General features: G+C 39.9%; 1 protein-coding gene across 2 annotated transcripts; it reads left to right on the top strand.

Annotated features, from left to right (window-relative positions):
* The first annotated feature begins 997 nt into the window (after positions 1-997).
* On the top strand, positions 998-56,018 carry LOC105925712 (Rac/Cdc42 guanine nucleotide exchange factor (GEF) 6). Of its 2 annotated transcripts, XM_036126969.1 has the most exons (22): positions 998-1,340; positions 6,202-6,285; positions 13,369-13,453; positions 18,220-18,338; positions 21,533-21,734; positions 22,229-22,281; positions 24,876-24,970; positions 27,527-27,622; positions 28,263-28,385; positions 33,016-33,154; positions 33,645-33,704; positions 34,666-34,812; positions 38,564-38,650; positions 39,772-39,853; positions 40,456-40,571; positions 40,750-40,929; positions 45,560-45,580; positions 47,698-47,794; positions 49,559-49,645; positions 49,749-49,845; positions 50,092-50,146; positions 53,794-56,018. In XM_036126969.1, exons 1-22 carry the CDS (start codon positions 1,176-1,178, stop codon positions 53,914-53,916), a joined length of 2,313 nt encoding a protein of 770 aa, XP_035982862.1. In that variant the 5' UTR covers positions 998-1,175; the 3' UTR covers positions 53,917-56,018. The 2 variants fall into 2 exon arrangements, with proteins under 2 accessions (XP_035982862.1, XP_035982863.1); XM_036126970.1 differs by lacking the exon at positions 45,560-45,580 and having other exon boundaries at positions 999-1,340.
* The last annotated feature ends 1,948 nt before the right edge of the window (positions 56,019-57,966 follow it).

The raw sequence follows: 57,966 nt of genomic DNA, 5'->3' as shown, positions 1-57,966 counted from the left end.
TAATCATTGGATCGATGTATTGTTACACCCTGCAAGGAGCTGCTCTTGCAACTATTCTCCCAAAACCAATAGCTAAACAACCTGTCAGTCTTGTTGCAGACTGGCAGGGGTTTTTTTTAGCCCCCGTCATACAAAAAAAATATGCCTGTGCATGTGAGATATCAGTTATTTTCTGTAGTGACTACTTGTCCATGAAAACCAAAAAAAAAAAAAAAACTCAAGACTTAAAGGTGTATAAAAACTAAAAGTGGATGTGCCCAAAATGATATTGCAATAAAGATATATTAGTCATATATTATGCAGCTTAAATTCAGGTAAAAAAAAAAAAAAAAAAAAAAAAAAAAAACTCAATTGGAGAAAGGTTCTGGGTGAAAAATCCAAACACACCAAATTAAAGCTTACACTGAGGATATGAGCCAATAATTGTAATGCTAAATACTATTTTTTTTTCTTTCCCTTTGATGTCACAGAAGCGGAACATGTTAACCAGTGCAGGCTGTCCAGTACTATACTTTTCAATGGTTTAGTGAGATACAAACATTGAGTAGTGTTTAACAAACAGCTAATAACTGAAACCTTCACTTTGTTTCAATGTGCATCGGCAAGGCCAGGCAAATTTATTTGTATAGCCTATTTCAGTACAAAGACAAAGCAAAGTGCTTTATATATATGTGTGTGTCCCACCCAAACAAAATCAATTAACCAATTAAACAAATTACTAACAAATAACTGTATTCTAAACAACTAAATTTAAACAAAAATATGTTAATGCAACAAATAAGCCAAATAAATCAAAATGAACTAAATAGTCTAAATTCTAAAACGTAACAAAAGATAGAGAAATAGCTCCTGCGCTTCCCTCATATTTGGTGCATTCGTGCCTGACGGGACCATCTGCTCTCCTCTGGCCGCATGTGCTGCCTTTGCAGGGGGAAATACAGCAGCACCCTGTGTGGCGTTGAGGTGCCTGTTTGCCAGTAGGGGTGATCATCAGTTCTGCGTGTAGTAAACTGCGTCGTCCAACCCCCCCTCCTCGCCGCCTCTTTTTTTTTTTTTTTCTAACTTCTAGCAGAAGTGCGGATGTGAGTTGCATATTGATACGGAACAGGCCGCCACTTTTTTTTCTTTCTGTTTTTTGGCAATGCGGGCTTAGGCGATGATCATTTCGTGGAGCTATGAATCCCGAGGAGCAGACGGTAACGTGGCTCATATCGTTAGGAGTGCTCAACTCGCCCAAGAAGAACATAGCGGACCCGGAGGAGTTTCTGAAAACCTCCCTCAAGGATGGGGTGGTCCTGTGCAGGCTCACGGAGCGACTCATACCTGGCTTCGCACCCAAGGTGAGCGGCTGGTTCATTAAAGCGAGCGGGTGTCAAGCGATCGGCTGGTCTGGGTGAAAAGAAGGGAGGGGTTTGATGGAAGCGATACCGACAGGAACTTGTGTCTGCAGCCCCGGCCTTGCCTTTTCTAGCTGAGCTGTAAGTTTTGACAGCAGAAGGTGGTGTTGTTGTTTCCCCCCCACACCCCTTATTACGCGGACAAAACGAGGGCCGCATCGAATTAAAGACGCTTTTCTCTGCAAGTTCTACAGACAACAGCTTTCTATAACTGATTTCCTGTGTGTGTGTGAGAGAGAGGGGGGTGGAAAAAATGTTCCGCATTCTTGATATGACTGAGTAGGTCAGTGTGAGCGGCTACCACAACAAGACCAAATCATGAGTGCACCAGATTAGTTCACGCGTAAAAATGGCTCCGCCGGGAGGTTCCTCCAGTGCGCAAATGTGGTGACTTTTTAACGCCATAAAAGTGGATTTGTGTGTTTTTCTTTATATGTGAAGAAAACAAAGTTGATCGCGATAACAGTGGCAAGTTCAGGTCGTCACTTCCTCTTGAGCGGCTTCTCTTCCCGGTGTTGTGTCGAGATCCGTTCCCCCACCACTTCTGCCTCGCTGTCAAGCTGTTGCGCGTCTTTACGGAGTATTATGGCGCGGGGGGCAGAGACTCATGGCGCATTCAAGTACACCATGAGCACTGGGTTATCTATATTAAAGTAACTGAAATTAAATCTCTTCAAATACATTTTTTTAGGATTAAATATGGTCACCTTTTAAAATACTGAATAACTTCCCTAACCATGTTCTAGAGGTTTTACTGTTTGATATTGGTTTTCTTAAAATATTTGAATACAATTTGACTGTTGGTCATATTTTAAATGCTATGAAAAATAAAAGGCAAGAAAATTAACTATGATCTTGATTAAAACAAGTGAGATACCTGTTTTATTGTGAAAATATTGTACTGTAGAGGCTTTATTTTCTAATAATAATAATAATAATAATAATAATAATAACGCATTTTATTTGAAAAGTGCCTCTCATAACACTGTATAAAATTAAAACCAAACAAATGGCACCAACAAAGCATCAATAATCTAAAACAAATACAAAATAAAACATTTATAGAGAGTAGGCAGCTTTAAAAATGTATGTTCTGAGGCGAGCAGCATCCCGCAGGTTGAGTTCAGAGTGGATTGCAAAAACCTCTGATGTTCATTATATGCAGTAAGGCTCTAGAATGCTACACTGTATTGCAAAAAGTATTTGCTCACCCATCCAAAGCATGGGAATCATGTGTATAGGCACATGTGTATAATATCAATCACCTAGGCATGCAAATGGTTTTTCCAAACATATCTGAAAGAATGGGTCGCTCCCAGGAGCTCAGCGAATACCAGCGTGGAACTGTGATAGGATGCCACCCGTTCAACAAGTCCAGTCGTGAAATTTCCTCTCTCCTAATTTCACATTCAACAAAGTGGAAGCGATTGTAAATGACAGCAACTGAACCACGACGTCGTAGACCCCGTAAACTAAAAGGAGCAGGGGCAGCGGCTGTTGAGGTGAATATGGAGAAGAGGCTGCCAACTTTCTGCAGAGTCAGTCACTACAGACCTCCAAACTCCACGTGGCCTTGAGATTAGCACCGAAACAGTGCATCGAGAGCTGAATGGGTTTTCATGGCCGAGCAGCTGCATCCAAGGCACACATCAACACCAAGTCAAATCCCTTGAAAGTGCAAACCTACTTGGCAATAAACTTGATTCTGATTCTGATCACCAAGTGCCATCCAAAGCGTTGGATGCAATGGTGTAAATCACACTGCCCCTGGACACTAGGGCAGCGGAGGCGCGTTCTCTGGAGTGATGAATCACACTTCTCTGTCTGGCAATCTGATTGGTGAGACTTGGTTTGGTGGTCACCAGGAGAACACTACTTGCAAGGCTCTCGCTAGCGCATTTCAGGGGAATGGACCGTTACGCTGAAAGTTAGCAATGTTAGTCAGTAGAACACGGATGTTTGAGAGCAACGTAGAAAAGTAAGTAAAGCTCGTGAACGTGCATCAGCGCAGCTATAAACCTCCCAAACAATAGAAGCTAACGCTAGCTGTTATTAGCTGGATGAACAGTCCCCTTCCAGCTGCACTACGCTACGCTCTGCTGAGGAATACATCCAGACAAGCAGCAAAACAACACCCATGGTTTTGCAAACCCGTGCGCGTACCCCTGCTGCCAGCTGTCCAACGTTACGCTGGGAAAAAAAATCCTGGCAAGGACCCTGACTGGTCTGGCTGTATTGTGCCAAATGTAAAGTTTGGTGGAGGTGGGTTCCGGTGTGGGGTCGTTTTTCAGGAGCTGGGATTAGATCCAGTGAAAGAAACCCTGAATGCTTAAGCAGACCAAGAGATTTTTGGACGATTTCATGCCCCCAACTTTGTGGGAACAGTTTGGAGCTGGACTCTTCCTCATCCAACATGGCTGTGCACTAGAGCACAAAACAAGGTCTGTAAAAACATGGATGACCTTGACTGGGCTGCACAGCGTCCTCACCTTAACCTGATACAACACCTTTGGTATGAATTAGAGTGGAGACTAGAGAGCCAGTTCTTTCAGTCCAACATTAGTGTCTGACCTCACAAATGCGCTTCTGGAAGAATGGTCAAAAATTCCCAGAACCACACTCCAGAGCCTTGTGGACTGCCTGCCCACAAGAGTTGAAGCTGTTCTGGCTGCAAAGGGTGGAACAACATCATATTAAACTCTATGCATTAAGAATGGGATGTCACTTAAGTTCATATGCGAGTCAAGACAGTGGAGCAAATATTTTTTAGCAATTTTTGTATGTGCACCATGGCTGAATCCCATTTCTTTGGATTGTCAGTACTCTCATGGGAATAAAAGACTAAATGCAGCATGAGCTTCCAGATTGTGTGACAACTTTGACACCATATTGTGGCACTTTTGTTGAAATACATGCAAAAACTTGTGCAAACTAGTGGATTTTAAGGTCCGGTGTCCTGGAATTTCACTCAGGTGAGGTGAAGCAGAGACACAAAAGTTGCAGGACAGTCGACCTAGAAGGCTACGTTCACACTGCGCAGAAATGCGACCAAAATCCGATCTTTGTACCCATATGCGACCTATAGCCGTCTTTTTCATGGCAGTGTGAACGCCCCAATTCCAATCTTTTTTTTACCCCCCAAAAAATCTGATTTGTGCCACTGCAATATGTGGTACTAATTTGGATACGTATCAGATATTTTTCAAAGCGTGCACAGTTTGAAAGGTAATGTCACAATTTATCCGTCTTTCACGTCACTTTACTGGCTCCAACTACACATCCACACACAGTAGCAGCTGTTAGCGCTCAATAGAAGACCATTGTTAATAGCTGTGCTGCTTTTTTCTTATCTTATTTAGTCTTGCTATGATGTGGTCTTAATATTGTCTGCTCCCATTGCTCAGCAGCTTTCTAATAACGACAAGGTGGTGTGTTTTCTTTTTAGCAAAACTTTATTGAACACTTATAGAAACCCATTACATTCATCAAAGTAAACAGTACGCTGCTGTGTGACGTCCCCTTGTGTTGTCGCCGCATGCGGGTCGCTTTGCGGTCTTGAACCATTCAGACAGAAGTCTGCCGGTGGCCGCATGTAATGGTAGTATGAACACTCCTTAAAAAAAAATCTGATTTCAGCAAAAAATCTGAATTGAGCATCAAGACTTGCTGTGTGAACGTAGCCCAAGATCCCTGCAAGGCATTAGCAGCATGTGCCTATTGTTTCATAATACCTGAATACATGAAAAAATATAGGCCTAACATTCAAAATTAAATACTACAAAGATTTATTTGAACAACAGCTTCTTTTTTTATAGAAAGCAAGCAAAAAAAGAGGTTGAAACCAGACATTTGAATATTTGAATGAAAAAACAGAACCTTTTTATTGAGAATAAAATGATAAAAAAGGTCTGATAGTCTTATCAAAATTATCTATGTTTGCTAAATGCCAGAATAATGAGTTCATTATAAAGGCACCGATAAGCTAGTGTACTTGACCATATGCCATAGTTAACTTATTTAACTTACTCAAAATCAAAAATTCCCAAGTCATTATACATGAAAGTCATTAAGTTGTTATTTATGTTTATAAAAATGTGTTAGTTGTTTGTTTAATTTAAATCATATTAGCCTTAAAATGCCTTTGGAGTTTTGGTGGAACTTTCAGAAACCCTGAAGGGGTTTAAAGTTTTTAATGAGATCAAGGTGATAAAATAAATTTTTAAGTATAGAAACTGTAGTGTACGACTGTACCTAAATGCACCATGTGGGCCGTAAAACGGCGTTTAAAAGCGAAACAGGTGGGGGAGCGCATCTTGACACGGGGAACTCGGTTTGACGCAACACCGGTAAGACCTCCCCTTTTGACGAGCAGAAAACAAAAAAATAACCGGAAGTTACTGCTTCTCTTTTTCACAAACTATTTTTGTTTTAGTTTCATATAATTGCTCCCGCAGTCACACCACCAGCTTAATAATCAAGCTCTGGGTTTGACTTGTAAATGAGGAGCCATGCCCCTTCTCCTCTGTGCCTGTGGGGAAATGCGTGCTTTTATTTTGATAGCCACGAAAGTGAGCGGATGTTTTGCCTAAATGCGGCTACTTTGGCGTTTCTCGGGTTGTGAAGGCACGGGGAAGATCGGCTATGTTTGAAACGGTGAAGGGCGCTACGTTTGCATCTCCTTTCCGGCCTTAAAGTGACCCCAAAGCTGGATCTCTGTCAATCTTGAGGAGTTGATGTGTGTCAGACGCCAGCTTGGCTCACCAAGCCGAGGTATGGGTTTATATGTTTGTTTCTTTTGCCCCAGTACTCCCAGGATCCGAGAACTGAAGCTGACTGCATCTCCAACATCAGGGAGTTTTTAAGAGGATGCTCGTCTTTGAAAGTGGAGGTAAGCTGTCTCTTTTGTCCACAGGGAAAGCTTTGATCACTGTGGTTTGTGTTGTGATCATGTTCAGGGAACAGCCTGTCAGAAACCACCATGGACCAAGGAAGGTGTTTTCTTTAAATCTCTTATTACCTGATTTTTGTACCTTCGTGTTGCAATAATTCATTGTTCACTTCTTTATGCATCTTTTTCTCTTACATTCGTGTACAAATAAATGTTATTTTAAAAAAGTCCCCCATAGACCTCCATGCAGGCTTTTGTATGAGTCAGTGGGAAATAGCCATGGTCTACTGTGGGATTCACACAGTATGATAGCCTTGAGGACCTTTCATCGCATTGAAATACGTACGTGTAGAAAATGATCTAAATGTCTTACTTATTAAACGGCCAAATAATTTACTCTTGCTGCTGCTAAAGTATTTTAACCTATTGATTATATGATAATGTTATGCATACAATTGTTTCTGATTTTATATATAAACTTCAGCAGAAAATACAGAATACTCAACCAATAAATTTAGTAATTTCAAGTAGGGCTGGGTATCATCTAGTATTAGCCGATTCGATACGATTCTCAATATAGCTCAGCTTGTTTTGATTTGACTCCAATATCGATATTTATTACTTTCAAATTAATGCTCAAAGTTATTCAATCACCAAAACCAGCCAAATATTATATTTATGTTCAATTGAACACTGATATATTAACAGGAAAACAAAGAGAGCATTTGGTTCAATACATTTATCGTATCACAGAAACTAAAAATGTCCCCAAAAATAGCCATGGGTCTGTATGTAATCATAAATATTTGATAACCTTGTATACAAATACAAAGGTTATTAAGTCTTAGCGTTATTTGTCGTTGCAACATACATGCCAATGAAGTTCGTCGTCTGCATTTAACCCATCCCTCAGGGAGCAGGTGGCTGGCTCTGTGCAGCGCTCAGGGAGCATTTTGGGGCTAGGGGTTTTGCTCAGAGACCCAGAGTGGCAGTCTGTGGGATTCAAACTTAGAACTTTGCAGCCTCTCCAGCGCACAGGCAGCCTGCTCTCTAAACCTGGCTGCCGCGTGTGGAGCGGATCCCTCTGTTGTCATTCTGGTCTTTATAGAATAAAATTGGTGGTATAATAAACTGATATTGATTATTTAGTTGCGCCGTCTGCTCGCTTGAAGTACATAGGGGAAAAAACGTGTTTGTCTGTTTTTTTTCCATCGTACTTCAAGCATTGCAGGAGTTTTCACTTCACCAGATCTGTGACCCTCATCTTGCGCCTTGGTGGCTGGTGAAGTTGTCAGAAGATTTTGGACCTCTGCTGCGTAAGCCAGCCATTCAGTGTGCTGCTTGACAGGCAACTAGAGACTTTATAACAGTTTTAAGTAAACAAGACCTGGTGGTACTATCCATGTCTTCGGAACCAGAAGTGTTTTCAAAATGAATTTTTCTTGTTTCTTCTTTTTTGTAAGCAAGTGAAAAGTGTAGTTGTCCTCTTTTTAGTCAACAGTTTCAGTGTAGCGGTGCTCAGCAGCAGGTGGGGGAGGGGAGTGTTGCAGCCTGGGAAAACTGTGACTCACTCTGGTGTCCCATTAAAATAATACGTTTTATTCGTTTTAAACCGTAATAACACTCACTCATACCTAAACATGAATGTACTACGTTTAAAATTAGCCGATTAAGTAGTTCTGTATGTTCAGCTGCAGTCGGCGTCCTAACTGGCTTGCCATTCTTAGCTGACCAATTGTATTATAAAAAAAAACTGCATGGGCGGTACTACTTTACCGTACTTTAGTTGCCGTGATCATGATTTTTCCAAGTTTTTATTTTTTTATGTTTTAAAGACTGGAAATGTGTCCAAATAGCTGAAACTGTGGACACCTTCCTTCAGCCAGCTGACGGGCAGAGCACAGCAGCAAATGTAGTGGTGCACTGCAAAAACTAAACTAAAAATAAGTAAAGTTTTCTTGAAATTAGTGTATTTGTCCTTGATTTGAGCAGGTAAATAAGATGGTTTGCCAATGGAATGAGATTTTTTGCACTTAAAATAGGAACAACTCATCTTTATCATCTTATTTCATGTGGAGTATATCTAATTATATTAGTTTAGGGGTCAAAATACTCACTCCATTGGCAGGTAATCTTATTTTGACTTATATTTAGCTCCGTTTTTGCAGTGTAGACCGAACAGTAAAAAGGGAGATCATGGAAAATGTTGCCGTTTTTGAATCCACGACTTTTAAAAACTCTATTAGACTTTGATACGGTAGCTAAACGCACGCCTTGTTGTGAGTTTTTAGGAGGGACTTCCTTTGCGCCAGCCAGTTCTTCAACTCGCCAGGACAGCGGACATTAATGCCTCTCCCAGTCTTTTATAAAAATAATCTGTCGTGGTTTTTTTAAACCCGTCACCCGCTGTCTTTAAAGCAGCGACTTGAGTCAGCGGGCCCGGCTCACTTTAGTGGTTCAGTAGTTCTGCCCAGCTGGCTTGTTACGTCTGGGAGGTCCTCTTTGCTTTTCATCCACCGACTCTGGTTTAGCCCATAATTAGACGTTCTGCAGCCAGCCAGTAGGTCATCGGCAGAAGGTTTGTGAGAGGCACCGACAAAACGCATCGGGCCTGTGGATGTCTGTGTGGCTACGACAAACCCTGCCCCTCCCTCGGTGATTATGGTCGGAGGATTTTTTTCCTGCTGCCGTTGGCGCTGATAAATAAATAGTGTGCGGCTGTCCTGTGACTGCATGAAGAAAGCAGGCCTGCTGCTCTCACTTCTGCTTGCAGATGACAAAGAGGAAGCACCAATTACTGTTCATGGCCTGTGATTTTTTTTTTTTTTTTGGGGGGGGGGGTTGTAAACTGTACATGTGTTTGCACTTTGTTTTATATATTGCAACTGTCACTTGGAGTAACCTCGATTCATAACATGACACCACCAACGTCAAGATCTAACAGCTGGCATACTTCAATATGTGTTAAAAACATAGATGACTGACTTATCGACTGCAGTGACTCCAACATTATTTATAAATGTGTGTGTGTATGTATATATATATATATATATATATATATATATATATATATATATATATATATATATATATATATAATATAATTAACATTCATAAGGAAAGCACAGTCTGAATTTTCGTTTATTTTATTTAGATTTTTCAAAGCAATCATATATTAGAGTTTGTTTTGGACACACAGCCTCCGTTTGATTTCTTACCTGAACGCGTCGCACGACAAAAAAAAATAAAAAAAAATAAAAGCACAACTCATGACCCATGTTGAAGTAGTGGGACTCTATATTTAAGATGTTTTATTTAAAATGTGAAACTTTATCCACTGGAGGAAAGGCGATAGCCGTCTGAGCTGGGCTAAGCTTGCAGTGTGAATGCAGGAAAGTGGAAATAGAATTGCAAATGAGTGTTGCTCAGCGTGTTTTATTGAGACGCGTCCAACATGTCTGATTCCGTCTTTGCCTCATGCAAATCACGTTACGTATGCCGCGTTCTGCGTGGGTCTCGCTTTCTATTGTTTGTGTTAACAGACAAGAGTCTGGTTAGGGTGAATCACGAACGCAACAGAAGTCCCTGCTGTTCTTCCTCATGAAAATCGCTCATTTAGACCTGTTCTTTAGCTGCGTTTCTGCCGCAGGAACCCTTTCCAGGAACCTGGGGTCGTTTTTCCGGGGCCGTAATCTAACACCCTCGGTTTCCGCTGCATCCGACGGGGTAACAACAGGTTATTCACGTTGACTCTAGAGAAGCAGCCCTGGTCGGGAGGTAGTTATTTTGATATTACTCCAAAGCTTTGGGGAGGAGTTTTGTTATGGTGCTAACTAAGCATTTTGGAGTTGAATATTTTCCTAGCAATTTGTTTCGGTCAATCCATTTCAAACTCCTCAGTAGTTCGTGTTTTTTTTTTTTTTTCATGCGCCAATTTCTGTCCTCAAAAGGGGGATTTTAATTTTTAATTTTATAAAGTTTGCCGTCAGAATAACGGCAAGAACTGCACCTGTAGTTGGAATTTTGACTAAGAAAAGTCGGAGGTGGCTCAGTATACCCTGAGCTTATTTTGAAATATGGCCGATGCACATTGAAAAAAAGTGAAGGTTTCAGTAATTAGCTGTTTGTCAAACACTACTCAATGTTTGTATCTCACTAAACCATTGAAAAGTATAGTACTGGTCAGCCTGCGCTGGTTAACATGTTCCGCTTCTGTGTGAAGACATGAAAGGGAGAGAAAAAACACCTTTTGTTGCCAGTAGTATTTAGCATTACAATTATAAGCTCATTCTCTCAGTGTAAGCTTATTTTGGTGTTTGGATTTTTCACCCAGAACCTTTCTCCAGTTGAGTTTTTTTTTTTTAACCAGAATTTAAGCTGACTAATATATCTTCAGGCAACATTCAGATCATTTAGGACTGTTTCAAATTGTTGGCTAGCATGTGTTATGAACTTGTGTTTTACACGCTAATGTAATATTTATCCAGCCTCAGGGCAGCAGAAGCTCACGCTGGACACAAATGACCTTGCCCAAAGGTCACACAGCGTGACGGAAGCCCAGGTGGGACAGAAAGTAAAGGAGAAAACAGGCACGCATTGAAGCTGATGGCGTCTTCGCAATATTTACCAATACTATTGGCATTGCGAGATTTTATAATACGGTGTATACCAGAATTTACATAAATAAACAATAAAAGCTGCAATCAACATTGTAATATCAATGTGTGCAACATCGCAATTACAAACGAGTGCTTAAATCCGTTATATGGTAGGATATTCTATACATGGCAGTAATATTTTGGGCTTGTTGGAAAGACTTCAGCTGCCCTCGATGCCCACAGTCGACGGATATTTTTAGTGACTGAGATGCCAATCCTCACAAAGGGTGGTGGTGGAAACTGTGATGGACAAAAGAGGAGTCAGGAAAATGTGGGTTAATCACAATCTCTGTCGCCATTGCAGCATTTGGCAATTGTATTTGCAATTGCATGTTTTCCAAAACTTGTGAAACCATAAAACCAATTCAGTCTGGTTGTGCAACGTAAGGCACGAAACGCACTTCCAGGCGCCCCTTTTATCCCAGCTGGACCACAAGATTTCCTTCAGACATGGTTGTCTCTGCAGTCACATAGGTGGTGATGATGAGGTAGGTAGCACACAGAGGAAAATAAATAGATTATAAGGAGAGTGGTCCTTGAAAGGGAAGTTGTCCGACTTGGGTTACCTGTAAATCTCATTGCACCGTCTCCCTTAAAAAGCAAGTGTTGCGGTTGTTTATTTCTTTTGCTCCTGATCGGATGCTCGGTTGTCTTTGTCTGCCGTTGTTTGGCGCCAACGTTTAAATGTGGATGCTGTTATCATTCTAACTTTCTCAGAATAAACTGCAGATGCTACGGGGCGGGTACAGGTGAGGAAACTTGTCTCATAAAGGCTTCGCAGTTGAGTAGAGAGCAGGTCGGGCTCGGAGGTTTGGATTAGACCTTAGAGCTGGATGACAACGACAAAAAAAAAAAAGGATCTCCTTTAAACACTGTTATTATGACAGTACTCTTTCAAAATAAAAGCCTAGTTGAAACTTGAACAAATTTACATAGATATTAGCAAAATTAATAACTGATTAGATATCTTCCAAAATTCTTCATGATCAAACGAGCAGATTTCTTAAGAATTTCACAACTTTATGGATGAATAATGAAATCTACTAGCAATATATCGATGTATTTATCGCTTTATCAAAACTATTAAATTACACAATTGTGTTTGAGCACAGTTGGAAAACACTGCAGATCAAATTCAAACTATTTACTGTTTGCAATTTATCCTCCATCTTGTAAAAAGGCTTTGATGATGGTGACCACGCCTACTGCCTGTTAGGCCACGTTTATATTCATCTTACTACATTTTTAAGCTTACCTTATTGTTTTGTTTGTGACATTTACCGTCCCTCGATAAATTATTGAAATTGTTTTATTGCTCAGCACAGATTCGGCGACATGGTTAAAGGAAATTGAAATAAAATGTTGGTAATATTCAACTAGTAGACGGTGTTTACCACCCTCCCACCTCCAAACTCCACCTGCAGTCCAGGGTAGATCTGGTAGTGCCACCTCCATCCCTCTTATGGTTGTTTTTTTGGGTGTAGAACTCCTGTTTCAAGGGTCATGGTTCAATGTTAGTTTATAAATTATCTTCGGTAGATTTGTTTTGCAGTGGTTCAAACCTTCACACATGCATACAAACGTCTTTAAGCACCTAGAACCACACAAATGCATGTAACGGTGCACAGGGAGCTCCAAGGTTCACAAATAAAATCAAAGCAGGACACAGATCCAAGAGAGCAAGACTTTGACAACGAGATAAACCTACAAGAAATACAATAGTTTAAAACCAGTGGGTGAAGCCCAAAATGATCCTGACTTAAAGCCATTCATTGAGAGTGGCAGTGTAATATCAGCTTGTTCAGTTCAGCAGCAGCAGTCGGAACGAAGCTGTTTATGAAACGTCTCGTCCTAAATTTACGGCCTAAGAATCTTCTCCTAGAGGGGAAAGAAGCTGCAACTCCCGGCGAAGGAGATGAGAGCCATCATTTTAAAACGGAAGTGCCTGTCTGCTGTGCAGGGATGGGACTGATTGTTGGGGCTTTCCAGTCAGTTTCACAGCCTGCTGAAGGGAACACAGAATAAAATGACTCAATAAAAGCATGATTTAAAAAAAAAAAAAGGTATTTATGGTTCAGTTGATATTAAAATGAGTTTCTGCAAGTAGAAGAGGGGCTGGTGTGGTTTCTTGCACACTGCCTCACAGTTAGCTTGACGATTAAAACATCCCATGGTGTTTAGAAGAATGCACACTTTCCAAGGCCTGACCTTTAAAAATGGAATGCACCTTTTTAATTTGTTGGGGCGTCAGGTTGTAACTCCGGTCGGAAGAAATCTGGGCGATAAAGGTTCAGGGTGACATCACAGATGCACGCTTTATGCTTTGGTTTAACTCATCCCAGTTTGAATGAGCAGATGGTTTTAGGTTTTTGATTCTTTTTTTTTTTTTGTCTCATTGCATTTTCTCTGTTGCTTTTCCATCCAGGGGTTTGAACCAGAGTGGTTATACACTGGAGAGAATTTTGGCAAGGTCCTGAATACGCTGCTGGGGTTCAACTTCGCCACGCAAGGTAAATGTTTTCCTGTTTCTTTTTTTTCCCTGTGTGATTCAGACTGTTTGCTACGACACGAGCCGTCCGAGTAAAAGTCCCACACCCTTAGATTGCTGGCTTTAATGGCAGCGCAGAGGGAAATTTAAAATGCTAAATGTAGCAACATTGATTTAGTTCAGAAGTGAAATTAGTTTTTGACTTTGTGTGCTTATAGCTGGCCTATTATACTTCCTTTAAAACGTTTAAGACAGGCCTCTGCGCTATACATGACATGTTCATACGTTTTTTTTGCATGAAAGTATTCTCACATAATGACATTTCACTTCCCCAGTTTTGCGCGTTTTAAGCTCTTTTCAGAATGAGCTGTTTTTATTTCATGCAAATCAGCTGGAGCCGACGTAGCGACGTGTACACTCGCACTTTATACACATGAAAATGGCTGCCAGCAGATGCACGACGATACGGCCCTGCAGACGCCGAAGTGTAGCCCCCAGTACAAAAACGCAAAAGACAGAGGACTTTTTCCGGGAACAACTTTTGCTGTGGACAGGTTGTCCAAAACTGAGGATTTCTCTGGAAATCAGGGACGTCAGCTTCAGGCTATCAGTAGCCTTAGTGTTAGGTTGTGCTAAATGACTAATGATGTTCACGTCAAACAGCAATGCAAAAAACAAAAACATCTCCGTCATCTGCAGATTTCTAATGAACAGTAGGGACAGAATTTCCCTTCAGAAGTCTTCAGGTAAATCCTGCCGCATGCCGTCGCTAGTTTTCAAAATAGTTCCTCGTGGTGCGAGTTGCACAAACCACAGCTGTCTTTGGCAACATGGCTAAGTCATTGTCATCAAAAATAAAATGAAGCCACGCATCTCTGACTGGGAGACTGTGCACAAACGCGTCGTTTATTGCAGCCAACAACACAACATTTGTCTTTTGCTGCAGCCATTGTGCGGCGCGTCCTCCGGTTAAACCAGACGACCTGACGAGCTCATCTTCTAAAAATGAAGTGGCCTGGGCTCGGCTAATTTTCCAGACACCAACTAAACATTTCAGTATTGCCAAAAGAACGGCTTGATGGGTTCTTTTTTTATTATTATTGCTTGGACTGATTCTAGAGGCAGTAGAGGCTCAAATGCAAGTACAAAAAATTTGCAAAAAGTGAATTTAACATATTAGGTCACCACTAAAGTCTTCTTTAGCTCATCCCAAAAACCTAACAATGACATTTTTAGTACTTCATCATCGGGGGGTAATTTATATGTGAAAATAACTGATTTTCTGAGAACCAACCACTCACATTTTATCCCTATTGAACCTCAATCTGGGGGAAGCTCAAAGTTAAGCCGCTGCTTCTCCACATAGAAGGCAGCCAGTGGAGGTTGGTTGTGCCAGTTTGGTTTTCTGGGCACATCCCACCGGGAAGAAACCCACAGGAAAGACCCAGAACTGGAAGGACCGTATATCCCCTCTGGCATGGGAACACGTCGGGGTCCCCAGAATGAGCTGGACTGGAGGATGTCGCAGGGGAGAGGGATGTCTGGGTTTCCCTCCTGGAGCCGTTGCACCTAAAAAGAAATACAGAGAAAAACCCTCGCTAGATTTAGTTGTTTTTGAGAGTTTACGGCACTAAATATTATACTCTTCTGTTGTTGTCTTTAAAGAGTAACGTTGAGTATAACAAGCTGGATTTTACTGGCTATTACTGTAGATTTAAAACTTGTTACCCTAATGGGTGCCATGGGTTACGCTATTGTGCTTTGACAGGAAGTCAGCTGAATTTGTAGTAACTATTCAAGCCTTTTCTTTTTTTTTTTAAACAAGCTGACAGTAAGTGTGCAGCAACAAGTGTGTGGCGCTCTGTGTGACGCTGGCTCCACACACATGGAAAAAAACGGTCATTCTGGCACTTTTTCCAGCATCTCATTTGAAGAGCTGTAGAAACTGATTTATGGTATATTTATTCTATTAAAAAAATAAAAAAATATATATTTATTTATTTATTTATTTATTTTTGTACTTAAATTTTAGAAACTTCATTACATGAAATCGGCCAATGTTCAACCTTCATTCAAGAAGTTTTAGTTTGAATTCTGAATTATTACAATGAAGCCAGACATAATTAAATGACTTAATCTGACGGCGATTGCTTTGACTTCATGTTTCTTTGTGTTACAGATGGGCAGCTTGCATGACAGTGTGTGCTTGTTTCACGCTGTGGGCCAAATTTAATCCTGCCTTAATGCACCACAGACAGTACCCCGTTTGTGTCTATGTGTGGAATACTGTATGAAAAGTGGCGCAAAGCCTTAATTGCTGTTGGGACATGAAACCCGAGACGCATTTCGGACTGACTGCTTCCTCAAAGAGTCCTTGTTTCGGGTCTTTAAAGAGATGACACCCAACGTCTGTGCCCGATAAAAGTAATGCGTGAAAGTGAATCATGGACAGCGGAGGAACAAAACCTTTGCAGTGCAGCTGATTATTCTGTTTTTAGATTGTTTGTTTGTTTGTTTTTAAAATACCATCATTATTGCAAAGCAGATGCTTTCATCTAAAGTAGGTTGCAGGTAGAGACGCTTGAATAAGCCAAAAAGAGATGGAAATTGGCCAATCTTTACTTTGATCGGTCCCGATTGGACGGATCAAGCTGTCCAATCGGACGAATAGGGAAACTCTCATCAAAACTAAGGTTTCCCATCATTTTCTCACAATAAACGCATCAATCAACTAAATGGCATTCATTCGATACACCTTTAGGAGCTTGATTAAAAATTAGACAAACGTGAGGGACATCTGCTTTGATGCATAAATTATGATCTTCTTGCAGTTCCCTCATTAGCTGTTGGATTTAAATCTAATACGTTTATCAAATAACCTGCTGCTCCTCTTTTATGTTTTAAAGTTATATGTACAAAATTTATAATAATAAAAGGTCTGAGTTGGTATAACACTGAATTGGTAGGACTGGGAAGGATGTTAAAGGAAAACTGGAGATCAGTATCAGCCACCAAAAAGCCAGAATTGTGAATCACTACGGTGAGGGTCAGTGCAAAGGTTCAGTAACTTGGTCCAGGACACTTTTTATTCATAAGAGGAAGGCGAAATTTGTCCAAACAGCACGAGGACTGAATAAGGGCCTCGGTAACCGCTGAGTTGAAGGTGTTGGATGTGTTTGTTTTTCTTGGTCACTGCTCAAAATATCAAAGCTTGGTGTCAGTAAACCAGTCCAGGGTACAGGAGTCAAAGGTGATATTTCCAAAGTCCTGTTTTTGTTTTGCAATACAATATTAGGGATTACACATGCAATGATGTAAAGGCAAATAACACAAAAAAATGAGGAACAAAAAAAAAGTAACATTAAGTTTCCTAATTTAGTCATGTAAGCATTTTAATTTAGCTTGTGTGTGTATATATATATATATATATATATATATATATATATATATATATATATATATATATATATATATATATACCATTTAACAATCTTTTTTTTATGTGCCACAGTTTTAAAAACACCAATCACTTTATTGCCATAACTAACTAAGTTGGTGCCACAATGATACCTCATTCTAGCCTGCTGAAGACCAGAACAAGGTGGGAGCTATAGGTTGTGATGCGATTAATTAATTAATATCAAGAAAGCAATCTGAGTTTTCAATAATCAGATGCGTTCAAAGGAAAACTGTCTGATTCCAATCTATGGCTGTCTGATTGATTCTTGAAATTGTTCAAACATTATTTATTACAATCCAACTTGAGATCTTTGCTTGAATGTTCAAAGATGGATAGATATAAGGGACACATGGGACCCATATATCTCATATGAGATTTATGGGTCCCACCTGTTTTTATGATAACAATTCATCCTAGGTGTGATGCACGCTGGCAGAATCTGCTGCTTTATCTAAACCAAGTTAGAGTTGCGACTATTCAAGATGACGTGCTAAAAAACACACGATCACACAAAAATGTTGCTGTTTTTACTGCCAAACAAACAAAGTGTTGTAGGTGTGTGTCAGTTTTTTATATCCTCGCAACCTAAATGTTTCTTTGATCTGAATTTCTGAGTTAGAAGGTTAATTGTGCATCACATCCCCTCATCGCCCTTCGTCATTTGAACAGGGATCAAATAACAGACTCGGCTGGCTTCCAGTTGGCATGAAAAGAGTGTCATCCTGTGAGGGCTTCTGCTTGTTGGGCTGTAGCACACTCGCCTCGCTGCCCCCGTGTCCGTTTCCGCCAGAGTAAAGGCTCTGATAACTGCAGGGCAGCAGACATCTACTGACGCTAAATCAAAAGTTCCTCTGCCGCGGTGGCTGACTGAAGACACGGGCCAGAGGCCGACATCCATCTGATCTAGAGTTTTTCTCCCTGCGACGAAATTCCTATCAGAGATGGACGCTGAGAGCTTTGGACGAAATGTGTTCATTCACATATTCATGCAATAAGTGGATGCTGCAGGAGTGATCTCTGATACTCGCTTATATTGCTTGTCTGAAGGCTGCGAGCTGCTCGTCGTGGCTCGTTCGTTTCAGGCGCGTAATGTCGGTTTTGGTTAAATCGGACCGTCCTGTGAGTAATCATGGATTCGTAGCCTTTTTGTTTGTTCGCTGCCCTGGAGCTGTGCGGAGCAGCAGACTGTTTTTAACGTGAATTATCTTCAAGCTGTCAGCCTCCACTGGCATTGTGCACCTGCATGACGAGTTTTTTAAGGTGAGCGCAGCGAATTTCGAGCTTAAATGTGACCTTAATTTGAAGCTTCCTGTTTTCTGTGTCCTCAGATTGTGCTCCAGAGCGATGTCCCCAGTCCGGCTCGTCCTCTCCTAACCAGACCACGTCTTCACACGCGCTGTCCTCCACCAGATCCAAAGGCTCTCTGCGTAGGCAATCTAAATCAGTGGTATGATCTCTCTTTCTTCTTGGCTATATATTTTTTATTTGTTATATTTTTATAGTTTTCTTCATAATGGCTTTTATAGATGAAGCTTTACTTGAATTATATACTGAGATTGCTGCACTTTGCGATTACTGTTTATGAATAAATCATTTTATAAATAAGGAAAGAGTCATTGCTTGGAAAATACAATCAAATTGTGCGTATTGGGTCAGCTTTTTAAGGTTTGGTGTGGATTTATAGGATCAGATGCAACATAATAACCTTGATGATGCTGATGAGGCTTTATTTCAAACAAGTTTAAATGATGAAAAAAAAAAGGAAAGTGGTGATAAGTAGAAAGTTAAATTGTTGTCATCACTTTAAACTGAAATAAAAATAGCATTGAATAAAGTTAGCAACAGTAACTAACTATTTTTGTTCTTTTATTTAAATGTTCTATTTGCAGATACGGTTTTTTCTAATGTGTTTCCAAGCTCATTGTGTAATCATTTTAAAAATATGACTTCAGTGTGGAACAATTATATTTAGCTTTTTTTTTTTTTTTGAATAATGAAGCAGCCCTAATACCACATGAATTAATGAGAGGTGTTTTAGAGTCACAATGAAAGAGGAAAACATTCTGCTCCTTGTTCTTTAAACTTTCAGCGGTCAACTTCACTAACATTTTGGCTACGGATAAAAAAATAAATAAAAAATCTGCTCCACACAGATGGTTCATGTTGGAAAACGGTGTAGTTGCTCTACCGGGCACCGGTGGGCAAATATCCAGAGCTGTTGTAGATCCTACGGAAAGAAACACGCCTGCCAATACGGCTTCCCAACGTCTTCAAATTGTTTTATGACTGTTTTTTATCGTCACTAATCAGCACATTGCTCTCACCTCGGCTATTATTATGAAGCGCTTTATGAACACGAGCGTTGACCCACAGCAGCCCTAACACCAGGTTGAAAACAAATCTACGATTGACTTCACCGAGGCAGATTATGCTCAGCAATAAGCAAATTAAATGTAATCCTTGGCTTTATTGAGCTGGGGTATTGTAAGGCCCACTGAGGATCGGCGGCCATCATTTGTCTCGGGGTGTCTCAGTTTAAAAGTAGATGGCTTTAAATGTGACGAGCGTTAACATTTGAGTGTTTAGGCATCCTTTATCCACTCTACATGCAAAGCGTGTGGCAGGGAGCTGTTAACACAGTGAAGTGTCAGTGTTTCAGTAAAATCGCAAATGTGTTCAGAATCGAGTGAACACAGTGAAAAGGAAGAGACTCAAAGGGTTTGGGACCCGACAGCTCGGGGTGAGCGCGAAGCCCCAGATCATTTTAACCCCATAAACTTGCATCAGAATAAAATGGCTTGCCAGCTCATAACCAACTGTGTAATGTATAAATTCACTGCGGACATGAGGGCTCTGTTTAAGTTGGTATGCAAATGACAGACTGCTGCAAAGCTCATTTTCTGATGCAGTGCATGTTGTGATGGGGTAACCATGAAGGAAACAGTGGGCTACAAACAGGTGGGCAAACATTAAATCACAGAAAACACTCAGCGGGCATGCAGCCCGTCTGCTAATAGCTGTAACGCTAACAGACCTGTTTATTTACTGTTGCTGGGAACTTCAGCAGAGGGTCTTTTTAAACGTTTAGTGAGAAAATACTTTACAATGCTGTTTTTTTCTTCTTCTTTAGCTTATATGTTTTGTAATTAACCATGATTACTGTGTTGCACAGTTTCTGTTTGTTGAATTGAGAGAGTGCTGCTGCACAGTTGGTAGCGCTGTTGCCTTGCAGCAATAAGGTCCTGGGTTTGAATCCCCTGCCCGACGTCTTTCTGCATGGTGTTTACATTTTTTCCTCATACTCCGACTTGGTGCCACAGTCCAAAACAAGGCCGTTGGGTTTATTGGTCTCCCCAAATTGCCCTCAGGTGTGAGTGTGTGCCTTTCATGTGTGTCTCTATGTTGCCCTGGACACGCATCTGCCCAGTGCGTCCTGCATATTGGTCCACGACTTATGGGAAGGCACCAATCAGTCCACCAGAGATTCAAAATCTGCTAATTTCCCCCCTGAATAACAAGTTAAATACTGAAAAGAAAAGAAGAATTGCCCTTTTTGTTAAATGCATCAAAACTAAGAGCTTCCTCTAATATTTTAGTTTATAAACACACTAACAGGAAGAACTTTCTTGTGCTATTTTAAAAAAGTTTTTTTTTTTTATGTTAATGCATAAACAGGTTTAATCTTTATAATTCGAAGCTACAAACTTTATCAAAGGACCTGCACACCTTTTTTTCTGTTGTAGCCCTTTCTGTTGTAAAAATCAGAATTGGTCAACTTGTTATAAACCAGGAAATCTCTCTCTCTCTCTCTCTCTCTGTCTCTCTCTCTCTGTCTCTCTCTCTCTGTCTCTCTCTCTCTGTCTCTCTCTCTCTCTCTCTCTCTCTCTCTGTCTCTCTCTCTGTCTCTCTGTCTCTCTCTCTCTCTCTCTCTCTCTCTCTCTCTCTCTCTCTCTCTCTCTCTCTCTCTCTCTCTGTCTCTCTCTCTCTCTCTCTCTCTCTGTATGTAAAGTCTCCCTAACAAATTCAGGTGGTCTGAGATTAGTTTGAAAGAGGTTGTCATCAGTCTGGCTCAAGCAGATTCACATCTGTCCAAATGCAGTTAGGTTGTAGAGGACGGATGTTGGCACAAACAATAGATGTAATTGTAATTTTTGGGCCATTTTTTTCCCCTACTTATAAACACCTTTTTCATGCTTTGATGGGGCAAACCTATGCCAGGTTTTATTCCCTCTTCACAGGGGGTCAACAACACAAGTGTTTCCTCTTAACATATCCAGCAAGTTTAAGTTGGGTTAGAAGTAAGCTAAGCTATATTGTAAGCATAATTTTCGTTGATTCTTTAATATTCCTCATGAAGACTCCACATGTGGATGACAGCCAATCCCTTACAACAAGAAATGGTGCTTGTCACACATAAATTATGCAAAGCTACTTCTGGCAAAGGCAGTCTCGGCTGGTAACGGCTCAGTCTTGCAAAGCTTGCTGCATTCACATCAAATACATTGAAGAAAGAATTACATTATTTGTGACAAAATATAAATCGCTGCATATACAAACATTGGCACTGTTACAGATAAAATCAGCTCAGCAGTGTGTTGATCTATTTGCTGGCGGCAGGAATTGACCCGCCTCTCTCAACAGGAAATGCCTGAAAACGGCGGCGGGCAGGTGATGGTGAAGGCCCGCTTCAACTTCAAGCAGAACAACGAGGACGAGCTGTCGTTCGGTAAAGGTGACGTGATCATCGTCACGCGGCAGGAGGAGGGGGGATGGTGGGAGGGGACGCTCAACGGGAAGACGGGCTGGTTCCCCAGCAACTACGTCCGAGAGATCAAACCCTGCGGTGAGTCGGCTAGTCCTCCTCTGACAGTACACTGCAAAAATGGATCTAAAAATAAGTAAAATGTTCTTAAAATTTGTGTTTTTGTCCTAGATTTGAGAAGGTAAATAATATTATCTGTAGTATTTTGACCCGTAAAATAAGATAATTAGACATCCTGCACTTGAAATAAGATTATAGAAATGAGTTGTTCCTATTTTAAGTGCAAAAAATATTATTCCATTGGTAGATCATCTTATTTACCTACTCAAATCAAGGACAGATACGCTCATTTTAAGAAAATATTACTTATTTTTAGTTCCGTTTTTGCAGTGTAATGGCTTAGGTCTTAAAATTCTCTAACTTTCTGCACTTAATTTACGCTTATCCTTGAAAAGTAACCTCAGTAGAATTGGAGAACCCTTATTTTTGCTCATAGGGTTGTGTCTCCTGCTCCTCAAGGTTAGATGTTGAGGTTTAAAGTGTTGTAAATGCATTGTGTTAATATCTCTCTTCAGATAAGCCACTATCTCCTAAAGGAATCCCTCTGACCAAGAACTACTACAGTGTGGTGAGTTTCTGTCGGATGTAATTGAAACATGCGATTTTTAGGTAAAAGATTAATGAGGACACCCCCACATTGAATTTATTCCTGCTATAATCGCACATCGTATCACATCAGGTGTTCATGACTGGAACAATGTTGCTCAGCATTTTGAAGAGTTTATCTATTCTGGTGTTTTATTGTGGCCTTAGGACTTAATGGTATATAGCCCAGGAATACGCTTATAAAAACAAAACCAAAAACCATTTGAGCATGATAAAATAGGGTTACATAAACCAAGCCTCTAGCAACAGTATCGTAGAACTATCATAATGTCGTTTTGCTTCATTTATAAATAAATCGTAAATAATGCCGGACCGAGTCTGACCCTCTGCAATGCCTCGCAGTAAAGTGGCAGCTCGGCGAGATCGAAGACCAACCGTTATTAATTAAATACACCGATCTACAGCAAGTTTTAACAGCCTCATATCAGAACATTTATTCATGTAGGTTAACTCTGAGCGATCTGCAGGTATAGCAGGGGCGGTTCTAGACCAAATTTACCAGGGGGGCCAAGGTGGGGCCAGTGTTTTTTTACAGGGGCACAGAACAAAAAAATGAAACAATAAAATGGCAATATTTAACTGTGTAATAATATTAAGTGAGGAACTTGTGGCTCTGGAACTGCAGATTTCAGACCCCTGATCTAGCAGTAGAAAACTTTGGTCCCAGCTCAATACAGCTAAAGCTAAATGTGAAACATCTTAATTTTTATATCCTTCTTAGAGTAAAACTGTATAGGTAAAAAATAAAATTGGTAAAAGTGACCAACCAGTTATGGTTTCTTTGACATTGCAAGTAATTATTAGAAGTGTATTTAATGTTATGTCTTTAGTACAGGGGCCATAACAGGGGCCTGGACCAGTTCTACAGGGGCATGGGCCCCTGTTGGCCCCTGTCTAGAACCGCCCCTGAGGTATAGTGTCTGCATCAATGAACACCAACTGTCATCATGTATTCTCAGCGGCATTCCAGTCTTTTCCCCTTTGGAATCCTATTTTTTTTTAGTTTTTTTTTTTCCTCCATTTAATCTTGGACATTTCTTCATGGTTTTACCTGGAGATGCTAATAGCTGTTAGCCGCTTCCTTGTGTTATCCCCTGCAGCGCATGCGCAGTACATACTTCCGTCAATATTGTAGATAAACACAAAAGGCTTTATTTACTAACAAACTGAGCAGAAACAACTTATAAAACACCAAAGTAACAACTAATATGCCAGCAGGATGTGATAATCTTTCATAAAAACTTTGTATGCAATTAGAGTGAACTACTGACGTATAAATAAATAAAAGTCAAATAACGTGGCTATGCACCTTTTAAGATGGCAGCAGTTTATGTATCACATTAGAGATCTCAAAACAACTTAAAATCAGACGTTTGGCTGTGCAAAAAAAATCTACAAGAGGAGGACATTCTAAAAAAATTGCCAACACACCCACGTCTGGCCGTCAAGGCAATTTTACCTTGAAGGCAGACCACAATATGCTAAGAGAAGTGTCTAAAGACCCTACAGTGACATCATGGGACCCACAGCAGGCACTTGCTACTAATGATGTAAATATGCAATCCCCCTTATTGCTCAGGTTGAACTTTCATAGGAGTTTTGTAAGGAAGAAACATTTGTTCTTAGGAAAAAACGTGAAGGCCTGACTCAAGTTTGCCAGAGAGAATGTAGGCAAAGACCTGGACTTCTGGAAAAAACATTTCTTGGAACGATGAGTCTATAACTGAAGAAGACATATTTGTCATAATCCAAATACAGCTTCCCAGGAAATTGATGCGACACTGTGAAGGATGGTGATGGTGGCGTCATGGTTTGGGGATGTTTTTATGCAGCGGGACTGGCTCAGTTTGCCATCAAGGAATAGATTCTAGTGTGTCTCAGACGTTGCCTGAGGAAAATATTATATCATCTGTTAAAAATTTAGAGCGTAAGCAGGCTGAGAATTAAGAAATGGTAAGTTAGATGCTCAGGAGAAGTTTCTCACTGAAGTCTTCTCAGCGAAAGGGGACAAGAGCTGCAAATGGGGGATAGGGTGTTCTAACTTTCCTCAGCTTGGGGAAAAAGTATTTATTTTGTTTAATGAGTAAAATCAGGTCAAATTTTGATATTTAAATGCAATTAAGCAACTTTTTCAGAAAGGGATAAAAACTAAGGTTGTATATTAATTTGAGAACATGTGAAGATAAGGAATTGAATATTTAAAGGCGTCTTCTAATTCATATCAAATGTATGACAATTATCCTCATTATTATATATCCCCTTGTTCATGTAAAGGAAGAACATTTTAGCATTAAAACTAACTAAAATAATGTAAAATGAATACTGGAAAAAGTGTTTCTCAGTTTGTCACTTTTTTGGACCTTTTCCTTAAAGTAATTTTTAATCAGAATCTTTAATAATCCCAGAGGGATATATATAATAGATCTAAAATAAAGTAATAGTGACGGTGTTCAAAAGAATAAATAAATGTCAATTTATTGACAATTTTATGACACCCTGTGTTTTTAATGAACTCTGATCATTTTAAGTTTATAAATATTCTTTTTTGTTTTCCAGGTTGTTCAGGATATCTTGGAGCATGAGCGGGAGTTTGTTAAAGAGTTACAAACAGTGCTCACTTGTTATCTACGACCCCTGCAAGCCAGCGACAAGTAAGAGCAAAAACATGAGATTTAAGTTACCTATTGGGTAATTTGAATGTTACAATTATTTAAGTGTCAGTGTATTTATCACAGATTCAGTGGTGGTAAATGTTTGCACACCATCTTTCACCAACAGTTTTAGAATATTAAAATGAGTCCAACTTTGGATGATCAGCAGGTCATGCCATGTCTTTTAATACTGTTATTTGCTCTCTTTGTGGAAATGATAAGTAGAAAAACTACTAATTCTGTTGTAATTCAGAATATAAATAGCAGCCAGGTGTTGCTAAATCAAATGCATTTAGCAAGAGCTGGCTCCTCTGTGAAAGCAGAAGTTGTGGCAATTTACAGGTCTGAGTTTTGAGGTGTGTCTTAATATATTGCCATGAAAGAAAGACTAAAGCAATCATTTTAGAGAAGCAACAAAATCATTTATTACTTATCAATCTAAGAAGGACCATAAAGCGACTTTTAAGTCAACTGCAATCCATCATCTTACAATGAGAAACATTATTTACGAGTGGAAACATTGAAGTTTGGCTCCAACAAGTCTACCCTGAAGTTTGGACTGTGCAATGCTAAGAGAAACGGCAAACGGCACAAAAGACTCAACAAGTCCCATAACAAGTTGGAGAAAGGCTTCTTCCCTTTTAAGATGTTTAGTCTTAAAAGGGAAGAAGCCTTGTTTATACAAGACTGCCTGACTGTAATGTCTAAACTAGAAGTGCATTCGCGTAAAGGCCCCCACACATCCGGGCATCGTTTACTCCGCGGAGGTCCACGCGTACTCGAGGCGTACTCTGCGCATACAGGTACGTTATAATATAAAACTTCTCGGAGGCAAGAAGTCTTTACATCAAACTGTTTTATATGTGACACTGAGCTGCTCCAAGCAGGCGGTCTCCAGGACGCAGCATTATTGTCCCTCTCTGTCCTGACAGGTGGAAGCCTGTTGGAAAAGAAACGCCTCTAGGTGCTCAGCTAGCTAATCACACATTTTATCATCCGTTCTGCAGCTTCGTCCCACTGGCAGAAAGTGTGAAAATTTGCCACAAGAAATGTAGGCAAAGGTACGCTCGACTATGAAGGATATATGTTCTGTGGAGAGTCAGCACGGAGTCCACCAAGCTTATAGTATGCGCACAGTACGCCCGAGTATGTGGGAGCCTTTAAGCAGCCAGCGCCCAGAGTACACGCTAGCAACTATAAACCTAGTAAGTTAATTAAATATAAAAGTTATGTTCATTTTGGCCTTATGTTAGAAACAGAGCAGTGTAGTCCAACTACGACGGATGGAGAGCTGTGGACGTGAAGGGGCGGAGTGATACTACACACTTGGGAAGAATATTTAGTGCCCCTCATAATCCGGTGCGCTTTATGGTCAGAAAAATACGGTACTTCCATCCCAGGTGACAAATGAGAATGATTTAAGTTGATTTTTGCAGTAAATTTCTTGCGTATTGCTCCGTTAAGACTGTAAATAATATGCTTGGGTTTGGATGGACTTTCACCGCCTGTTATGTCTGCATCTGATATACAGATCATAGGGACCAAGAACCTCAGTTGGATTCTTGGTGACTTTGTGATAATTAGATAATCAGAGAGTAGTGAGAAAAATTTGGTTTAATCACTATGGATTTCATCAGTCCAGTTAAGACTGGGTCTTTATCGTATCGTTTTTATTGTTATCGTGAAAAAAATTCTTATCTTCATAGAGATTTAGATTTATCTTGACAAAGATAAATTCCAAGCAGTGGCGTCTGAAAACCCACAAAACTGCCAATATTGTCTGGATTGTTATTTTTGCCATTTTCTCAACTGTTGGTTTATTGAAAGCATCAATACATTCCAAAATATAATTAAATGCAGTTACTGTGTCCAGTTTGGTAATAATAATAATAATCAAACTTAATGTAACTAGAGTCCTGGTGAAACATATTTAGAATTTTGTTTTAATATAAGTTATATTTTTAAATGTTTTAGGGACAGCGTTCATGCTTATTGGGGAACAATTGACATGCGCACAGTTATTATCCCGGTTTAAAATCTTGTTGCTTCACCTAAAGAGACCTGTAAAAAAACATACTAATAAATACTGTAGTGACTCACAAATGCTGTGTAAAACTAAAAAAATACGGGAGCAGAACTTCTCCATAATGATGTGAGAAGTTATTTATGGCCGCACAGAAAAGCTGAAGCGGTGGCTCTTAAAGGTGGTTTAATAAGCTGCTGAATCATGGGACGTAATCACTTTTTCACACACCACTTCTCCATTTTGGCTCAGTTTATACAAAAAACAAAAAAAAGGCGGAGAATCATATGTCACACATTGTTGTTCCTCTGATGTTGCATTAAACTGATATTAGACCCTGCGGGGCTCTAAGATTCACAGTGATTTTAAGACTGCACTTATTACAATGATTGCAATTGTTGCATAAATTAATGTTTTAGGTTAGTCACTGTTATGTATTTTTTGCTTTGTTTTCTAATGGTTGACTTCCTTTACGTCATATTTTTATAAAAGTTTGAGGGTTGTCACAGTTTATTCTCGTGCTTTTTGCTCAGGTTAAGCAGTGGAGACAGCGCCACCCTGTGTGGGAACCTGGAGGAGATCCTCACCTTCCAGCAGGGATTATGCTCATCTTTGGAGGACTGCACCAAGTAAGTCAGAGCTTGGAGGACACAGAGCTACAAAAAACAAACAAAAAAAAAACGGTTTGATTAGAGATTTATCTCTTCACACTGTGCTCAGAGAGTTTATTATTTGACCAGAAGGTGAGAAATTCATCTTGTATTTGGTAGTACGGCTCATTTCCTCTCGTGTGCCTTTAACGCGGCAAAGTTCTGTAAAGCTTCCCACATCTGTTTGTATTTTTTGCAATCACTTCCTTCCCCCCTAGACGTCTCTGCTTGTGCTTCTTAGTACAAACACCACCTTGCGAAGTGTTCAGATAATGTGGTGTTAGACAAATTGATACGAACAGTCTGTCAGCTTCACTGCTACTCACCGGGTTCAGGCAGGAAAGCATCCGTTCTTCAAGCCTCTTATATCAAAAAGTCTGAAACTTTTAATATTTTTAGAAAACTTTGCAAGTTAAACTTCCAAATAAATATCACAAGTAGTAAAAATGTATGCATTTGTTTTTTTGTTTTTTTTGTTTTTGTTTTTTTGTGGCTTCCCATATTCTACTTCTATTTAACCAACCCTGCGTTTTCTTCCTCTAAACAAATATAACTCTGTTTCCCTGTTTTGTTTTTTTTTTTGTGTGTGTGTGTGTCTTTTTTTGTTTTTTTTTTCCAGGGTTGCAGAGGGCCAGCAGAGAGTGGCCGGCTGCTATTTAAATCTCATGAGTCAGATCAAGAGTCTGTACCTGAATTACTGTTCGAGCCATCCCTCCGCCGTCTGCATCCTTACGGACCACAGGTCAGCCCCTGCACACAACAACACCACGTAAATCAGTACGCTAGTTACAAAAAAGGTCTCTGTATTCCAGACGGTGCCAGCTTTAATTCATTCTATGGATTTCTTATCATTCGGGCGCATAACAAAATGTAAATAATTTCACTCAGAACCTGAGAACTTCATTTGTTTAGATTTCTTTTTTGTAAAATGCAGACATATTTTAATACGGTCTGCTTGGCGTTTAAGAGTAGAAAGCAAAAAACTTTAAGGGTTATTCGTAGTTTTTTTTTTTTTTTTTTTTACGTGTCCGTAGGCAGAAATGAGGGAAGGCAAGAGTCTAGGACTGAGAGTAGGGACTTTGAATGTTGGGTCTATGACAGGAAAAGCTGGAGAGTTGGCTGACAGGATGCAGAGGAGGAAGGTGAACGTACCCAGTGCTCAGGTGTCCAAGTGGAAAGGTAGCAAGTTTAGGAGCTGTGTCCAAGCGGTTCTACCATGGTGGGGACGGGAAGAGAAATGGTGTAGGAGTTCCCTTGAAGGACAAGGTTGCCAGGGATGTTCTGGAGGTAAAGGGTCAGATAGGGTGGTCCGTCCGAAGATTTTCTGTTCAATATTGTTACTGGTTATGCCCCACGGGTGGCGTGTGAGAGTTAGAGGAGAAGGATACATTCTGGAGTGAGTTAGATGAAGGGATGCAGAATATATCTGCAGGGGAGAGAGTGGTGATTGGTGCAGGTTTCAATGGACAGGTTGGTGCTGGGAACAGAGGTCGGGAGGAAGTGAGGGGCAGGTTTGGTGTCCAGGACAGGAAGGAAGGAAGGAAGGAAGGAGATGTGGTGGTAGACTTTGCAAAGAGGATGGAAATGACTGCAATGAACAGAAGAGGCGGGAACGCGGGAATACAGAAAGATGCAGCATAAAGGGAAGGTAGAGGTAGCAAAGGCCTGGTGTCAATTTTTAAGAACAAGGGAGATGTGCAGAGCTGTGGCAACTAAAAAATGAATACAGTTAACAAGTCACACAATAAAGCTATGGGGAAGAATAGTGGAAGCGAGACTGAGGTTAGAAGTGAGCATTAGTATGGTTTTAATGCCGAGAAATAATACTACAAATGCAGGATTTCCTTTTGATTAAAGTATATCTGAATCTGAATCTGAAGTTGTTGCTGGAGAAGTACAGAGGATGTCAGAAGGAGCTGCATGGTGTTTTTGTAGATCCAGAAGAAGCAGGGAGCTAAAATATATGTTAGAATAGGTCAGGACATGCATGAGAGCTGTGAGACAGTGTAGGTGTGGCCAGAGAGGTTCATGGTGGAGGATGGACTCTGAGCTCCTCCTTTTTTTTTGTTGTTGTGATGGTTGACAGGTGAGGTTAGACAGGAATCTCCATCGACTACGATGTTCGCAGACGACGTTGTGATCTGCAGTTAGAGCAGGGAACCGGTGGAGGAAAATCTAGGGAGATGGGAGGTTTCACCTGGAAAGGAGAGGAAGGAAGGTCAGAATACGTGTGTGAATGAGAGAGCTGTGAGGTTACAGGATAGCTGAGACAAAGAAGACGGAGGATTTTAACTGTCCAGATCAAGGGAGAGTGTTGGAAAGGGGTTAAGAAACGCGTCCAAGCAGGTTGGGACGGGTGGAGAAAAGTGTCAGGTGTGTTTTGTGATAAGAGTATCGACGAGAATGACGTTGTCTGGACGGGAGGCAGAGCTGGAGCTAGCAGACAAAGATGTTGAGGTTCTCTTCTGGGGTGACGAGGATGGACAGGATTAGGAATGAGCACATCAGAGGGACAGCTCATGTTGGACGTTTTGGAGATAAAGCCATGGAGGTCAGACTGAGATGGTTTAGACATGTACAGAGGAGGGAGAGTGAGGACATCGGTAGGAGGATGCTGATGCTGGAACTGCCAGGCAGAAGGCCTAGAGGAAGACCAACAAGGAGATTTATGGGAAGAGGGAAAGAAGACATGAAGGTAGTTGGTGTGATAGAAAAAGATGCAGAAGATACGGTTAGATGGAGACAGATTGCTGCGGCAACAAGGCTCACTATGGCGACTCCTGAAAGGGGAATGTGGAAAGAAGGAGAATTGTAGTTTATTTAGGATGGATTTAATCACCTGGATGATGTTATTGATCCCTAAACACACAGAAACCTCTTTATTTTGAGTCCTTTATTGATTTTTGTTTTGAAAACTGTAGATGTTTTATTATAAATACATCTTTTTTTTTTTTTTTTTTTTGCAAAGCCTAAGACCTTGGTAAGCTTCTTGCTGAAGCCGGTGAGAGTATAATTATCCAAAGGGGAAACGAGTCCTGGGCTCAAAGGCCGTTTGGAGAGGAAGGAGCCATTTCTCTAAAAGCAATAACAACAAGTCCTATTACAGCCTACAAATGGTCACAGGGACAAACCCCTTCATTTTTGGAGACATGTCCTATGGCGTTATGAAAAAGATGAGAATATTCGCCCATATGGACCTTTTATCTGGGGGAAAAAGGTTTGCAGGCCTGACGACGGCATCCCAAACGAGAAGTAGAGGAGAAGGAGCACAAAGGTGTCTGGGTGTTTTGCTACAGGCGAGAATGGTACCCTTTTTACAAAATAGATGAGATGATTATGAGAGAACGTTGTCTGTAAACATTCAGGGAAGATCTCAAGACATCAGCCAGTAACTTACCCTTGAGCACAAATTGGTCCTTCAGATGAGCAATGACCCCAAGTACAGCTGCAAGTTAGTAACAAGGGAGCTTAAGCACGACAGACTCAGTGTTTTTGGAGTATCCACTATAAAGGCCTAATCTTATTCCCTTAGAGAGTTTGTGGGGAGAAGACGGCCGACAAACCTGACTCTGTCGCACCAGTACTGTCAGGAGAAATGCGGCGAAATTCCAGTAAATTGTTGTGAGAAGTTGTGGAGTGGCTGCCGAGTGGTTAGAGGAACACCCCCAGGATCCCGAACAGTGGCAGCAAACAGCTCCCTGAGGGATGGGTTAAACGCAGAGGACACATTTCATTGCAGTCAGGATTGAGATGATTATTATAACTGTGGAAGGAGACCCAAAACGTTTGACCCAAGTCATACAGTTTAAAACCAGTTCTACCAAATAGAATCAAGAATATTTTATTTGTCACCACAGCACCACAGTTACCACAGCAAAATTTCTCTTTGGCCACTCCGGTTCACATTACACATAACGAGACAAAAACTGACAGACAGACAATGAATATGGGTTAAATTGTATTTTTATTTATTAGCGTTCAGGAGAGCCACAGATAACAGATAATGTGGTAGTTGGATGCTTAGAGAACAATGAAGAATGGAGGTTTCATTTATAGCAATGTGCATAATACCAAATGACTCTATGTAAACTTCTGAATTTAAAGAACATAAATAATCTGTAGAGATAAGCAGTCTTTTTTGGCAATAATTATTTTTGGTTTATCTAATTTACAAAATATCTTGATGTGTTTGTTTTGGGATAAACAGTGTTTGCTGTCGATGTGTTGTAGTTCTGCTTTTATCCAGAAGGTGTCAGGCTTTCCATCTTTAAATGCAAAAGACGTGAAACTTCCTCTAAAGCCTAGCAGAGCAGCTTTGTGTTTAAAATCATCTTCTCTTCTGCTGTTAAATGTCTCATTTAGTTTTTCTTCTTTGTTTTGGTAAATGCCTCATAAAGGCAAGAATATTAAAATAAATGTGCAGTGGTCCAACCCTGATAAAATGGTTAACATGGTTGTGTCATGCGAAGTTCTGCATTGTGCTTACACACACGTTGAGTTACACACAGGAAGTTGACTGTTGACAGGATATATAGCGTTGTGGTTGTGTTGAAAACCAGGCAGGCGGCTTTTTTTTTTCACAGTAAGCACATTTGCTTTTCCTCTGTAAGTGTCTTCATGTTCTGTCTTACAAACCGGTACAGGTTGGTAGAGCTGCTGCAGGGCACTGTGCGACTCTCTCCTCTGGATCACGGAAACCTAATCATGTTGTTCCATTTGAAGCACACAGGGAAGGCTGCAGGGAATTAAACCCCACGAAACAAATCCACGTTCTAATTTGCACCACGTCACATGATTGCTGGTTATTTTTTTCCACTTGTAGAATGTAAAAACTGAAGCTTGGGGTTGTATGGGAGGCTCACGTTCAGTGGAAACTAAGAGTAACTTAAAAAAAGACAAAGTTGCATCATTTTGCTGGAGGATTAAAATATTCTGTCTGTTTGGCATCGTTTTGTCTGAAATAAACTGGGTGTTTACTGCAAAAATGATCTATTTAGCATCGCGTTATGCTCCTCTTCCTCTACGTATCGGTCAACTTCATTCATGTGCAGATTACTCACACCCATGTGCTCCCGTAGCACAAAGGATCTCCGTTGAGCTGTGGAAAAACTGTTAGTTGTTTAGGTTTCAAGAAATGCATCCTGAGTAATAAATAAGTCACCTATGTTGAGAGATTAGCTGTAATGCAAAAGCATGTTTTTTTTTCTTCTATTAAAATGACACTTCCAATGTAAAAATAGTCACCGATTTATATAGAGGACATTCAGGAAATCTAAAAGCAAGCAGCATATTTAAATGTATTTTTCCGTTATCTCTACTTTCTGGTGTGTGATAAACTAAAATAAAATGCTGTTTTATTTTATGTTCTGCAGCGATGAGCTGGGTAAGTTCATGGAGAGCCAGGGAGCAAGCGCTCCAGGAATCCTCACCCTGACCACCAGCCTCAGTAAGCCCTTCATGAGGCTCGACAAATACCCGACACTGCTGCAGGAGCTGGAGAGACATGTGGAGGTACACAAGAATGCATATCCAAATATAACGTGCATACACTAAATAGATGCAGTCATGGTTTATTGGTGATTGAAAAAGAACCAAAAAACACAAATCTTGAATCACACATTGTGGTAGTTTTTATATAGTTTTAACTAAGACATTATTTTACAGCACATCTCCAAACCTTTTTTACTGTATTTTCCCTACGCTGATAACGAAAAAAATCTAACTCTCATCATAATTTCAAGTGAAGACCCATTTCATTAAAATCATATACAGAAGCGAAACAGTCCCCCAGCACAACGGATCCTCCACTGTGCCTGTGGGCTTGAGGTCTCTTCCCCATTTCCACGCTTTATGTTTTTTGTGTTTGGGCAAAACTCAATTTAAATCTCATCTGACCAAAACGCATAAAGTTCCAGACAACCTTTTTTTCTTTTCAAAGACAAGTTTGCTCAACTATGCTTTACATTTTATTTATTTGGATGCTTGTTTATTTGCATCACAGGAAGCCCATCCAGACTACGCAGACATCATAAAGGCAACAGCAGCGTTTAAGTGTCTAGTGGTAAGTTATTACTTCTGCTTTTATCAACCGGGAGATCTTACTTTCATTTATGCGCCACAAACCTCAGGCATTATCCAACTGTGTTATGTACTGTTGAGCTTTAATTTGGATTGGCCTTACTTTAAAATCGACAGAGTTCAATATGCTTAAATCTTGGGGTGAAAGGGTAGAACGCCGTTACACACATTCATGTGTTCTGAATAATCTTGCTTGATTATAATTTTGTCACTTGGCAAATCGAGTGACAAGAACCCTTGTCTACGATGTAGTCTAAAGGGGAAGATCTTAATGAAAGTGTCGGCTCCCTCTTTCTTCTACCTCGTTTCGAGTGATTGCGTTGTTCCTACTGTAGGTGTGAAATGAAACGGCACCATGAAAGAACTGGGATTAGAAACGAACGACCACATCGAAGCTCAGTCAACAACACCGAGGCACCGTTTCCCCGGTGTAGCTCTGGGTTCCTTGTAAGAGGAGAAGTGACTCATTCGTCTTTTCAGCAGAGCTTCACAGGAAACGGGACTAAGAAAAAAAAAAAAATCATCAGACAACCCTGGCTGATGTTATTTGCAAGTTAATTTTTTTTTTTGTCTGAGTCTTGAATGTGTGTTTGGGTGGGCAGGCACTCAAGAACGTCTCCGTCGAGCAGCGTCGACAGGACTGATGGAAAGTCAAAGATGTTGCATTGTCATTTTTTCTGTTTGAGGAGGGAGAGTCCCCGTGTAGCACCTGAAAGAGTTTGCTTCTTGGTGCAACTTACCTGGCGCACATTGGTAGAGAAATAAAGGAGGAAAAAAAAAACATCTTAGCTGTATTGTTGTAAGCAGCATTCACTGTCAAATGGTCACTGCTGCAAATTGCCAAGGAAACTGTTGGGTGATTTAACTGGGAATTTCTGGAAAATCTGGAATTTTTTTAAATTATTTTTATTTTTTATAAACATAATTGCTCTTTGTGTGTTTAGTCCCAGTGTCAGGACCTAAGGAAGCGCAAGAACCTGGAGCTGCAGATCCTGTCAGAACCCGTGCGGGGCTGGGAGGGAGACAGCATGAAGAGCCTGGGACCGGTGGCCTATATGTCCCAGGTCCATGTGAGAAATGGGAGCAGTGAGGTGAGAGCCCAGCTTTGGACCCGTCCGGACAGAGCAAACCAAAAGTTTTTCAATAAGTTTCTAATTCCCCTCATGCTCTTTCACAGTTGATATAAAATGACTTAACTCCCATTATTAAATGTACCTCTGCCATCAGTATGTTCAACCTTTATTTAACCAGAATAAGACTCCTTGAGATCAAAAATCCCTTTTACAACGAGACAGTTAAATCCTTACAAAAAAAAACCCATCACGACCTGATTAACATCGTTAAATAAAACCACCTCTCCTAAAATCAATTTAAACAATGGGATATAGATTTTGTTTCTGCTAAATCACTTGTAAGGAATAGAAAAAGGAAGGAATATAAAAGAGACCAGCTCTTTGAGATGAAGTTCATCCTGAAGAAGATTCCAGGCCGATGAAATGCTTTTGTACCAAATTTAGCGCAGACTCTAGGCACAGTCAATAAAAAAAGTCCTGTGAGCGCAGGTGGTACGACCTTGTAGGCTTCTCATAAATAAGGGAAATCAAATAAGGAGGAAGTATGACATACGTCCTGTAAAATTAAGCAGATTTTTTTCCCTTCTGTTTCCTTTGGGTATGCTTTACGTTTGTAAGTAGTAAATTTATATTTCGGTGTGACCCACTCCGTTCACGCTGGTCTTTCATATTAACGTCATCGCTCTTCTCTTTAACCTTTCTGTTGAAAAAAAACTTTTTTCTCCTCGCTTGTTAGCCAATCGTTGAGCTGCAGTCTGTTCACATCATATCGTGGCCCTACTCAGCGCTGACGTACCTACTCTGAGAAGGGGTGGAAAAAGCCCGCCCAATACTGAAAAATCTGTAATTAAAACAGAGGCGGAGCCGAGTAGAGACGGGCCAAATGGAACCGCTGTAAAATGGGCTATCACATAGTGAGAACAGTTATTTTTAACCCTATAAAATATAATTTTTCCTCTCGTGACGTTACTGTTTTGTTGATGTTGGCATGTGCTTTGACTCACTATGCGCTGAAAGATTTCATCCCTCTTTAGCTGTCCAACGGTGGCCATGGTTTTCCTTTTGTGCGAAACAAATGGTCAAGCCCAAAATTATTAATACAGCTTGGCAGGCTTCGGTAGAAAGTTATCTAATTTAACCAACCTGTTTCTAAACTGGGCAACAAGAGTTCATGGGCCGTATTCAGAAAGATCCTTTCTTCTACCCAGGAGTCTTGGCTTAAAAGCGATTCAGATCGCTGCTGAGTGCGACTCTGGGAACTGACTGAAACGTTTAGCTCAGTGAGGAGGTGTGGTTGACCCCGTTGCTAGCATTGCTGTGACGCTGTCTTTTAAGAGTTGTGATTGATTGACTGATAGTAGTCAATCAACAAAACACCACAATGCACTACTTATAAAGCAGGAGGGAAATTAGACTGGATTAGGAAATGTGTCATTATGATGAAAACTAGCAAAACATAATGTCACACAGCATCAAAATGTTTTAAAACACCTTATTTAGATCTGCTTGTTTTTACTCCCCAGTCATTTTACCACTGTATCTATTTGATATTAATGCGCATCTTACTGGGGTTTCCTGCTTGTATAAAGCGGTCAGATTTGGCAAAATGACCGACATGAAATGGAGGGTAAAAAATTTAAAAGTGAAAAGCGGCGCACCTGTCCATCTCTGGGAGGAAGAGGGTTGAAAGTTAAATTGTTCCCCAGATATATATATATTCTTTGTACATTTCTCCACTCTTTATCCATAATTATCCAAAATGTTTCTATTATTCTTTTATCCTCCATAGAATCATGTTAACTTTTGGGAAGTTTATCTTATCTAAATATTATAATTATATGATTGTTAAAGACATGTATGTGCTCATTTCCTCCACTGTTTAGGTGGATCAGCCAATCATCTCTCTCTGTTTCCTCCATCTTCTTGCTCAACACACTTAAAAGCATTAAGCAGGTTAAAGGTTTTTCCTAAACTGACGTCACTAAGAGCCACTTTTAGTCTTAGGACTCTCTGTGAATACGGACACTGCCTTCAATCTATTAATCTATGGAGTGAGCTAAAGATTAGGGTGATGGTAGGGAGGCCTTTCAGCCCCAAGGAATTGGAGCTCATCACTAAAGATAAACTATCAAAATACTAGAGGCAATGTGATAAAAGCCTCTCAGGAATGATCAGAAGGGTTTGATTGCTGTTGTTCCAAAAAAAGATCCTGTAATTTCTCTTTATTTTGAAGAGGATTGTACACTATATTCGATATGCGATTTAAAAAAAAAAAACAGATCAATTATTTTATTTCTAAATTGATACTTCTTTTGCATTGCCTAATTTTCTAAGAGATGCTGATCTTATTTCCAACCAGAAAATGGGGACCCCCCTAAGATTCGTTGTATCTATTTATTCAGATCCAAGGCAATTTAAAACACACCAAAGTTCAATATCTTTGCCTTTGTGCTCTAATCTGTTCCCAGTATCTGTGTACGCATAATGCTAAAGTAATTTCACCCACATGTATCACAATAGAAACCTAAGTAGGCCACAGGGAGAGTCTAAGCCAAGCCAGGCTTTCTTGTGTGGTTTCTGCATTGGGGTCGACATCGCGGCCGCGGTTGGAAGAAAGCCCAAGATAAACAATTAGTTTCAGGCATTTTTAGTCATCCCCAACCACTTTCCAACCACGTCTGTTCTCATTAATTGTTTTTTTTTTTACACATTACCCTCAATTTCCCATCATATGTGGCATTTAGCAGCTGTGCTGCTAACCATGTACATCCTAAAAGAGAATAAAGTTTGTCAATGTGAGCCAAAGGTACGGTTTCACGTTGGCTGGTGCAACTAAGCGTGCACGGGTTCTGCAGCACGTTAAACTAGCTGCAAGGTTCCCACTGAGTCTGGAAAAGTCTTAAATTTTATTTGCCCATTTCCCAGGTCAAAATTATAGAGAAAGGGAATTTGACTATAAAAGGCTATTCGTTTTCCCAGACCTGTTTTCTGTCTTCACTTTTTAAAAGGGGCAAAAATCTAATAATACTTTATAAATGCAGTGGTTTTTACATCATTCTGTATTTAAATTTCATTCTTTATCTTTAATTTGACTCGTCTCACCTTGGCTCTAACGTCTGAGCCATCAGGTATTTGGTTTTTGACTTAGTGACTGATTGCAAACTTGTTAAAAATTAAAGTTTTTGGAGTTTAGACAACTTCAAAAATCAAGTTGACCTGGACTGTTGTCTTTAAACTGAGTCTGGTTTAAACACTTATTTGATACAATAAAAATACCTTTAATATGTTGTTGTGTGTTTTTTTATTTATTTATTTATTTATTTATTACAAATGACATAAAGGTACTAATATTTTAAGGCAAAAATTGTATTTTGAAGAAATAGCCATTATTAAAGAACTCCTACTGAAACTAAACTTCTTAATGAAATCCTAATTATGGAAGTTCAAGAGTTACAGATAATTAGATAAAGCTGACTGAAGAGGATCCAGATGCCTGAAAATCAGTAAAACTGCTCCATGTTTTTTTTGTTTTTTTGTGGAACCTGTGAATAAAACTACAAATAAAGCTAATTAATTTTTTTCTTTTTTGTGTCAAAAATGCTATAACTCCTGAAAATTTGAACCTGGAAAACTATAGAACTTTAACCATGTAGTTACTTTTCAGCAAACCTTGTGTCAATGAAAAAACAAAAAACTGTTGCTAAACATTTTTCTGCCGTTTATGATTGTAATGAATCCAGCCTGATCTCTTATTTGTCTTTCCTTTCAGGAAAAAGACGAGCGCTACCTAATGCTTTTCCCAAATGTCCTGGTTATGCTGTCTGCCAGTCCCCGGATGAGTGGCTTTATTTATCAGGTGAGACATCAGGACATCATTGCTCTTTAGGTTTTATTATACACATAAGTTAATGTTATTGAGAAGCTGTAATTGATATGACCTTTGATTTTTATTTTTTCTTCTGAGTTTAATGCTTTATAATTTTAGCCTACATTATTCAGTCTGTCTAAAATCTTTATATATTTTCAAGTCGGTTGGTTTGTGAATACACTGATACTTCTATGTTTTGGGGTTCCTGCGCAATCGGTGTTGAATTCCTTTTTAGCAGTTTCCATGCATGGAGTAAAACAGTGTGGGGAAAAATGTGCATTTTAATACTTTCGTCTGTGTTCCATGTTTTATATTTGGAAATGTATTTGCCCTTTAAATGATGCCATATTTTCTTAAGAAAATACATTTGTAGGCTGAGCAGCAGTGAGGCGGCTGCACCCATTGTAACAGCTTTTGGCCGACGCAGTGTAATGGTGTGGGGCTGCATCTCCCACACTGGGGAAAAAAACAGGGCTTGTGATCCCCAGAGGTCATCTCATGGCAGGGATGTGTCCAAATGAGCTTCAATAACCAGTAGAAATCTGGCAATGAGCTCCGTTGTGGTTTATTAGAGACTACATCCAGCGGAGAGGATCAAAAAGCTAGCTTTCAGTTCTGACCTCAACCTCATTTAAACCCTTGTGGGATCGGCTTGGTTTATACCAGGGCGACCAACAGAATCGTGTTTGCCGACTTACGACAAATGCGGGTTGAAAAATTGGATGCCATCCTGCAGCGGCGCGTGACCAGGCTGGTGACCAGCATGATGTCAGGCTGTTGTCGTCATTTAGGGTTCTTCCGTCCACTAATTAGGCCATTGCTCGTTAAATACGTTGGTAAACTGTATATATATGTCTTGCTTCTTGAAACTTCCATTATCAGTCCTATAAGTGACACCAAATGAGTAAATAAATACTTCCATTTGTAAGGAAAGCTGCTTTTTCCTAACACGTCTGGCTCCATTTAAAGAAAAAAAAAAAAATGGGCTTTCCGACTGTATAAGGTGCATTGTGACAACAGTCAACCAAATACATATTTCCTTACTTTTGATGCAAAGTTTATTTTAGTTTGATCACAATTCTTCTTTTCTCTTCTTTTCTCCAATTCAGGGGAAGCTGCCGCTAACAGGCGCCACAGTAACGAGACAAGGAGAAGATGCTGAAAACGCTCATCATGGATTCGACATCACAGGTCTGCATCCGTTATACTGGGCAACAAAAAAACTAAAAAAAAAAACGTCCTACCACTGAGCTTCCAGGAGCTAGTCAGTAAAATATACAGATGTTGCAATGATTTCTAAACAATTTCAAAGCATTCACAGCTTTTCTGTGCCTCTGGATGCTGTATTAGGAGCTCTTTTTGGGGGGTCCCCAGCTGGTGTCGGTTCCCAGCTAGTGAAATCAAACTAATTGTTTCCTTTGTTTATACAAAAGATAAAAAAAAAAATAATTCCTGCAACATGAACCCAAAAAAAATGGTGCATTTTATCGTCAATGATCTCAAACGATCAGCGATTTTACAGAGATAACGGACTCCTACTCAACAGTTTGCAGCTTGTTTATAGCCAGAGTTTGCTTTGATGTTCATTTTCGATTCAGTCTTCTACGTCTGCCTCAAACACTAATGGCTTATTGTATCGTTCATTTTGGTTTTTTTTATGCTTCCTAAATCCCCATTCTCTTTTCGGTTGCGGTTGGTGTCAGCTGTCAGTCTAATTAATCGTGTCAGCGGCGCGTCTCACTTTCACCGAAAGAGCTCCGTTTCCATCATCTTCTTTTGTGAATTCTTCGCAGGAAGCATGATTGATCGCGTCGCGGTCTTCTGCAGCAGCGCTCAGGAGTTGCAAGAGTGGCTGGAGCACCTGCAGCCGTACGCCAAGTCAGGAAGTCCTGCAGCCAGCATTTCAAAGGTCAGGACACCCACTCACCCCGACGGACACGCTCGCTGTATAAAGTCAAAACAACACGTCAGAGCGATCCTCGCACCTTGTTCTAAGTGTTGATCCGAAAGATGACGAATGCTAGACCCCCACCCCCCCCCAATGTTCAGTGCTCAGGTGGGTCTCATACGTCTGCTTCGGTCTGCAGAGTGTAGACGTGAAGCCGGTGAGCGCAGTCGGCACCCCCACACACCTGCCCCATCTGGGTGGTCCGAGCGCCGTCAGCCGCGGTCCCCTGGAGCCGCCAAAGACCAGTAAGCCATGGACCCTCAGCTGCCTGCGCCCCGCGCCGCCTCTCAAGCCCTCCGCCGCGCTGGGCTACAAAGAGGTAGGAAGCTGCAGAGCTGCACAAACCCACACCCGTTTCTCACAATCAGTCACGCAGTGCAGTGGTAGTCAGAACCCGCAAGAAGTCCCCCTCCTCTACATGTCCACCGTCTCATCTCTAATTTGTCTCAGATTTATTCAGATTTTCGGATTGGAGGAGGGGAGGTCCTGTTTTTTTTTTTGTTTTGTTTTTTTGTTTCCAAATTTCCAGCTGATTCGGAATTAAAAGCCACCGTTTCTAATGAGTTTTTTACTCATGACTTCCATTTTAATTTTATCCAAACCTGTGTGCTCTTTCTGTTTGTTTTTCGCGGAAACGCTTCGAGAAACAAACCCGGTTGTCCCTGAAATGTGGCAGAAAGTGATCGTTGTTCCAGTAATGTCTGCATGGTCATTAAAAGTGTGACTGGCATTCGCGAGCGGTGAGTTCACCGGTGGTTCTGAGTTACCTGGTTTTGATGCAGGGTGATTCTCCGTGCGTGGAGCACGTGGGCGGTGGAAGCTTTCATAAGTCAGCACTTTCGGCTGAAAACTTTCAGTTATTACGCATTCCTACCACAGAATCAGCTTCTGAACATCCACGTCCTTGTGTGTATTTTTTTTTTTTATAAAGACGCTCCCACAGCTTTCTTTATATGCAAATTCTTTATACTATTAAACAACCTCAGTTTTTCTTTGTCGGAGTCGAGGCAAGCAGCAAGGCTTGCAGCTACCGCGGTGTTTCCATCTCCCCTACAAAGGTCGCCTCTGCAGTCTTCTGAGTGCGTTTATCTTTTCACTTCCCCCATCTATACTCTCTGAGTGTGTCAAAAAAAGTAGGCGCTTTGTGCAGCAGATAAAATAAAAACACAAACTTTTCCAAATTGTTTAAACTTTATGTGTATAAAACAGACCAAGTATTTGAAATGGTTGATTTTTCTTCTGCGTTCTGCTAATTGATCATTCAAATATACCGCCGACGACCTAATTAAAAACATTTGGATACGGGCAGCTGATGGCTCGGGGAGTTCGATCAACTATTAGTTGTACGCCTGGATTATTTTAATCCAGCCCGTATTTAGTGTAAAATTTCTTTCCACTTCTGATAGGATATCGAATGCTGTCAGATGTAGTTTTCAAACTTCATGTTTAATTAAAAAAAAGAGCACATGTCCTTTAGTAAAACCTCTGGAATAAAAAGTAAGGTTGTTAATCTATTATTAAAAAAACAAAACAATCAATTGAGCATCTGTTAAAACACGTGTTGCGATTAATCACGTTTCCATTCATCTTATAATAAAGATAATTTAAGTCATAAATGAAAGCTGCAGTAGGAAGCTATGAGAAAACTGAACTTTGCCTGAAAATTTGAGCAAGCACACCTTACAGGTCCCTCCCCCTCGCTCTCTGTTGTACCACAGCCCTCCCTCCACAGCTCCTCCCCCACAGTGGAGCCTGCTGAGCTGCTCCACTGGTCCCTTAGTTTGCGGGGGAGTTGTGCGATTGACAATAGTGATTGACATTGTACACAACCAATCAGAGCCGGACATTAGTCCTGGTCACAAACGGTTTAAGTTGGAAAACAATATGAAGTTTTCGCAGTCGGTGATAATTTGAGGAGCCATGTTATGCACTAGTGTTGCTCCACTTTCATGGCACCCGCCTGCTGCCACAGGTTCAGCTAGATTGGAGTTTAAATCAGTTTACTTTGCAGGCCAAAGATCATTTTATGGGATGTTGCCAAGAGGAAAATGAGCTACAAGCACACCCAACAATGCAGATGAGCTGATGGTGGCCATCAGGCCAACATCTCTGCATCAAAAGTCAACTCTTTAAACAGTTTTTTTGAAATATTAGCAATTTCTGAGTAACTTATTTGGGTTTTCTTAGCTGTAAGCTGCAATCATTTAAATTTGCATGAATAAAAGGCTGAAATATATTACGACATGCTTATTAATTCTACATTTTAATGGGTTTCACCTTTTGAATTGAGTTGCTGAAATAAACTAACTTTCCGATGAGCTCTTGACTTGTGTCGTAACATGCATGTAGATATGTGTAAACTTGTAAGCAGTAAGTAAGGAAAAGATGCAACCATAGCTGGTTCCTTGGTTTATTTGATTGTTTATATATTAAGTTTTTATATTTTACATTCTTTAAACTGTGGTAATCTGACATTTCTTGCACGCTAGCACAAAACGTTCCAGGGAACGTTGTGGTTTGGCCATCGTTTGAGGTCACATGAAGGGCTAAGTAGCAAATGCACAGAGGGGTTTCAGAGGACTTTGCAGGTTTTCTGCACAGTCATCACTTTTTCACTGCTGGTGTTTTCCAGCACAGCCCATCTAGTGTGGAGGTCTTATCTGTGCAGTCATTTTAACTCCTTGCATGTTTCGTTATTGTTTTGACGGTAATTTGCAACCTCAAAAGCCGCTGCGAGTCGGACAGAGCGAAAACTCAGCTAGCAGCAAACACATTCAGCGTGGGACTGACGGATTCGCTTGCCCCAGTTGTTTTGAAGCTGAAGAGTGTTATTGGAAATGTACATGCTTAATCTTAACTGATTATCAAATTTGCTCTGTGCATGCTAATTATATGCATTACAAATACCATACTAAGGTTAGCCACCTGACTTGTTTAAGTGGCAGGACCTTTATGCAATAATCCTTTGTACCTACTTTAAGCATTTTGAATGTAATTTTTAATATTCTGCAAGAAATTAGAAATGGCTAATTGTGACTCTACTACTTAAAGGTATATAGCCACGTTATATGCTTAGAAAAAGACGAAAAATGGTTTGATCATGATGTATAAATAAAAGTCAAATAACGTGGCTATGTACCTTTTAATAAAAACTCCAGACTTGCTATTGCTAACTCAGATTAGCTATTGAGCATTAATACTAAAATAATACAAATTGTTCAGGAATGGCGTTACATGTTTTCTTCATTATATGCCGGATTATACCAGATTTTAAGTGGATATTTGTCTATAGTGAGATTTTGTTATGCTTATGCTTAGCCCTATTCTCCCCTTTTGTTTAGATGCTTTTTTTTCTCTTGTTTTTATTTCATCTAATTTTGTATTGTTGGGCTAATTTAGTGATTCTCAAACATTTTGTATTGTGCCCTCCTGTGAAGAATTAATGAAAAAAATTCAGCCCCCCCATCCCTACAAAATGGATCAAAGATATATCTTTAATTGTTTTCTCTCCTAATGCATTGAAGTTGTCGCTCTGAAGATTACCCAGAATCCCTTTTACGTTTTGTAACAGCGGTTTCTAACAACTGGAATTTTTTCAACAGTGCCACATTTTCAATACTACATAATATTAACAACAGTATAAAAATGTTTAGTCAGACACACCTGCAGTCAAAACTAAGGATAAAATACAAAAATGTTCACGCCTTGCGGACCCACTACGTTCTCTATCTGGTAAGACGGCACATGGGATTTTAAGATAGCCGTGAATGTCATTGTGAATAAAATATAGAGACCTAAAATAGACAAGCTGATAAAATGACAAAAATAATATCAAGCCATTATTATTAAAGACAAACTACAGTTACATTAAGTTTTATACTCTTTCTTTTTATTGATATTATCCGTCCACATACATTCTTAGTTACGTTACCTAATGCAGTAAAGCCGTTTCTCTGCGGATTACCCAGAATCCCCTGCCACTCATACTACTGGCTGCAAGTACAGACCAAACAGCAGGTGGTGCTGTTTTCCAATTTAGCAGGCTATACCTATAATGTCCTCACAGACCTTTTTAACTTGTAACACCTACATGGCAGGCCTTGCTGTTATACCTGCATGCGCCCCCTAGAGGACGTGCCTTGCTATTTGAGAACCACCGTGCTAGTTGTATATGGAAAGTGCTTTATAAATAGAGATTGATTGATTGGACTGGGAACTCAAAAACAGTTCACACAACACAGAGGGAAACATGAGCACGTCTCAACTTCTAAAAATGTGTTGCCAGCATCAAATTTGAAGCACTATAACAACATAACTAATAATCCAGCAGTCTTCGGATGTATTTTATCACTTCTATGCTGACGATATTCAACTCCAATGTTCCTTTAAGCCAACGGAATATTTAAATTTATCCTCCTTGATAAACTTATTATGATAAGACGGAAAGCCCTAATTATTGCCCCTGAGAACAGAATAGCTGAAACCCCCAGATTGTGGAACAAGTTTCCTCCATCTTGGAGCCATCTTGATTCTGTTGATTCTTTTTTAAGAATCAGCCGGAGACTCATTTATTTAGGGTTTTTAACTAGTTTTATACTATAAATTATATTTGTGCTGTTATGTCTTTTGTGGTTTTTATGGTTGTTTTTATTGCAAAACACTGTGTGGTTTTTGACCTGTGAAAGGTGCTAAATAAATAACATTTCCTTTCTTGTCTTGTCTTTAATAATATCCAGGTAAATAGCGAGGTAAAATTATTTGGTTTTAGTTTTTTTTTTCTCATTTTTCTTGCTGAGATGTTAAGTTATTCATCCTGCTAAGACAAACAATAAGTGTGATCCAGTAAGGGTGTTTGAAATGTTCTCTCTCTCATCACACTCTTCACTCATTGTAATGTTTCATGCACATTTTTCCCCTTTTTTTCTCTTTTTCCGTTCTGCCTTCTTTAGAGGATGTCTTATATCATGAAGGTAAGGTTAGACATGTCTCTGTTTCTATGTGTGTGTGTGTGCTTGTGGTCTAAAAATGTGGGTAGGGGAGGTGGGTTGGGGGTTGCCTGTGTGCGAGTGTGTGCGCGTGTTGAGCTGACATTGCTTTGCTCTGTTTGCTTCAGTTATTCTTTCATTCTCACCTTGTTGGTTTCCTGTTTTCTGTTGCCCTGCAAGTTTTCTTTTCTCCCCAATTCCCTGCAAGAAGTCAGTCAGCCAGTATGATACCTTTTTTTTTTTTTTTTTCTTTTTCACCTTTTGAAATTATTTTCTGACGCATCATTGCAATAAAATTCCACCTGTGAAGCTACCTTTCTGGAAAGCTATGCTGGGTTTGTCCCTCAACGCTGGATTTTTTATTTTTTTTGGCACAGTCGATTAAGCGTACCTCCTATGTTGACATCATAGAATAAAGGATGTCATTTTTAGTGGCTTTCAAAAGAAAGGAAAGAAAATGCGGGAGCTGAGCTTTCCGTGCGTTAGTGTGTCGCAGGCTTCTATACGCCATAATCATGCAAATCATTTACCAAACAGACATATTAGTCATATTTACTCTTTAAAGATGAGATATGAGAGGGTCATGTGTGACCTTTTAAGTCATTTGTAAGGTGTGCATAACTGTGTATTTACAGGTGCATGTCAATATATTAGAATGGCCTTGAAAATGTTAATTCAACAATTCTCTTCAAAAAGTGAAACTCATAAGATAGCACAAATAGAATGACATGTATTAGTCTGAATGGAAATCCAAATGTTTCTGAGAAAATTAGAATATTACAGAAAACCCATAAAATAGGATTTATCTGGAAGGTTCCTCTTACAGAAAGAGATGAAAGACTGCAAAAAAAGCAAGCGCTGTATCCAAGCATGGGGAAAGTTGAGCGTAAATGAAAAAGTAGCAGAAGGAAAGGGGATAGCTGCAGCCTTAAGGGAGTTGTGAAGCAGCGCTCGTTTTAACATTAGCCGGAGATAGAGGTGTGCAATGAAGTGAGTTCTTAAAGAGACGCGCCACACTGACGCTGCAACAGGAGCATTCTTTGTGTTCAGCAACCCCTGAATCACAAAAGATGTAATCTATCTTGGTCAAGCACCTTAACATAGAGGCTTAAACAATACAAAAGAGCCCAGACCGGTTGAGTGTGTGTACTAGTGTGTACTATTAATTTAATTTATGTAACACAAAAACATTAAATTTAACAAACCTTTGACCTAAAATCAGTCTGGGTGTAATGAATTTGCGTTTCATATAAATTTTGTTTTATTCGATCATATCTTCATTCAGAGAAGAGCATTCGATGGTGAAGCCCCGATAAATGCACTTTTTCTTGTTTTTGAACAGGAAAAGATTAGTTTTGAACCAGTTTTCAATATTTCCAAATGATGCTGCATGGCCCCTATGCTGACGGCATGGGGCAAACTGCTAAACGAAAACAACTATGACAGTAGGATCCCCATCCTCCGTGCTCTACTCTTGGGCGTCGGCACTGGCACATCACGCAATGACTAAACATTTTTTTTTTGTGAATTTATTCATCACACCTCCGCTTCTCGCGTGTTTCACAGAGGAAACCGTTTTTACGACTGGCTTTCAAAATAATTGAAAAAAAAAAAAGCAAAAAACAAACACAGCAGAAAGGCAAAACCCGTTCATTCATAAAACCACATCTTTGCGATGTGATCATTTCTTAAAAAAGATCAAATCATGAAATTTCATTTTGAGGCATTTTCCGAAGACTTTAGAGCTGAAACTTTGCCAGTTAAGTCAGTTTCACTTTGCTGCAACTGTTGTCCGTGACAAAAGATATTTTAAGTGCATATTTCTAAGAAAAATACATGATATAACCTTTTAAAAACCATTTCAAGCAGGCTGTATTTAACTTTGGAGACATTTTTCCTGCCAGTTTGGTCTCGGTTATCTCATGCTTGCTGCCTTGTTTGTTGACGGTTCTTTTGTTTCTTCACTGTGTGTACGTTTGGGATGCCAATCCCCATGAGCTTGCATTCTGTTTTGACCGAAGCCTCCCGTTTTCAGCTGTGTGTAGAGCCCGGATGTTTGCGTTTACTGAGATTCACTGAGTTTCTTGCTTGTGCTCCCTCAGGACTCCAGTAAGAGCCCACGGCCAATGAAAAAGTTCCTGCCAGGCAACAGGAAGAAAGAGCGCAAGGCCTCTGATGATGAGATCCAGATAAGAAAAAGTAAGGGTTTACGCCCTAATAAATCCTGCTCTCCTGGTTCAACTACTACTAAACTTTCTTAAAACAGTTTAAAGCCGGATTTTGCATTGGGTCTTTTAAAAACGTGCAGATTATTATGTTATGCATCAGTTTGCAGTTTGTCCAAATGCAGCATTTGCAACCTGTACTTTGCCAGCATATTTACATCTGTTTAGCTCTCCACTGTTTGTTTTGCTGTTATAAATTGGACCTTAGACCATCCAAACTCCTAATAATTCTGACGTGGTTCACAGATTACCTTGCTTTGATTGTGGAAAAACTTGAAATCAATCTTGATTTCCTGAAATTCCACATGAAGGCAACGTCTTTGACTGCAGACACTTTTAAAGAACTACAAAGTTGTTGCTCCTCCTCAATAAAATTCTGATCCTATTTTAACCCATTAGCTAAAAAAAAGGTTCTGTTCCATAAATGAAACACAACATATTTGGTGCTATTTTAGCTTTAATTGGCTGTAGGGTTGTTTGAGAGCAAAGAAGGACCGGCAGCATGCATTAAGCTTCATCCCTATGCTCGACTCTGATGTACCTGCAAACCCAAAGCTGGTCTCATTTCCCGCCTGCAGCCGGCTCTGCACAGCAGGAAGGGAAAATGTGGTAAATACTTGATTTAATAAATGCATTTTGATGGATCCATCCACGCTGTCATGAACCCACTGATCTAAACATGTTTGGTTACTGTGAAAAAGACGCTACTTGACTGAAGCACCTTGTAATGTAATTCCCTTCTTGGTGTTGCAGAGTATATGATGATTTGGTTCTGAAGTTTAATTATCGAATCAGAGAAAATTAACATTGGAGTAAATAGTGGTATTGTGGGATTAAAATAACAAAAAAAGCAATAACTTTAAATTGTACTGGGGTAGGATTTAATGAGTTTATACTTCTTCCTACCCCATTTTGAACATCATTATAATCCTTTATGCGGTGAATCGTGTTAAATATCCGTTGATTATACAAGTCATTTTATTTTTCTGTGTCATTTACTCTCATTTTCCAATCCTGTTCAAAATGAACTCATTAGACTAAACTGAAATGTAAATTAAATTGCCGTTTGACTGCTCATTTAAAGAATTATTTAGACTGGAAAACGTATTTGCAAAAACAAAGCAATATATCATGTTTTTGATAAAACATCATTCCCGTTGAGCAATGATCAAGCCATACAGGGGCTTTTGGTGTTCACTGAGGGCATTTACAAGGTCAGCATCGACACATCAGACTAGTTTTCAGGGACCATTGATTAGAAACATCAGTCATAGATCATATTTACATTTTTTGTACCTATATTTCTGTATTAAAACCGCTTAAACCATTTAAATGTTGTAAGTTTTTTTCACAGGCATATTATTTTACTAGTCCGTGCGTCCAATTAACGTTCCCTTGTTGATCACATTCATCATGGCAAAACCTATTGGTTAACCCACTGAGCAGCTTATTTCTTCGTTAGAAACAGTAAAGATGATTGCAGATGTTTAATCATTACCTTAAATTGGTCTTGTGGAATAAAGACAATGCTGTATTTGATAAATCAAATACAATATGTCCATGGTAGGTAGCATCAACTGTTGGATGAGCTAATAGTTTTAGTAATACATCGAAACCCTTCTTTACACAATAAACCGGAGTCATGCACCCAGCCGATCGATATTCTGTTTCCTACTGAAGCTGAACTGAAAGGCAAATCATCTTTCTTTTAAAACGACACACTGTCATATTTTCATAGGCACAGTTGCTCTGGAGGAGGATGCTCAGATACTTCGGGTGATTGAGGCTTATTGCACAGGAGCCAGTCTGCACCAGACCGCCTCAGGTGTGTGATTAATTGCAGGATCACAGGGAGACAAATTAAAAAATAATGTTTGGTCTTAAACAAAGCCATCAGCCAAGCTCACCTGTTCACTTTTGTCCGGCAGTGCGGAAAGAGTGTGTCCCCCAGGTGCTTCTGCCTGAAGAAGAGAAGATCATCGTGGAGGAGATTAAAAGCAATGGACAGACAGTAACTGAGGAAAAGTAAGCATGAAGAATAGGCTTTGCTGGCTTTACTAATGAGTTTTGGGAATATCGCAGCATAAATCCTCTCATGTAATTGGATTCACAAATTTGATATTCCTCCTATATAGACGGAACTACCTTCATATACAAATAAATAAAATGGACTGTGTAGGTTCCTATAACAAGGAGTAAACTTAATGACTATATAAAGTATTCTTGATATCTTGTGGTATGAAATAAATGCTTTTATACTTTAACTTGTAGGAGCCTGGTTGATGCAGTTTATGCTCTAAAGGACGAGGTTCACGAGTTAAAAAAGGTAAGTTGGAATGCTTTTAATAACATGTTGAAATATGGATTAAAGCAAGATGCTGAGTGGTATTAACATAAATTCTAATTACTTGATTGGGAGAATATTTAAACTTTCTGCATTTGACAATGTTATGCTGAATTAGGGATGCATTTCTTTAAAATAGGTCATTTTTGCAGAAATTATGCAGTTTGCTCATCAAAACTATTTATATTTTGACATATCCATCATCATATTTGTTTAAATTTTCTTCACCAGCGTGGAAATCTAAAATATTATTTTTAATGTATGAATAAATGCAATTTAATTAGTTACCATTTGGTAGTTGGATTATGCTGCAGAATTTGCTACAATACAGGAAGAAAACATTTGTCATGTGACCTACTTCTGTTACAGTTATTGGCTAAATGGTATGGACTCAGAAACATTATGACATCAATGTCACCTTATTACATTATTGGTTTTATTACCTTTTTAATGTAGTAAAAATTACTATTTTTATTAACATTAGTTTTACAATTACTTTGTAAATAAGGTTATTGAAGCAGCATTATATAGAGAAATTAGGGGAACCCAATCTTCACACTAAATGTAAGTAATTGTAAGATGGCAGAAATGGGATTTTTGTTTTTCTTGGCTTTTCCCTGACTTGCTGGTAACTAACAAGTCATGACTGTTAGTTGGGGCGGGTAAGATGCTTACTGCTTATTTATTCTCAACAGAACCCACATTAAAATATTCAAACTAACACTTTAAGAGTTGAAGGAGAGGTGAAAAGTGCATGAAATTAGATTTTAGGTTTAAGTTCTAAGTTGGTTCCATCAAAAAAATAAAAAAAATAAATTCCACAGCCAATGAGCTCCCTTCATGTTACCGGTTTCCATCAGCTGAAATGCCTCTTCTGGTAAATAGTTTCTAACCCCCTATCGTTCCCGTTTGTTGATACCTAAACAAGAGGAAGAAGAGAGACTTATGATCTCATGATCTTCCCACTGCTTTGACCAGTTTTCACCTCCAGCTTCTCGGCACTGGACCCAGTTTGTTGGCAGTCGAAACAGCTGGTGGTAAACTCAGATTTGTCTCTAAACCAGCGCTGAAACCGCTTTTGTGGAAACCCCCCTGTGTGAAGGCAACAGGATGTTGGTCTATCACTCATATGTTTTGTCTGCCTTATATAGAGTAAACTTTATAAAATTAAACGTCCTAAATTAGACCTCTGGATCTCACCTTGGACTCTGTGGTGTCATTGGCCGTTTTCTGTGGTGTAGTTTGTTGGATCAGCTGCTTATGTACAGCTGACGCCCAGCGGTTAGAGGAGCTCATCGGGAAGGCCGACTCTGTCCTTTTATGCCCCCTCGACACCATGCAGAAAGACGCTCTCAAAAATAACATCACTGTAGAGCAATGTCTCCCTCTCCGTGCATGTAGCTCCTTTGGTGACAGACCGCTGCGTCCTAAATGCACAAAGAAGCGTTATCGCAGATCCTTCCTCCCAGCAGCTGATAGACTTTGTAACTCAATGTGTTCACATTCTTGCTGTAATTTTCAGTTTTGACATTTCTTGCAAATCCTCATTTTTTTTTATGCATAAGTATACATGCAGTGAATTAAAAAAAAAAGTAAAGTTTGCGGTTGCAACAATTTTGCTTTTGTTCACTCTATCTTCTTTAGTCAATACAGCCAGGCTTAACAGAACCAACTTAGTGCATTACTTGCGTCTTTAACATTTAAACTTTTCGGTATGATTTATTTATTTTTTTTTAAATAACAAAATGCATTTGAGGATTTCTCTGAGAATCTCTTTCATCAGTAAATTAAACAATGTCCACATTTAGCCGGATATCTGGGAAAGCAAAGTAAATTTTATGCGTTTTGGCCTTTCGTTCACACCAAAACTCAGTTTTAAATCACTGAAAACGATTATTTCTGAAAACCCCAGCCTAAGTTGAGATTTAAGAAAACTCAGTTTTTGTGTCTGCGTGTGTGACTTTTAGAGTAATGTGCATCATTGTCTGCGACAAATAATGGGGCGCTGGCGTCACATGTGCGGCCGTTGGTAAAGACCTGGTCATGCAGTGGAGGAAAAATTAACGCTATCAGACAGGTGCTGATTTTTATTTTGGCGTTACAATTGACTGTTCACTCGCCTAATCTAGGGCTGGACGATATAGGAAAAAAAAACATATTGATAAAATAGAAACCCTATTGATCGATATCGATCAACAAATTTAAAGCATATATTTTAAGTGCAGCCCTGGTCATTTTATGCTGTTATTCAGCGACTTATTTTTAGATACAGAACACACAAACAACCTTTTATTCAACCAAGTTTTTACCAAAACTGCAAGTTTTAAAAAAAAGAATAAGAGAACTGGTGCGCTGTGAACTCTTTCAAGAGGGCGGAGCTTGGTTCCTGGGTCTGCGTTGTGATTGGTTGGCAGGATGTAATGACTGTAATATTAATCTACATGGCTAAAATGCAAAAGGAAGGAAAACTGTTCTTCTATTGAACTTTTTATTGACCCCCTTTTTTTTCTATCATTGATATACATCTATTGATATGTTATTGAATTATCGTCCAGCCCTAGTCTTTGTGGTACTCTCCCCTCCATGCATCTGGTATGTTTACAACAGCTTTTCAAAAACTTTTCTGAAATCAATCCTGTATTTACAACATTATTTTTAAAAATGATGTGGGGGGAAATACTTGTTTTTTTAATTTAATTTTATTACAAAGACCGGGCTACACATGTACAAGACCAAAGAAGATTGAAAATTATCTTGTGATGACAGCAACCATCAAACAATTTGTCATCACCTCACTGACAAATTACCACAAAGCGAGTCCTAAATTTAATACCGGATGTGTTCGCATGTGAAGAATTTTTTTTGTCCTGTTTGTCTCCCACATTCATCAGTCGTGACTTGATGAACAAAGTCATTTCAGAAAACAAATTCCAACGTTCGCCATTTATTCCTTACGTCAGTTTCTTAGTTAAGTTCTGCGGTTTAATTAATTTGCTACCTTACAATTTTAAGGCTTGCAACTAGAATTGTGTCTGGATGTTGCTTTATCTGAAACCCTACCACTGTAGTGTATGTTTAGGGTCTTTGTCCTGCTGGATCAAGAACCACCACCCCAATTTGAGGTCTTTTGTAGCTTTTAACAGGTTTTCATCCATAAATTTCCTACATTAAGCTTCGTCCATCTTCCCATTAAGACTCACTAGCTCCCCTGCTTCCCCTGAAGAAACTCAACCCCACACCATGATGGTGTTATTCACACTGAGACTAAATTAAACTCTATTTACTAATTAGTTGCCGTCTCATTGCTGTTGCCATTTACTTGGTGGTATCATGGCTGAATAAAAATCCATGCCATATCGTCAAACTTTTATCTCAGACAACATCTTGAAAACCACTTACTTGCCTTCTGCTTCATACCTACGCAGGACTTTGTGTTGATCCGTCGCGTAAAACTCAATAACATGACTTAATGTGTTTGCTTATAACGTGAGAAAATGTGGAATAGTTGCAGTTGCAGGCCACTTTAAACAACGATCAAAACAATTATCCTTATTCGTCTCTAAGGAGTGGCCGCCACTTTCCGTTCACCCGACCGTCGGTGATGTCGTTGTTCCCTCAATGTCTTACAGGAGAACAAGTGGATGAAGCAGTTTCTGGAGGAGGAGCAGAAGTCTCGCAAAGAGCTGGAAAGATTGGTGAGAAAGCTGAGCAAGCAGAAGAACGACTGCGGCTGGGACGACGGCGGCCATTAAAGCAGTCGGGCCCCCGTCCTCACGCCACACCTCTCTGAGGCTGGTTACCTGCAGGGGCCCATTCACAGGAGCGGACTCGCAGCGGGGGGAGGTGGGTGGGGGACATTTTTGTGTGTTTATGCGTTTTTTTTTTTTTTTTGTATGCGTGTCTTCCGTCTTCACATTTCAATCACGCATAAAGATGGACTGTGCCGACGATACTTGGACCTTCCTCGCCTCCATCCTGAAGCCTGATTTGACAGCACCATAGAATCGGATCCGTCTTCCTGGTCCAGTTTTTACTAGGAGAGCCAAATGCGCACGCGTGCTCCTGAACAGCCTGGCTAATCTTCTATGTTTCAAGCAATCTTTGACTGCAAGATCCACCCAGCTAAGGGAGCAATTTTGGAAAAGGACGATAGAAACGAGCTCTCTCCCTTCTTTTGCTGTTGTGGGAATAGAAAAGGAGTAAAAAAAAAAGCCATCAAGTCTTCTGCTTCTCTTACCTGAACTTCTTTTAAAACAGGACTGATGATGTTCAAATCATGTTATATTTTATTACCATAGGGCTTCCTTGATGAAAAAAAACAAAAAAAAAAGAGTCGGCCTGTTGTGGTTTCATGAATGCACAGGATGTTTTTCTAATTCATGTCCAGGGGATTTTATAGGCAAGTCAGACAGAGGACTATCAAGCTCAATTCAGTCTCCAAAATGCAGCTGTATACTGTTTATTTAAAAACTGCATGGATGTACAGTGTTTCTACATTACGAATTCTGCATCAGAAATGCGATAATCAATATATACTCAGACATATATACTCCAAAGCAATGCATCTGCATAATGAAATAGGAAAGACTTAACTCTGTGCTATTTGTTATTATAAGAGTAGACAAAGAGGTGACCCTTACTAAAATATATACGAGAATCATTTTTAAAATATTGAGCACATAACCTTTTTGTTTTGAGTTTTTGAAGTATAGTCCATATTTATTGCTAACCCAAGCATTTAAAATGTGGTGTAAGCCTTATGAATGCAGTTTTGCAAGGGAAACCCTGACATGTTTTGTACGGCGTAAAGAGGAAAAAGACAATAAGTAATCTTGTTTGCTTTGAGATTTCCGTGTGGGAACAGTGGAAATAAACAGATGTTGGTGTGGAGTAGAGTTAACATATTTTTAAGTGCCTCCCGAAGGGGTCCGAAAACCAAAAAACAGAGTTTAAGACTGACTGGGACTAAATACCTGAAATCTTTCTTTTTTTTTTTTTTTTTTTGCTGGGTTTGAAAACAAAACGGCGCTTTCCTTTCTATTTATGGCCGTGGCCTCTTTCTGAGGGACGGACCGCGGTACATTTCCTGACGGGGACGAGCGCGTGCACTGTCAACTCTGTTGTGTAGCGTCGCCGCACTGCACAGAAACAGCGAATGTAACTGAAATGCAATAAGTGACTGCTTTACTGACAAACTTCTGGGTAAAACCCAGCGGCAATCGGTCAGATTTAAAGAACCTGCAAGAACCTTACTACCCACCAGACAGGGTTGTTCAGCTATTGCTCTGTCTGGCCTTCTATTTGCCTTGGTAAAGTATAATTTCTTGGTTTAAAAGGTTGTTGTTTTTTTTTCCCCCCTCCACAAATGACTCGAACTGTTGAATTTATGAAACAGCTGCTGTGTGGAAGTGCTGTTTTGTTTTTATTATTATTTTTTATTTTGCTCGCACCTCTGCGCAGAAACTTCACAGCACTGTGTAGCTTTTGATGCCGCTGGTCCTTCTGCAGAGGTGTAAGTTTCAAGCTGAAAGGCGCCTCCTCGGTTCACCGGCTCCAAACGTCGGACCCTTTTCAGCATCGACGCTGCAGACGTGGAACCACCCCGACGACTGTTTCCATTTAGCACCACACACTGTAACTCAAAACTCCCAATAGCTTCTGTGAGCACTTACGGTGGGGAAAATGTTCATCTGAAATGATTATATTTCCACACCACTGTGTTTTTGTTTTTGTTTTTTTTTTAACGCTTGTTCTATGCAATTATTGTTGCAAGTCTGTTATCCTATTTTTTTTTTCTAGACATCCTGTACTGTATGCTTGGTTTGATTGTTCTTTTATTAAAAGTTTAATATAACAAGTGGCGTTTTGGTTTGAGAATCAGTTCTAACCTTGAGAGCGACGGAAAAGGGTTTCCTTCATTTCTTCATTCATGCTGGAAACCCAAAAAAATATGGCGGGCCGGCTGGCTTTTCCGCGCCACGCTCATCACATGTGCGGCACAGGAATTCGTAGGTTGCTCAGCTTTGCATTCAGGAAACCCTTTACACGGTGGAAGGAGTGACTAGGGTGCATGGCATTCTGTAAGAGTGGGCTGCCTCTGCGCCCGCACACAGAGATTCACACTTTCCATCCTGCTGTACTGCGGCATGTAAAAGCACGTTTTACATAGCATTTTTGAGCATCACGCGTCTTCTGTAAATTACTCAAGTACTACTTTTAGTGTTGAACCTTGGCTGTATATTTGTGCGTGTATATATATAGGGAAAGATTAACAGTCATTATTTCACATGAAGGAGTAGTCTGAAGCTAATTTTGAAACCCAAAAGGCCATTACATGTCTGAGTCAGTCCAGTCATCACATTTATTTAACTTTTGATACCGCTTCTTCCGATCCTGAACATTATGTAACGCCAAAAACTGACTAAAGATGCTTTTTGTGTGCTTTCTCACAGATGGAAGAACCATTTTTATGTGCAGTGTAGAAATAAATGCTGACCCCAGTTTATTAAAGTACGACAGGAAAAATCCACTGAAGCCGGCCGTGGCTGCTCTGGAAATCGGCAACAGAAAACATGTTTGTAGCGCCGCTGACGTAACTTTAAAAACTAAAAGTAAATGTTCCCCCAAAGGCCGTGCCGCCCTGGTCAGAGAGCCTTCTAGACTATAAGAAAATCAGTGCTTTGGGAACATGGAAAGCCTGAAATGGGAGGTAAACCTTTCAGGGAAATGATGGCAATATGGCTGGCAGGAGGACAGTGAGGGGAGCTAAGAGGGTCTTTGGTGTATTTCTGCTCTTTGTCCTGAATCTGCTTCAGATCCTCTGCAGGAACAGGTCTGGATGTTCTCTAAGGACTCTTCAGACTCTCTGCACCAACTTTTATAAAACTGCTTCCATCTAGCAAACACCAAAAGCGGACCATCCAGACTCTTATTTTGTTTTCTTTTCCACTGTTCAAATACGCTCCGTGTTCACTCCTACTAGTATATCCTTGAAATTAGCATAAATCGATTAGATTTGGAAGGTTACAGAGTGAAACGATAAACCTAAATTTAGCTCCTCATTAAAGAGAAACCATGATGGCTAAAAGAGATCATCTTATTAAATTTCTAAAGATAATCGCCAGGATGCATGTCAAGCTGCTGTTGGTTAACCTAGAAAAGTAAAACCACAGCGTTTCAGTCTGAGCAAGAGGAAACAGTTTCTATACTTTTTCACATTAAAAATGGCTGTTTTTTTCCGGACTTTATCACTTTCCTTTTTTCTTTTTCTTTTTTTTTTTTTTTGTGAAGAAATGTTCCACGAGAGTAGCTATGCAATCTGACAATGAAAATGTGATAATATTAAGTCTTAAAATGTGTCATTTTGCACAGTGGTTCAGTAGGTAGCACTGGTGCCTTGCAGCAAGAAAGTCCTGGGTTCAAATGCCGGTCTGGGCTCTTTCTCTATGGGGTTTGCATGTTCTTCCTGTGCATGCGTGGGTTCTCGCTGGGGACTCTGGCTTCCTCCCACAGCCCAAAAACACGAATGTTAGGGTAATTGATCTCTCTAACGAGCCCTTAGGTGTGAGAATGTTTGTCCTGTGTGTCGTTACATTTCCCTGTGACGGACTGGCGACCTGTCCAGGGTGTACGCCGCATCTCTCCCAAAACCCTGTATAGATACTGGATGGGTGGATATATTCACAGAAGTAGGACAGAGAATACTTTTTTTCGAATATATAGTCCAGTTTACTTAAATAAATACAAAGCAACCATTGACAAAACAAAGAAGTAGACAATGCTATTTAATAAATTATAGTTTG

This window comes from Fundulus heteroclitus, chromosome 23, assembly GCF_011125445.2.
Source record: "Fundulus heteroclitus isolate FHET01 chromosome 23, MU-UCD_Fhet_4.1, whole genome shotgun sequence".
Lineage (NCBI taxonomy): Eukaryota > Metazoa > Chordata > Actinopteri > Cyprinodontiformes > Fundulidae > Fundulus > Fundulus heteroclitus.
The sequence above is the reverse complement of the archived record's forward strand: the minus strand, read 5'-3'. Positions and strand labels throughout refer to the sequence as shown.

Excerpts from the sequence above, each read along its gene's own strand:
- LOC105925712 (XM_036126969.1), top strand. The coding sequence starts at position 1,176 with ATGAATCCCGAGGAGCAGACGGTAACGTGGCTCATATCGTTAGGAGTG. Across the intron at positions 1,341-6,201 it reads TACCTGGCTTCGCACCCAAG|TACTCCCAGGATCCGAGAAC; the intron begins GTGAGCGGCTGG and ends CTTTTGCCCCAG. Across the intron at positions 33,705-34,665 it reads CAGCGTTTAAGTGTCTAGTG|TCCCAGTGTCAGGACCTAAG; the intron begins GTAAGTTATTAC and ends TTGTGTGTTTAG.